Source organism: Nuphar pumila, chromosome 3, assembly GCF_984573655.1.
Source record: "Nuphar pumila chromosome 3, dmNupPumi1.hap1.1, whole genome shotgun sequence".
In the NCBI taxonomy this organism is placed as follows: domain Eukaryota; kingdom Viridiplantae; phylum Streptophyta; class Magnoliopsida; order Nymphaeales; family Nymphaeaceae; genus Nuphar; species Nuphar pumila.
Genome location: NC_143251.1, coordinates 25,264,386 through 25,336,474, shown reverse-complemented (window position 1 = coordinate 25,336,474; position 72,089 = coordinate 25,264,386). Strand labels below are relative to the sequence as shown.

Below are 72,089 nucleotides of genomic sequence, written 5' to 3'. Positions count from 1 at the left end.
AATTATAGGTGTTACAGGTTGGGCTGACACCAACCTGTTGCACCCATATGGGTGCAGCAACTACTGTGCACCACTGAATCATTGCGCACACTAATGAGCTACAGGTTGTGGTCAAGTAAACCCCATCCTGCCATTCACAGCCAGGTGCAACGAGCACTGCAGTGAGAATCATACATATATTAAGCATGTGCACAACAATGAGATTCATACATGATTTAAGCTTGAGCACAACAATGAAAATCATGCATATATTAAGCATGTGCAATGCAGTGATTCATACATATATTAGGCATGTGCACAACAATGTGATTCATAAAAATTTAAGCATGACCACAACAGTGAAAATTATACATATATTAAGCATATGCATAACAATGAGATTCATATATGATTTAAGCATGAGCACAAGTGTGAAAATCATACATATATTAATCATGTGCACTGCAGTGGTTCATACATGATTTAAGCATGTGCACAACATGATTCATGCATGATTTAAGCATGTACACAACATGATAACACAATAGTGCTTGTGAATATCCACTCCTGAATAGGTGTGCATGTGCTTGTGCATGTGCATGGCACCCTTATCCACCTGTGCACAACATGATCACGCACAAGAAACAGACATATTCAAATGTACATATGGTTCAAAAGATCCATGTACACCCACATGCAAAGTTAGAAGAACCTACCGAATCATGCATGGTGTGTAATCAAAACAACATATGCACAAAATAGATCTGAAATCATGAATATATATATATATATATATAATTGCTATAATTTTCTTATTATTGCTATAATAATCGATGAATTGTATAATTTTCTTATCATTGCTATAATTTTCTTTCTATATCTATAATAATCGATGAATTGTATCTCACATGCCAAAATAAGAGAGAAGGGGGTTGATTTTCCCCTCTTTGGTAAGTGGGTCCCACTAGGGGGCGATCCACCCTATCCTCTATTCACTCAAAAATTATCTTTAAATTTTAATTTTAATTTAAATTTTAATTTAAATTTTAATTTTAATTTAAAACTCTCATTTTAAGTTTCCTAATTTATCTCAGATCAAAATTTGGATTCTATTCTATTTTGGATCAACCAAAAATTCAAATCCAATTCTAAAATGGATTTCAGATTTCTCCAAGATTCAATACCTAAACTCCAGATCCAATATAATTGGATCGGATTCAATATAATTGGATCGGATTCAATATAATTGGATCAGATCCAATATAATTGGATGGGATCCAAAACCAGCAATTACTAAAGCTATTTTTTCATTAGCCCCCAAAAATGAAGGACTACTATATTATTTTTTTCTTACCTAACCTACTTGCCTTAATTAGTTTTTCTTGTTTTAATTTACACCAAAAAAGACATGGAGGGGCATCCCATCAATATCCAAAAATCCTAAATTTAACTAAAATTAAAACCAAATGAAACTCCAAGTTCATTCCACTGAAATGCCAATTTAAATCAACTTTAAATAAAATTCAAATTTACTTTAAAACAAAAAACAAAAAACAAAAAAACAAAGATGAAAAAAATGGTTAGGATGTCTATAAATAGATGAATATGATACATCTGGTAGTGAATAACCATCTTCCACCTTTTCATTCTCTATAATTTTTTTTGCCCATGTTTCATAATATAGCTTTTACCTGATTTTAAGCAAGACCAGCCTGATTCATTGTGATCAAGCTCAGGTATAGCATGTAAGGGTTAGATCTAAGATTTAGGTCAATACACATATCCAGTTTCTGTATGTCGCATTCTGAGCACCCTAGTATTGGATAAAATTGATTTTAGAAAAGTTTCATGTATGCTAGTTCCATCTTAGTGCTGTGCTCCCATGCAAATGGTTGAATGGGCTACAGTTTACATTTATCTAACTTGAACCAATTAGTCACTTCTTCTAAATAAACCATGCAGCCAACTAACTGATTTTAGGGCCGACGCAATAAGGCAGCTTTCTGTAGATAGCTGACAAGTTAGGTGGCTTTTTGTAAATTCCTCATTCATCAAGTGGTTGAGGCAAATGATAGGTCACGTCAGGTAATTATTTGGAAAATGAGAAAAAAATATTTTTGTATAAAAAATACAGAAATTTGAATTACAGGCAAAAGGTAGGTCATACGGGCAGTCGTTTTATTTGTTCTTTTCATTTTTTTAAGCATATTGAGTAGTGCCAGAGTTGCATATCTGCTTTGGATGATGTAAATCACCATAAGGGAGTGTATAAGTTTTTTTTGTTCTTTTCATTTTTCATTAATGTGCAACGTGTGTAATATATATCTAGTCATCCCACAATTAAAAGAGGTAATGTGATGCAATATAGAGTTAATTACCAGAAACTTATACATATATGTGTGTGTGTTTCAAATATATATAAAGAAGGTAATCAGATATATACTCGCACCCTTATAAGAAAATCATGAATTAGTATAGGGATGGCAGTGGACCCGGGGAAAGCGGGACCCCGCCCCGCCTTGCCCCGTTTGAACCGAGGATGAAGGGTATGAAACGGGGTTCGAGGCAGGGACGAAGGTTAAAATCCATCCCTCGTTCGGGGATGGAGGCGGGGATGGACGTACACTTTTCTCCATCCCGCCCTGTCTCTGCCATGATCCCCGCCCCGCCCCGCCCCACCCCATCCCATCCCCATCACTTTTCCCCGCAATATCCCCGCCCCACCTCATCCCCGTTTGAACCGGGGATGGAGGACATGAAACGGGGATGAAGGCGGGGGTGGAGGTTAAAATCCATCCCGGCCGGGGATGGAGGCAGGGATGAAAGTTCTAATCTTGAGGCGGGGCGGGGGTGGAGACCTTGTCCCCCGCCCCGCCCCACTGCCATCCCTAAATTAGTAACTCATCTTCAGTCATCCTAATATAATGCGATATATCACAATCTGAGGGATCCAGTAATACCCTTGAACTTGATGGCGGCTTGACAGAGCCCAATGTATAATTAACATTGGTCATTGCCCAGGGCTTTTGGCAAAAGCCTTACTTCATTGATGATGGATATAAGCATATCTTACATTAATACCGAGTCCTTTGTGAATTTTCTCACGTATTAACTGATAATCAAGCTGGATGTATTTAATTCTGGATCTGCAAAAATCATTCATCAACAAAATAAACTGCATTTGTTTCTCGGGGCAGCATGCCTTATTCTATCTGCACTTCATCTCGCAGTCCTAGCGCGCGACTCCTTAACTGAGGTGAATCTTCATCAACATGGTGATATGAACGTTCATACTTTCATTCTTTTAAAGATTCAACGTCGGCAATGTAACATTCGGTTTTCTACATATCTAATGAATAATGACAATACTTGAACATAAAAATTGCTTCTTTATTGTGGAAACAAGATTATGGGACCATTGCATAATTATATATATATATATATATATATATATATATATATATATATATATATATATATATATATATATATATATTTATGACAAATTAAGGAAAACCCTCACCCCGGCTCCCTGTGAAGTAAAACTCGGAGTTGAGGACACGAATACTTATACAAGTTTATTATTTCTGTGGCAGTAAACATCGCACTTGTATAGTGCGACACATTAGTTCAAAACTTTATGAACTTAACTGCCAAAGCAGGGCCACCTAGGACCAACCAACTATCATAAAGGTCACGGTAAACCCCAAGATCTCCACAAGGAACCCCGCACGTCTTGCAAACACTAGGACAGAACACCAGCTTGTAGTATTCTCCATACTTCTCTATCTTGAACCAATTGTTCACCGTGGCTGGGCCTGGCTTCCCGAGCACCCCACCAAACCTCACGAACCTCTTGCCAGTGGGTTTGTCGACGGGAGCCAAGGTCCAGATCGGCTTCTCCGGGCAGAGGTTCGACACATAGAACTCGACGTTCAGGTCTGTTGACAGCCGAATCGACTTAGTGACCGGCACGAAATTAGCTAGGGCGCCTTGAATGGGAGCATCACGATGTGCTTGGTTGATATAGTAAGGACACCTTTTGCCATTGCGACTCGGGTTTAAGGCACCAAAGCTGTCGTTCCGGACCGGCATTATATAGTAGCGGCCTCCGGCTTTGAGTTGGATACCATTCACATCGCGTACCAGATCGGGTCTTGCTGCGGCAGGGCTGGCCGAGATCAGGAAGAGGACTGCTAGTGAGAAGATGGCCAACATGTTTGTTGGTTTGGCTTCTTGAAACAATGGTGGTTGTTTTGGATGATGATGAGGAAAGAATGAGGGGGGCATGGGCCTTTTATAGTCCAGCATTGGGGTGCCGTCTATTACCACAGTAGTCAAGATCTATCAATGGTCAAAATCAGCAGATGTTGACCGTTGGTTTTCAAAAGCCAATGGTTTGGATGATGGTGGTGGAGAACAGGTCAGCATTTGTGAATTACTACCTGGCAACATGTGTGAAATATATTGAGGCGTAGTGGTTGTCAGAAACCATGGCTTGGGCTAACGGAATAGGAAACATGCTATGTGAAAACCAACAAATCTTTTTCTTAAAAACTGGTTTTATCTTAAAAGCATTATTATTATTATTATTATAATGAAGGATGTCAATGGATCAGATTTTATTCACATTTGGAAGCAGATATGGTTTTTGACTTTTTACTCTAAATGTTTCACTTAAAATAAAGGGATTTTTTCTTGCCAATTTTCAAAAAAGAGAGTGTGTCACGAGCTTACTTTTCAATAGACCAGTTCAGCACCATGGTTTTTTTGTATTGTCGTAAGCCTTTCTATCCCTTTGTCACATGCATAGAATCTTTTGCAAACATGCAATGACGTCAGACTGCCCGATCTCGCCAGCCTAACAGCTAAATGTCGTGCACCAACACTTTTTAATGTGTTAAACCATTTCATTGGCCTTAGGCACTACTGTAGCTGTCTAATGGAAGCTGATCAAGCATACTTTCAAATATGAATTACATCTAGTCCATACCACTTAATGTATAGCTGTCCCATACCAGCTATCACTTCCGAAAGTAACACAAATTTACCTTAGCCTTGCGTGTCATACAACATATTGCGACTCCATGCACATGCTAAAACAAAACCTCATCACCGAAGGAACAAGACCTTGCATCCCCCAATCCAAAGATTGTTTTTGATGATTGAACACCATGGTGAAGAGAACTACCTACACTCAATTGTCGGCGCTTAGGCATTCACTCGCCTAGCTCCAAGTCACCATACTCGGTTGAAATCACTTAAGATGATTCTTGAGAAAATTAGTCCTAACTCATATGCACCCCTGTGCGTCCAACCGCTACGCATGAGACACTCCTGCAAGCCAAGAGGTCCCTAATCAAATCTTCAAAGGCAACATCCTCTAGTCCGCAGGCTGCTTAACCAAACAATGCACCACGTCTATGCTGCCATACAACAATGCACTAACGGTGATACTGTTACTTATCACATGCCGTGCTATCATCGCACATCACCGATCAAGCCAACACATACCGTGTGTTTCTACACTCAATACATTTTTCACTCAGTAGAGCTTCGCAATGCAACTGCCCCATTCTGAAGGCTCGGTTCAGGACACAATGTTTCATTTGTTTTAATTGGTTTTCAAAGTATTATTGAAAAACATTATTTAAAGGGGGTTAATTATGCTAACTATGGTTATTGGTTAGGATTTTGTGGTCAAATGAGATAGGAGGATGGTTAGGTCATGCTATCATAATCAAGGGGAATCAAGGGGTCTTGGGTTCGAATCCATGGGGTTATTTACCCCCAGCATGCCTATCTCCAAAAACAGGAAAAACAAAAAAGAAGAATAAGAAAATGGTTAGGACTTGGGATGTCTATAAATAGATGACTATGATGGGTCTGGTATTGAATAATCCCCAAGTCTACCTTCCAATTGCTTCTATTTTTAACTCTTCTTTGGTAGTTTAGCTTTCACCTGATTTTAAGCAAAGACCAGGCTAATAGTTGTGCTCAAGACTAGAATCATGTGTAGTCGGTCCCCATTCAAGTATAGCATTGAGGGTGGCATACAATTTTTAAAGGTGAAACAAGGGCGGGTTCGGTTACATCTAAGATTTAGATCCAAACCAATATGCTTAGGTTAGTATGCATACCAGTTTATGTTTGAGGAGAAGAAAGCGAATCTGAATCAATTATTGACGAGAAGTTTGTTAAGAGAATGAAAATGCGACAAATTACATTTGAACGGTGGACGAAGCCACTAGATCCTGGGATCCCCCACATTGCTGCAGCCATGTAAAAGACTGTCCCTTAGAATGAGCTTGCGTAGTAGTAGTTCCGAGCTCTTCATGATCCCATTGTGCAAACGAAACTTTCATTATCAGCCACGTCCAAGATGTTGATGACTGATGACCCTACACCTCCAGATTTGTAGCCAACGCTTCCTACCTCCAACGACAGCAGGACCAATCAACAAATCCCGACTAGCTACAAGATTCATTGCGCACTGAAAGGTTCACCGTTTCCCAACCCAAAATTAAAGGGGGGCCACAACGTCTCTCTCTCTCCGACCCACAGTTGCCCCCCTTCTCTCTCTTGTGTGGCCCATCTGCCTTTCGTCACCAATGCCGGGCTAGGTTGATGTCTGTCAGCCTCTTCTTCCTCTTTACACACACCCGTTCGTCTTCATCTTTTATCTCTTTTCATTTTTTAAAAATCATAAATGAGTGCTTGTTTTGATTTTAGGAGTTATATTTGTTTGTTTTTTTTTTTAAATTAGCATAATGCATGATATTTTTTAAATAAGATTTAGTTTATTTTTTAAACAACTTGAATGCTTAATTATATAGGTTTTTAAGGTTTATTGTATTTTTTTATTAACATTAGGCATATAATGAATGCTTGATTTTTATTAAAATATTAATAGATCTTTAATTAGCATAAATGTAGGATTTTTTAGGTTTTAGGATTTAGGATTTAGGGTTTTGATTTGGATTCTTGAAAATAATATGAGTGTTTAATTAGCATTTTAGGGTTTTTTGTGCATTTTTTAAAATTATCATTGAGCATGATTCTATTAGTGAATGTTTGATTTTAATTATCACTTCTCAAACCCCTAAATCTTTGATTTTTGTTAGGTTTTAAGTTTTTTATTTTGATTTTTTTGAATGACATGAATATTTAATTAGGTAATTCTCAATCAACATTAAATATGATTCCATGCTTGATTGTAGTTAGAATTTTAGGGTTTTATTTTTTTTTAATTAGTATATCTATGAGTAATGCTTGTGAGGATTCATGAATTTGAGTTTTTTTTATAATGACATAAATGTTGAGTTATAGTTATAGTTTTTTTTTTCTTGTGTTTTTTCTAATTATTATTAAACATGAATTCATGAAGAATGAATGCTTGCTTTTACTTAGAATATTAAAGGTTTTTGTCAATTAACATAAATGCTTATTATGTTTGTAGAAATTATGGCATTTATTTGGTTTTTTTATATTGACATGAATGCTTAGTTATGGTTTTAAAATCTTTATGTATTTTTCTTTTTTAATTAGCACTAAGCAAGAATTCATGAACAATGATTATTTGATTTTGGTTAGAATATTAATTTTTTTTGTTTAATTAATTATCATAAATGATCTCTCTCTATCTGTTCTGCATTAACTTACTTAACCAAGTGGACGGTGAATCGTTTACAATGTGTCTGTGCCCACCCTAATTTAGATTCTTGGCTCTGCCCCTGATCCAAGGTGCCCAAGTGGCCGACTTGGCACCTCTTCCCCTCCTTGGTGAGCAAGTAGTAATAAAACCATACAGGTCATATTTTTCCTTGAGGAACCTAGTGAGGCTTGAGTCGGTCTGGGAAAGAAAGCATCCATAACAACTTCATGCTTCCTAATAAAATTGATGTTGAGGCCTCCCCGTTTATAGTAGAGCATACCACATCCCAACTTACCAAGTGGCCTTCTTTGCATCCTCCAACCTGCACCACAGAAACTTGTGTAGGATGGTGTTGATGTCCTTAACAAAACGATGGAGGCACATGATTGATCGACATGAATGGCTTTGAGATTAGAAATTACCCATGTGTTTGGGATTAGATTATAAGGTAGGGATGATTTTGGAAAAAAATTGAGATGCACTTTAGCAATCCACATCTTAAAGTTTTTTTTTAAGATGAAGGCATTGATGAAAGAGAGACATTTTATTGAGAAACAGCAAATGAGAACATCACACACCAAGTACATGCGACTTTTTTTTATTGGAAAATATTATATGAGACCATATCACACTTGCTTATTCAATTATTTATGCATAGTAACATGTAGTATGAATTGTAAAGGCTATATGGCTATGGGAGGCTATCTCAACAATCACATGCAAAACAATAGTAGGAAAACATACTGTAATAAGAACAAAGGCATTTTTAGTGTAGAAGAGTTGAGAGTAATAACATTTACTTCACCTTGTAGAAATTCTATGTTTGCACATTCAAGTGTTTACTCTGGTATCAGAGTGAGGTTCGTCAGAACCCCTAATCGGTGATTGGAAATCACGTGCAATACTACAAATAAATAAAAAAATCAAAATAAATAGCAAAAAGGTCAGTTTTATTTTTATGTTTTTGGCAAATCAGTAAATCAAGGGTTCCCAATTGTAAAAAAAAGGGGAGGCATTGTCTCTCATCAAAAATTGGCGAGTAGTCATCGATGTGCAGATATCCTGAACACCAACATGAAAAAAAGGAAAGGAAGAGGGCTCAGTTGCCCTCTTCGGTTTCATTTTTCGAGTAGAGAAGGAAGAGATCACGGACACCAGTGGTGATTGAACACCGATGGTGATCGGACACTGATGGTCTCTCTCTCTCTCTCTCTCTCTGTGCGTCGGACGGCAGGGGTTTTCTTAGCCCGAACACCCGATTTCAGGGCAGGGGTCGCATTGCTAGAGAAAAGAAAAAGAAAAAAAATGGTGGTTCCCTTCATCGTTATCGTCGGGGGTGTTGCCTGACGTTGAAAGCAATACACCGAGTGGGTCCTCCATTTTCGACGGGTCGTTGCCGAAAATCGGCTATATCAGCATCGAACAGAAAAGGGAAAATGAAAAAAAAAAATAACAGAGGGCCCAAAATCGTGCTCATCTTTTTTGGTCGGTTGGGTGGTCGGATTTGCCGACAGAGGTCCCAGTAGTGGCGCCATTTCTGGCGATTGATTGGCCAGATTCTTCCAGCCCTCAAAACCTCGCCGGTGGTGGCCTTATTCTTTGAGGTCGTGCGGTGACCACCGGTCACCACGTCTGGTGCGACGTGCTGGCACCAGACCGATCATCGAGTTCCGTCTAGTGCGATGTGTTACCGCCGAACCGATCACCTGGTGGCTGGTGCGTGGCCTCGTCGTCAGAGAAGGAAACCTGTAAGGGTTTTTTGAGAACTCGTTACTTAAAATAATAATTTTTTATTTTAAATCCATATATTTTATTTAATTCCATTTAAGGACCTCCTTGAAATTTCTGTTCAACGAGACTATTTTTTAGAAATTCCAGAAAGAGGCTTACTTTCTGATTTTTTTCAAAAGAAAACCGTGCTTATCATTTTTTTGCAGAAACAGACTTTCAGTTTTCGTAAATTATAGAAAAAGAGTTGAATCTTTCTGTTTAACTCAGAAAATTCTCATTTTCAGTTTTTTGTTTTGTTTTTTATTAGAGAGGCTTATGCTTTTCTAAAAATTACAGAAAGATGTTTTTTCTTTTCTAATAAACTCAAAATTTTTAAAAAGTGTTCAACTTTATTAAATTTTTGTAGAACAAAGCATCTAATCTTTTTTGATGTTACTGAAAGAGGGTAAAAAACTTCATGTTTAACTCAGAAAGTTGTAGAAAGAGGTTTAACAGGTGTTTCTAAAAAGTTATATTTGACAAATGTATTTCAAAGAATATTTCTAAAGGTTTTCGGTCTTTTTAAAGAAAATCCATTTTTACGGAACATTAACTAATGAAATAACATCCTCAACCTCTTTCAACCAAAACTAAAGGTTAAAGGTTTGGAGCTTGAAAATACCACTCTGCGGAAACAACTCTCCCTTAAAGAGGTTGAAGGTGGTGGTGGGTCAATAGCGGTTTGCACATAATCGACGACAGTGGTGGTTTAGTGGCAGTTTGCACAGAGTTAAAGGCAGAACATCCATCTCTCTCACAGTTGGCCGAAAAAGGGGTCAACATCCTTTTCCAGCAGCTCTCTCTCTTTCTCTAGTGCTGGCCACAGAAAGCTCTCTCTCTCTCTCTAAGGGTGAAGCATGCCCAGAAAAGGGGTCACCTCTCTCTCTCTAGTTCTGCATCGTCATACCTGACCACCAGTCCAAAATGGGTCTAATCGGGTATCGGGCCTATCAGAGGGTACTGGACAGGCCGAGCCGACCCAACTCTAAGCGGGTCGGGCTCTCAACGGCCTTCAGTACCTTTCAGGCTTGTCAGGCCTTTACGAGCTTCGAATCAGGTCGGGTTGGCCAGACCCAATGTCCACCCATACTTGGGTGAGCTCCTTCACTCGAGTGCTGCGATCATGGTGGAGAATCGAGTGCGTCCACCTTCCTTCCTTTCTTTTGCATCGAGGAGCAACCCTACCTGGCAAATTTTCTACCTTTCTTCCTAGGCTAGATATCTCTTTAGGTAACTTTCCTTAGGTGCTAAGCTAGCTTTCTCACTTGGTTAGCCACCAAGATGAAAAATAGGAAAGAGTACTTGGCACTCTTCCTACGTATGAATAGTTTACTTTTGCCACTTCTCGCTTAGTATTTTCACAAATAGAAGTGGGAAACTGCTAAGCTTACTGTGATAGCTTAGCAATTCATTTTTCTAATATAGTAGAGTGGTTTGTCCTATTGGGAGGCAAAGCTCTGTCTGATTTTTGGCTTGCGTTTGAGAGTGGAGGTTCTGCCCTTATCTAACAAAGCCATGGTTGGAGCTTCTTGAAACCTGAGTAAGTATCTCTTTCCTTCTCCGCTTGTTATTTTCCCATGAATTGCTTTTCTCACATATTATTCACTAACTTGCACACACACTCTCTATTTTGTTTGAACCTTGGGTTGGTCAACCAGTCTAGTATTACTGCATGGGTACATAAAGGAAGCTTCTAAAGATCAATTTTCTCAGAGAATCTCAATCTTTGTTGGATTATCCATTGACATTGGGGAGGAATGGTCTAGCCTTCTACCAACCAAGATCCCACAATTGTTTGAAAGAAATTTATTTATTAAGAAAAACTTTTCAAATAAAAATTTCAGAAATTATGGACTCATATAGGTTAATGGGTTCAGGTATGTATCAAGTACCCATTTTTAATCAGGTCCTAAACCCAACCCATTTTTATTCTTCGAATTAGAACCCTCCCGGTCGAAAAATTCTTGATGGCTTTGCATACATCGAATTTGACTATTGGCCAAAAGGATTGGAAAAACGCACCCGGAAATGCGTTTGGGGCCAGTGCACTCTCTCCATCTAATTCAAAGACCGCTCTGTGAATTTTATCTTCATCGACCTCTTTGCATAGCTTCCTATGTTCCTCCTCCAAAACACACGGGCATGACTCTCCTTTGAATTCAGACAGATGACATGTTCCCTGAGTAAACAATTGTTTGAAATAGGAGGTTGCAGTCTCCTAATTTGTCTCCTCAACAATAGTAGCCTTCGATCCATCTTCCTGAGAGAGACTCACAATCTTCTTTCGCATAATATTCTTATTGACTTCAGAGTGGAAGAATGCTGAGTTAGAATCACCCTCTCGTAGCCATTTGCATCAGGATTTTTCCTTCCATAGCACCTCTTCCATGTCCTGCAATGTGTGGAGCTTGTCATGAAGATGAATTTCATGCAAAATGCTATCAGTGTGGCCTTCATTAGCTTCTTTTTTAGCAAAGATCTATCTCTTCAGAGACTGCCTTCATTCGGGAGGGAATGTGACCGATTTTCAGTCATTTGATAGCCTAAGAATTCACGTTGAAGCTTAGGAAGCAACTCCTCCCAAACCTTTATTTCCAACAATAAAGCAATATCAGGTGTACACAATCATCCTCCTGGCCCATCACCTCCCCATGCCCCTAACATTCCATGCAAGGATTATCATTTGTGGAAAGTTGGCGGCATGAAGGGGGTATCCTTCGATGGGCATCAAGCCCTCCACCTGAATCACTTGATTTCTCTCTACCTCCTCTATCATGGAGACAGGGGGGACCTAGCCTCCCCATCTTCCTTTTGTTTTTTTCCCACGCTTGTGAAGAGCTCCCTCTGTTTGTGTATGTTCGCCCCCGATGATTCACTGAATCCCACGTCCGTGTTCGGGGGATCGAATGAGCGCCACGTATTCATGCACATATGGGGCTCGTATTCCCATGTATGTTGACATAACTTTGCATCGGACTCTGGTGCTGTTGCAAAGACTTAATCACCCTTACTTGCTTTTCTTGCCCTGAAATGACGGTTCGAGGAAATGACAAAAATATCCTTCATTCAAAAGTTGTGAAACGACGGGTGGGGAAAAGGACAAAAAAGTCCTCCATCCAGAAAGTTTGATGTTAACCATTTAAAGTGGAGACGTTCGCCTGCGCCATCTGCTGTAACAGTTGCTCCCATTATCAACACAAACTTTGCCTTCGTCTCCAGTCGAGCTTTCCGCCTTGTTTTTTATCCTGTTGTACAAAACATTCCAGTGTCTTCTCTTCATTTCTGCTGTCGTTAGGCATCATGGAAGAAAGCAATGATTCACAAACATTCCAACCAGTGCCATTAAGGCACCGTGAGTAGCTTTTCATCTCATCATGCTATCGATGAAGAAGGCATGTCGTCTTGTGTGCCATTAAGGCATTGTTTGGTTATTGCAGGTAGATCTTGTTATTACGAAGGTTGGAAACTTATCGATATTTGTAAGACGCTGGGACCTGTTGACAAGAACGCTTGTTTGCAGATGCTAGGAAGGGCCTCTACCCCATCAGGTATCCTACAGTCACTCATCATATGCATTGTATCTCAAACCGCTGTATTAGTAACAGACTCTCGTTTTTGTGAGATACATTTTTGTTAGTTAATATCGATTTGTTTGCTATTATGTTCAAGTTCTTCCTTATCGATTTGTAATTTATTGTGCGATATATTTATCGACCTTTTAGATAGTATGTTTTTGTATCGTCGAGTTATAAGTTATAAATACTGAACTGCCGTATCGATTTTCAATATCTGACAAATCGCTATACATATCGTTTTGTAAGATATTATATGTTTTGTAATATGTATTTGTAAGATATTTGTACACAGACTTTAAAAACGTTTGGGTGCATAAACACATCTTGACACGCATTGCGGGGCGATTTTCGCATGCATATCGTTGCTCTCTCAGCGACTTCTATTGAACTCGCTTTAGAGCCTCATGGATATTATGAGAGCGTTATCGTCAACACACATGTACGACATGTTTATTTTATTGGCATGGTAAGCGACACGTCGATGCTCAGCATAAGCAAACATCAAACCACACTTGCTTTGATACTTTCATTCATTAAATCGTTGCTTTGACTTGCGTAACCCTAGTGTTATCCGTTCTTATATGCATCCTGATTAAATCGTAGTAAACCTATGCCGCTTGCTAACGGAAATTGATATATTGCTTACAAAACATTCCACTGTCTTCTTTTATTTGTCGTTGTTGTTAGGCATTAAGGAAGAAAGCAATGATGCACAAACATTCCAACCAGTTCCATCAAGGCGGCGTGAGTAGCTTCCCAGCATCATGCTATCGATGAAGAAGGCATGTCGTCTTGTGTGTCATTAAGGCTTTGTTTGGTTATTGCAGGTAGATCTTGTTCTTACGAAGGTTGGAAACTTATCGATATTTGTAAGACGCTGAGACCTGTTGACAGGAATGCTTGTTTGCAGATGCTAGGAAGGGCCTCTACCCCATCAGGTATCCTACAGTCACTCATCATATGCATTGTATCTCAAACCGCTGTATTAGTAACAGACTCTCGTTTTTGTGAGATAATATCGACTTGTTTGCCATGTTGCTGCAAACACAAATTGATATATTGCTTAAAACATTATTGAGCTTATCATCAGGTTGTAATAAAGACGATGTAGCTCAATCAATAGAAAGATCTGGAGAATTGAATATCTATACTTATGACCCAACTGAAGAATTGAACATCTGCACTAACGATGCACATGAAAAGAAGGGTGCAGGCATTAGACCCACTATTGACTTGAATGTTCCAGTGAAAGAAATGCAATTCAATGATGAGGTAGACTACCATGACAGCGCACATAATAAAAGTGTATGCACCGAGAATGTACACGGAAGTACACCTGACTTCAATGTTCCAGGAGAAGAAATGCAATTCAATAATGATCCTAATTTTGATGTCAGTACACTTAATAAAACCGTAGGAACTGGGAATGTACATGGAATTGCACTTGACTATGTTCCTGTAGAAGGAATGCATTTTAATAACGAAGAAGATGCATATAAATTTTACAATGATTATGCCTTAAAAGTTGGCTTCAGTGTGAGAAGGTTTTCTTGGTCAAAAAATGCACAGGGTGTCTTGGTTAGAAAGACATATGTCTGTTCCAAGCAAGGTTGGAAGAAATCAATGGGAAATCCAACTAGGAGCACGCCAGAATCAAGATGTGGATGTCAGGCGAGATTGGTTTTGAGAAGACATCCGAATGAGAAATTTGTCATGCGTACTTTAATCAGTGATCATAATCATGATTTATCTGCATCATTTATGACTCCTATGCTAAGGTCACATCGTAAAGTAACTGTAGCTCATGCTGCAATGGCTGAAATAGCCGATAGCGCCGGCATTGCACCAAGGAAGACATACAATTTGTTTACCCGCATTGATGGTGGTCGCGAAAATGTGCCATTCACACCTTTGGATCTTAGAAACCACTTGAGCAGGAAAAGGACAGATAACATGAAGAACGGAGAAATATGTTGTTTGGTTCGTTACTTACAGAATAAATCAAGCAATGAACATGGTTTCTTTAGTGCAATGCAAGTGAACGCAGATGGATATGCCGTGAATATGTTTTGGTCAGATTCAAGGTCTAGATTAGATTATGAATGCTTCAATGATGTGCTTGTGTTTGATACTACAGTAAAGATTAACACTGAACAGTGGCCATTTGCGCAGTTTGTGGGAGTGAACCATCACGCACAAAGTTGTATATTAGGCGGTGCTTTTGTGTATGACCAGACCAAGGAAACCTTTGAGTGGTTGTTCAGAGTATTTACACAGACAATGAACGGGAAGCATCCTGAAACTGTACTTACAGATGGTGATCACGCAATTGTGGTTGCAGTGCTTCATGTGTGGCCAGATGCACATCATCGCCTGTGTTTGTGGCATATCTTTCAAAATGCAGCAAAGAACATAGGACACATATTTAATCAGAATACAGGGTTTGACAAACATTTTACAAGGTGTGTACTTCATAGCGTAGACGAGGTCACCTTTAAGTCAGATTAAGACAAAATGATTAAGACATACGAGCTTGCTGACTGTCTGTGGTTACAAAATTTATATGCAGAAAAAGAGAAGTGGGCATTGGCATATGGAAGACAATACTTTTGTGCAGGTATGATAAGCACACAAAGAGCCGAATCTATGCATGCCACGCTGAAGAAAACCCTGTATTCATGTTTAACAATGTTTCGTTTCATGAAACAATATGAATTATTTGTAGACGGTCTAAGACAGAATGAGCTTGAACAATATGTGAAATGCTTCAATGCACGACCTCTAACTTTTGGCATGAAAATATTGATGCGACCTGCAGCTCTGTATACACTAACTGTATTTGAATGGATCAAGAAAGAGGTGTTGCATGTCATGAATTGCAAAATAGAAGAACTGGTGCAAACCGAGAATATGCACAAATACCATATTTTTTGTCAGGGCGAAAAGCATCAGGAAAGGCAAGAAGCGCATGTCACGTACAATGTCGACAACGGAAGGGTAGAATGTTTGTGCAAAATGTATGAATTCAAAGGTATCCTATGCTGTCATGCATTAAAGGCACTCAATCAAGAGAAGATACAAGAAATACCTGAGTCTTACGTAATGCGAAGATGGACAAGACGCACGAAGATTGAAATGCTCGTTATGGACAATGCGAGTAAATCTGGTGTTGACGAGAATTGCCACATAGCCTCTCGTTACCAACAACTGTGTAGGTCATTCATGCATGTTGCTGATTTGGCATCGAGAAGCGAAGAAGGCTATGCATGTGTGAGAAAAGCTGCAACGGAGTTACTTGAAAACGTGGAGTTAATTCACATTAAGTCTGTTGCAGCGAATGAATACCAGCCGAAGATAATGGGATCGAACAACGTAGGTCAAAATCATGTTTCGCTTGACACTCCCGAGAAGTTGCCCCGAAGCGTAAACATTATCTTCAACAAGTCAGTAGTGAACGTTGTTGATTATGATGGACATATTCATGAAGCGCAGGGTATCAAAAGAAAACCTGCCTCTGATCGCAGTCGTCGGAGGGCAAAGGGTGCACTAGAATTGGTTGGCAAGAAAAGGACTAAGAAACAACCAACCTGTAATAAAAAACAACAAAGCCCTTCGAATGAACAGGTATGTAAAACATTATATTGCTTCCCATTGCGTGAAGCTTGTCAAATAGCTAACTCGTGTAATGTCCATCATGCAGCAATACCCTGCAGAAGTACCGGCAAACGTTCAAACCTACATTCCTCCCGACCAGATTTCCGGCAACGATCGCTACAGTTTTACAAGGCTTTTGGTATGTAATCGATGTTGCGAGGAGGTATGCATTTCTTGTGAAACTTAATTCAGTGTCTAATATTTTCTCTTTCATGACAGGCTATGATGCAGTCGACAGATAGGTTTGGGACACAGGAATCTCGTGTGGGCTATTAACTTAGTTGTCATGCCTCTTTGCATGACCCGATCTCCACAATGCCAGATTTTTTGAGAGTTTATAGTCGTTTGTCATTGACGACTTGCGGTTCGTGGTTGAATTTGTTCAAATCGATAGATAGCGGGTTTTTGCTTCTGCAGGAAGGCGAATGATGACATCACTGTATGGCGATTTGTGGTTATCGTTGAATAGCGATATGTGGCATCGCAGCGTAGAACGTTGTTGATTATTGTTGGACTGTCAATCTTAGCGTGATGCGAAGGATTGTTCAAGTGTGCTGCGATGTGTGGCATCACAGCGTAGGACTGTCAATCACTGTGCTGCGATGCCACAGATCGCTATTCAACGATAACCACAAATCGCCATACACCTCCAGTCAACTTCTTCTCCAGCAAATCTTTCGCGTTCCCGACACCTCCACTTGCCTTTTGAAATCATTATTGTTATCTTGTGAAAAGTTGTATCCATATATTATAAATAAAAGGCTACTCAATGTGTATTTTCCAACGGATACCCATAAATGTTTGAGTTGTCGTACAATATTCATTGATCATGTTGGTTGAGCAGTACATCTTTTAGGTCATAAATAATCGCACAAGCACTGGAAGGTGTGTTTGTCTTCTACTTCGTGAACCAGCAACAACCAAACCGACGGTTCCTTCATAAACCTGGAGATCCGCCCTCGAACATAGAAAATTGTAGTCGGTGAGGCAGACGAAGACAGCTACACGACCAACAATGGCGAATCATGGGTATATTGTCTACACATAGTCTACATGTTCAGCAAAATCCGTCTCTTTCATGCGTTTTTTGCGATTTGTTTTTGTGTACTATATAATGTAATTTAAATATCGGTCGTTGCAATGTCCGCATTCATTTCAGTCGAACATCCACCGACGAAGTTGGGCGAAAACTTAGTCAATCACTCCTAGAGGATATCAACCGAATGCGCAGTGAATTCGCATAATGCAACATGATCAGTAATTTTGTTAGTATGAAACTAGTAGTAGTTGTCTATAAACGTAAACCATGTGTACGTATGATCAATACAACACCATATTTGCTGCAAACAGACTATATCCGATTTCGTAAATTATATTAAAAGCAACGCACCAAGCCAGATTGTGAGCGTCGTCAGCCCATATTTCATGGTATATCGGTTGTATTTTATGTTGCTTTTCATTATTGATTTAGTCCAATTGATTCGTATGTTAACGTTGGTGTTAACAATGTTTCTTTCGATTTGCAGACTATATTACGCCGTTTGCCATACTCCAGTGGATTTCAAGACGGCAAACCTTATTGGGTTAACGGTAATCACTGCAGAGACCTTATGACAAGTGAAAAGGTAAGCAAATAAACCTACAGTGCAATATTACAGCGTGACAGTGGTAACAACATTTTTTCGATCTATTTGCAGATATTGATTCCTACACTCTGGCAGTCTGAAAAGCATTGGGTCTTATACGTGATGGATTTACGCGAAAAACAACTATGGTGTTACAATTCGTTGGAAGTTGACAGTGGTTTACGGCTAGACATTTCCCATCTCGTAAGATTTCATCTATATGAGTATCGTGTAGTGTACTGGGGTCATGAATTTACTTTCGGTCGCATTATTCTCAGATCGGTTTCCTCATAGCCATTTTGGGAGTCGATGTCAGCGAGTGGATCTATCGCACGACATACCATGCTCCTTTACAAGATAATGGCGTTGATTGCGGCGTATTTGTAATGAAGTACATTGAAGCGATATACAATGGTGTAGAACCCTGTTTCGACGCTGTATGCCATTCCTTGGCCTCTGTTATTGGGAATTAAGGGCATGTCTATTGCTTTTAGTTTACAATATGTTTTTGCAGGTTGATATACCTGGATTCCGCGAAGAACTATGCAAAAAGTTGACATCCTTTCTAATTTCGGAGGAGAAACTGACGGAGGCGAGCATCTAAAAGGCTTGTAATTGATAAAAGATGTGCGCTCAACCCGCGTGATTGACAGTCGCAGGGTGAGACTGCGATGTGTGCAATGAACAAAGACTTCTAATGTTCGAAATGATAATATTCAACATCGCTATGAAATGTTGTATGCTTAAACATCGCTTTAATGTCGCGTTCGTATTTTACGAATAGTACAAAGCGATACGCTTGGTGGTCTAACGTCAAACTACACTGCTACGACCATGAAAACCTGTGCCAGCATTTGAAAATTGCTTGAATTTTAAACGACAGTTTCTTCAATTATGATCTTACAGACCTATGAAAAAGGTATAGACAGATACGACAACTGCGTCGAAGCCGCCTATGCACTCGATTCAAGAATAACTTGTTTATGCAGGAATTGTCGATTATGTCGGTTCCTTATTCGCGAAGCAAAGTGGAACTGTGTGTTGTGTCATTCAAATATTAATGAAACGTCCTATCACCCTCCGTCAGTTTTTGAGTATATACGTCAGTTTCATTAAACCAAAAGCAAATCTTAAATAAAAAAGCACTCCGCATTAATGAAAACAATGTCATGCCAGAGGGCTATTCTGAATCGTAGTCAATGCGATTGGACCAAATCTTTGGGTCTCAAATAAATCCACAAGTACTTCTCAAGAAATCGCCTTAGGTGTACGTTACCGTCGGTTCATCAATACAGCGATTTCTAAGAACAAACCTTTCTTATTGATAAGTTCACGTAATGCGATATTTAGAAATATCTTTCGCCGTACAGTATTCTTCATTGCTTAAGAACAACTTTACCAGCATTGGTTATGCGTATACAACACAAAACTATTTCTGAATACAATTTACTTTTCATAGAACACCCGTCAACGGAACGAGATGAACACCCATCACCGGAACGACAAATCTGCTTAGACCTCGCTAGGGAGAGGAAGAGGACTTGGCGGAGCTCCTGCTGGCCACCCTCAGCGCGACTGCATCGACTGGGTTGCTGTCGAGGAGGACGGCGAGAACGGTGATGGAGGGGCTCGTTAGGTTGTACAGACAAAGCAATCGATAGGTTTCACTTTATACTATTCTGTCTGCCGTTCATTTTAAACTCAATCAATTTTCCGCATATTTCGTCGCGTATTACCGGCATATGTTCCTGCAACAAAACAGGTAATGTGAAACCAATATATAACAGGAATACCCAATAACATCGGATACGAAGCTCATACAGCGTGGAAACAAGGTTCTTCTCCATTGTATATTGCTTCAATATGCTTCATTACGAATATGCCACAATCGACCCCATTACTTTGTAACGGAGCATCGTCAACACAGAGCAACATCCACTCACCAATGTCGACACCCATTTGCCCGTTAAGGAATCCCGCCTGTGAAAAATGGATAATATATTACAGTCCGGTCCACCTCGAATAGCTACTTCACCTTTGGGTACGAGCTTACCAAATGCATAGCATCGCGTTCTACGCCACTGTGGCAGTCCAATGAGTTGTATAGTTGTTTTAGCTGAAAATTCATCTCGTATAGGACCCAATGGTCTGGATGTTGCCAGAGTGTAGGAAGTAAAATCTGCGAATCGATAAAATCATTTTTCGTTTCAGAGACTTATCGTGATGGAGATGTTACGAATAAACCTTGGATAAGAGGTTTGTTCACTTACCTTCCAAATTTCGAAATGTCTACGCACTCATCATCGTTGTTCCAACAAGGTAGTGCATCTTTAAATCCTATGCCGTATGGCTTTCGCCGGACGTACATCTGTTGCACGAAATAGCAAGGTTTAACCACCAAGAAACGTGAGTACGTCATGAAAGCAAACAGAACAACAGCGGCCCAGACATACCATGAAGTACGGGCTGATGATGCGTACTGTATTGCTCGTTGGGTTGCTCTGAATGTAATTGACAAAATCATACATTGTCTGGTTGCACAAAGTTACGAACTTCAGAACATGTAAACCGATGACCTAGAAATTGATAGTGGACAAATACTTACAAAATTACTGATAATGTTCTCATCTGCAAATTCATCTTGCATCTGCTCGATGTCATCTACGAACTCGTCAAGGCGTTGCCGCCCACCCGAGACTGTGGATGTTGCACTGAGTGCACCATGAGCGTGGTATTCAGGATTGGACATTGAAATTATTGTCTACAGTAAACAACACTAGTCCAAATACGACATGAAAAGGCAAATGTTCATTAAACCGCTTAGGCGTTTCAAAAAATATACCTCTTAAGCGCTAGTCCTGGTACTGTGGATGTGGTTGTCTTCTTGTTCAGGGCCGTGCGTGGCCGTTTTGCTCCCATTGTCCACTCCATTGGCGCCGTGTCTGGTCGTTTAGCTCCCATCCTCCTATCCGTTTGCTCCGTGCCTGGTCGTTTTTCTCCCCTCGTCCACTCCTCTGGCGTCGTGCCTGGTCGTTTTGCTACCATCGTCCTCTCCGTTGCCGCCGTGCCCGGTCGTAGTGCTCCCATCGTCTTTGGCGTCGTGCCGGGTCGTATTGCTCCACTCGTCCTCTTCTTGTCCGCCATGGCTGGTCGTACTGCTCCGATTGTCCCCTTCTTCGGCGCCATGCCTGGACGGAGATATCGATGGCACCTTTGCAACGGAGATCTGAAACGCCGTCCTCACCTACAAAGGTAAAGTCCTTTAACGTGCAGCCATTTTTTGAAAACAGCCCGCTAATTAATTGATTGCGTTTAAAAAAAATATAAATACGGCTTTTCGCATGCCGCCTTTTTTTGATAACCGCCGCCAAATTAAATGCTTGCGTTCGAAGTATTCAAAAATATGTCTTTCCATGCCGCTCATTAAGTTTTAAATATTCAAAAATATGTTTTCCACGTGTGATTTGACATTCGAACAATACCCACAAATCACTATGCTGCGATGCCACAGATCGCTCTCCGACTTAAAGCACGAAGTATCCAGCGATGGCAACAAATCCTTTCCTTATCTATTGATTATTTAACACAAATACCTTTTCACGATTATCGTATATAGATACAAACCTTTGTGCCGTCAGAACTCGTTAAATTATTGTTTATGGCTTAGATCGCCAATACTTTCTGCGCTATTCTTTCGAGGCGAAGACAAATACAGCGATTGCTAAACAGAAATGCTATATCTTAGTGATGCCAAAGAGGTTAGGCAATGCCACGATTTTTGAAGAAACATCTATTTTCGTTTAAAGTTTATTTATTACCGAGACCCAAAGTCGGAAAGATGTAATAATAAAGAATTAAACAGTAAAAGAATTTCACGTTACCGCAACTCATTATACAATTACAACAAATGTATAGCGTGATAAAAATGAAAATCTAGGATTTATTCCGAGTCACTGGACGAATCTGATGAAATTTTATAGACTTGTCTCTCACTTTTTATTGGTGGACTGTCTATCCTGGGTGGCCTCTTCGTTGCGAAACCTTGCCTAAGAAGACTGGTCATCATGTCCACCACTACATTCAATTGAATGCCCATAGTGCTTACTTCTGTCCTTAATTTCTTATTCTCCCTCTCAATAAGTTCGAACCTTGCGGCAGAGACAGACTTCTCTTTTGGAGCAAGTGTTTGGTCATCCTCGTGATTTGTTACTGATGGACTAGTCGTATTAACCAGAGCGAGACGACGTTTTGGTTGTAGAGGCTGGGCTACAACATGAGAAGGGACAGTTGGGAGGCATGTGTTGACAATTTTCTCAATCTTCTGATTTCACCGCATTGGTTCCCAATAGCTTTCGAAATAGAAGGGATCAAATTTTCGTCCTTCATGATTATACGGTACGGCAGGGAAACCACCTGAGTTCCAATTTAATAATTCATCCCTGTAGCGATCGCTCCAATTCACGTGCCTGCCCCCACCAATATTCATCTTTCTTCTCACCTCCAAAGGCTTATTTGGGATAGACTGCCCCAAGCCAGATTGTAGGAGAACTCGACTACCTTGCTATAACTCGGCTTCAAAATTGCAGAATAGCCACAAATCGCGGTCAGACAACCTGGCAGCCTCCGCAACAACGTCTTCATCATCGCCCCCATCTCCATAAGGTCTCCACAAAACCTGTACATTGGTAATTCTTTTTAATAACGAATGACAAATATATTAAAATTTATTTACGCATGATATGGCAACAACGATATGCACTACGGAAGACAATCCTGCAGCGATGTATACTTAAGAATACTGAACATTACAACGATTTATAATACTCAATGGTAAATGCTGACGCGATTGTAAACAATTTTAGAACGTTTACCTCGTTTAATTGCAGCCCATCTAAAATGGACTTAGCATTATAAACTGCGATGTTTATTCTGGCCTAGTGACCGATCTTTGGAAAACCACAAATCGGAGGGCCACACCGTGGATGCAATGGGATAATATGTTCCAACGCCCAGGCCTAACAAAAAAAATATTATTAGCAACGCCACAGACTGCAATGAGATTTGTCTACAAATACTAAGTATGTAATCAACAAATACCTGAACAAATGACCAAAATCCGCCAACTATTTTCGTACCATTACTCGCACGGTGGAGTTGACTGTACAGGTGTGCGAGCATAGCGGCACCCCAGGCATAGTTGTCGACTTCGTCTAAGTCTGCCAGGTACTGCAGCCACATGGAACTTATTCTCGAACCAGAACAATCGGAAAATAATGTAAGAGCAAAAAAATATAGAAGGAAGCCGCACAACTCTTGGTCAGCTGTTTCAGATGCACAAGTAGCGGAGTGGCCTTCCCATTTATTACGAAAAATTAAGACCTTCATTGATGTGGAATTGCTTCCACCAGAAATACATTGACTCCATTCGTCCATCAACATTCCTAGAAGGGCAGTGCAGTTTTCCCTTGCGTTATAGTTTGAATGCCGTAATAGGACAGCACTGCCATCGCACTTAAGGCCAGTGATCCTCGCCACATCTTCTAGAGTCATGGTGATCTCAAAAGAATCAAACTGGAATGTGTTAGTCTTATCATTCCACTTATTTACCAGGTGAGTCATGGTATTCCAGCAAGTTTCAAAATATTGCTGGTCCAAAAGGCCACCGAAGTGCATATTTCGTAGTCGGTCCTTCTGATATGCACTCAGTTGACCATACCAAGACAGAACTACAGGCCATTGACAGCGACCTTCGAGCTTTTCACCTGGTGCTCTACTTCTCTTGTGACCTCCCTGTAACACAAAATAACATATTATTCCTACAAATTATAAATTACTTTCATTTGTACTTATAAATACTATTCTACTAACCGCTATAAATAATATCGGTTGCAGGCATACTATCGCAGTAATCGCTATAAATATCAATACCTAACACAATAATCGCTATACCAAAATCGCTTAACATATTATTAAATCTTCGCAGACAAGACAGATATATTTACCTTGGTCGCTATTTTCTGCTGTTCTCCCTCCAACCTGGGACTTTCTGGTGGGTCCACTGCCTCCAACTGCCTTTCAATCTTCATCTCTACCGGCTCCACCGTTGCATGCCTTTCTCTCGCCTTCCTTTCTCTTGCCTTCCTTTTCTCATCCTCCTTCTGCTTCCTTTCTCTGTCCCTATTCTCCTCCTCCTCCTTCTGCTTCCTTTCTCTCTCCTTTTCCGCCTGCTTCTTCTGATTCCTTTCTCTCTCGCGTTTCTCCTCCTCCTTCCTTTCTCTCTCCCTTTTCTCCTCCTCCTCCTTCTCCTTCCTTTCTCTCTCCCTTTTCTCCTCCTCCTCCTCCTTCTGCTTCCTTTCTCTCTGCCTTTTCTCCTCCTCCTTCTCCTTTCTTTCTCTCTCCTTTTTCTCCTCCTGCATCCTTTCTCTCTCCTTTTTCGCCTCCTCCTCCTTCTCCTTCCTTTCTCTCTCCTTTATCTCCTCCTCCTTCTGCTTCCTTTGTCTCTCCCTTTTCGCCTCTTCCTCCTGCTTCTTCCTTTCCCTTTCCTTTTCTTCCTCCTCCTTCTCCTTCAGCCGCCTTTCTTTCTCTTCGATTTCTTGTTTCCTTCTTTGCCGCAGTTCTTCCACCTGCTTCTTCTTTTCCCTTTTCTTTTCTTCCTCCTTCTCCTTCCGCCGCCTTTCTTTCTCTTGCAGTTGTTGTTTCCTTCTTTCCTGCAATTCTTCCTCCTACTTCTTCCTTTCTCTTTCCTTCTCTACCTCCTCCTCCTTCTCCTTCCGTTGCCTTTCCTTCTTTTCCTCATTCTCCTTCTGCTGCCTTTGCATTTCCTTAGCTTCCTCGAACTCCAACTTCCTCCTTCGCCTTTCCTTTTCTTCCTCAAACTGAGGAATATTTTGTTCATTCTCTTCCTCCTCCTTATTCATTTGCATTCGCCTCTCCTCCGCCTCCTTCAGTAGCCTTGCTTTATGTCGCATTGCTCTACTCTCTAAGTTTCTCCTATGAGCCTCCGCCAGCATATTGCTAACATCCCTTTCCCACTCCTTCGCCTTCTTCTTCCTCTTTTCCATCTGCTGTGCGTTAAGCCTCCGCCTTCTATTTATATTCTCATCAATATTTCTGACCTTTGCCTTCTCTTCGTCATCCTTGTTCTGCATCTTTCGTTCTTCAGAGTTCTTCCTTTGGTCCGCAGCCTCGATATCTGATGGATAATCCTCCGCATAATACGATTCCAAGGCTTTTTCCCTGTCTTCATTGTTCTCAATCTTAAGTATATTTTGGTATCTTTCAAAAACTTTAGATAGATGGGACTGGCGGATCACTTCTCTAATAGACAATCCATAGAACGACGGGGTATCTCTAATCTGATGAGGCGCAGACATTGCTAACCTGCACAACACAATACACGATCATCATCATTAGAAATCGTCGAAATATTTGGGTTCATAATACAAATCCTTGTATAAGAACCAATCTTCAGATTGAAGAAAGAAAACTTACACGAAACTCACCGAAACGATGAGAATTTGGATATTCCAACTGTAGAGTAAGCAACAGTAACAACTAATACGCAACAGAAGGTGGCAACGATGCTGCGACTGCGCGTAAGACGGAAACAGATGCTCTGGTAAAAAGGAAAGGATGCTCCGACAACTCGAGATGAAAGCAAAGAATCTCCGGTAGAGTGCTTAGAGCGAGAAAGGATTTTTTGAACTATTTGTATCATACAACATAACGCTTGTTTCATACGCAAACTCTGCGGAACGTTTTCCCGCGATATCGATGGAGGGCAGTTTTGTCATTTTCACGAACCGACGATTCAGTTTTCTAGAAGAAGGGCATTCATGTCCGTCCGAGGAAGAGGAACCAACGATTCAGTTTTTTAGAAGGAGGGCATTTATTTCTGTAAATTTTCAGTGATTTCTATTGTCATTTCATTCTCCATTTTAACTTCAACGATACATTACAACCACAATCATCAAAAGAAAGATTGCCCAAGCTAAGAGTCTTGAGAGAGTAGAGGAGGACCTCACCACCCATCGAATAATAAAAAATACGACTCAACTTCAAGTGCAGTAAGGACCCAGAGTCGAATAAATTTAGAGGCAGCTCATCAGTAAGGACCCACAACAGTCAATGTGCAGGTCAGTCGGTGCTTGATGGAGCAATATAGGATCTTGTGATGGATGTGCATAGAAGCATAAATAGAAGGGAGAGAGAGCGAGAGAGGGTTGATGAGCCCCCAGACCCCCCTCCTGTAAGGGCAAAAGGCCATGAACACGCTGGGAGGAGCCCTCAGACCCTCCTTCTGTAAGGGTAAAAGCTCTGAATCAGACTCCATAACTCTTCAAGTTGAATGATGCTACCCACACTGAGAGGAGCCCCCAGACCCTCCTCCTGTAAGGGTAAAAACTCTGAATCAGGCTCCACAACAGTAAATGTGCAGGTCAGTCGGTGCTTGATGGAGCAATGTATGATCTTCTAATGGATGTGCACAGAAGCAGAAATAGAAGGGAGAGAGAGAGAGAGTAAGAGGGTTGATGTTCATGGCCTCCTCCAGGAGAGATTTCTTTCTCGGATAATCCTGCAGTGCAGAGACTGGGTCTTAAATAATCATCTTCGGGGCACTTAAGTCTTTACAACCACTCCTTTTCAAGAACCGTCATTTTTTTTGCACCAATGGAAGAGAGGGTACTTAAGTCTTTGCAATCGCATCAAACTCCAACGCTAATTAATGCTGACAAACATGGGGATACGAGACGCACATGCTTACATACGTGGTGCTCTTTGGGACCCCCAATCATGAGATGTAGCTAACTGCCCTGTTCGGGGGGGGAACATATAACCTGCTTCGGGTCCCTAAGGATATCTTGACATGGACGACCATTTCTATGTTTGGTAAAACTATGATTTGATCAAAGGTTCAGGCTTGGGGATGTCAAATCCCCGCGGGTAGGATTTCAAGTTTGTCCATGGGTCAAAGTCGTTATGGGCTTGATTGGGTATGGGTTGGGGCTGTTCGGGGAAAAACCAGGAGGAAGGTCTTGGTTGATGGCAACCAGGTATGAGTTGTTTAGGTCGCCAAGGTTCAGAGATTTAAAAGGACAAGGGGTTTGAAAGGCCAAAGGTGGGTCAGGATTAGTTGGTTTTTAGGGTATTGGTTGTTTGGCTCAATAGGTTTAAGTTAAAAGTTAGTTGGTAATGAACCAGAGGATTTCCAGACTGACCTAGAGTCTAGAAAGCTCTCCTTATGATGGGACTCGCCTCTTGATTTGTCTGTGTCATGAACAAATTTTTTTAGCCTGCCACATACTATCTCTTTCCTTGGCGGGAAACTGCTCGGTGACATGGGTTTTTCATCCTTTGCATGTAGGGCTGGTAAACTAGCCGAACAGGGCATGTTCGGTCTAGGCTCGTTTACTAGTTGACTGAGCTCATGTTTGTGTTTAGCCGAGCCAAGCTCGGCTTGTCCCTGAATAATACGAGCTGAACATGAGCTGGCTCGTCCCTAAATGAGACGAGCCAAACACAAGCTGGCTCGTGTAAAAACATTTCATGTTATTTATACATAATATATATAATTTTTATATATTATACTTGAAAATATATTTAACTTTTTATAAATTAAACTTAGTCCATATTTTATGTATATATTTTTCATTCATCCTTTTTTAATATATATTTCATGCATTCTTCTTTTTATATATTATACAAAATAAGTATTTTATCTATACAAGCATTAGCACTATCGAGCCGAGCTGAACACCTTGTATGAATTCAAAAGATAAATAGACCAAAAGAGGTGCACGTGTTTGTGTGTGCACACACATCTGCCTGAAGTAGAAATTGATATTTTCATTTTTTTTGGATAATCCAAGGAAAAAACATTTCACATTCACAAGTCCGTAACAGATGAGTGGAGCCCTTGTGGGCAAAATTGATATTTCATTCAAAACCGATAACATAGAAAAAGATAATAGAACTGCTAAAAAGCAAGGAATGAAATGGGAGTTAAGGTGAGAAGAAATCAGCGCATGACTGCCATTTACGCCACCCAGTTCATTTTTTACGGCTTATTCCCACATAATATGAATGCAAAAATAGCTCAACAGCGGTCCATTGTATTATTGGTCTCCAAAGGAATTATGACAAATAGCACCAAGAACTACACTGCCACCCCTATTCTATTCTATCTTTCCTTTACACATTTGGGTGGGAGAGTTGCAATCATCTATGAGCCAAAGTCTGAGGCATTGGGTATGCCATTGGGGTGAGGTTCATGGGGGCACCTGGAACTATGGCACCAGGGACTGGCACGCGCACTCCATATGCCATATGTCCAGGAGAAGGTAGACTTACCGGTGTTCCTATGGCAGAGACAAGCGGTCCACCAATGGGCTGGCCTATAGGAGTCCCATATACACCAACACCTGAAGCACTTGGTGGGTGAGTGGCAGGCTTGGCAGGTTTTCCAGTTGTTCCGGCAGCTCCATTCGCTTGACCTGCAATAGGATCCTGAGCGGACGGCATGTCTCCGTTACCAACACTGGTGATATCATGAATGCTTGACCGTCTTCTTTCTTTGTTAATTGAGTTGAGGCGAATGAAGTATTTCTGAGCATGACTAGCCACCTGCGTAGGTGTCCTCGAGATCACAAAGTTCCTTGAGATGCTGCGCCAGTCGCCTTTTCCATACTTCTCCAAACCAAGCAAAAACAACCTGTTCCGACCAATCCAACATGTGCACAGAGAATGAGATCCGCACCCTAGGAAGGGAAAAAATAAATTTCTTTGGAGAAACAGATCAAGAATAATTATTGAGCAGTGGCAGGTTTATAACCACAATTAAAACCTAGATCCGGCAGAATGGTGAGCTAACATACTTTAATAGTGAGTTTCTTGGACATTTTCTCATTTAGCGACTTGAGAATCATAGTTATTTACTAGTTTGTGTCTTCATTTGTCAAGATTTCAAATTCCTCCTTGCATAAGGAGATGTTCATGACTTGATAAAGACAACCTTACAAGACTCAGGTCCAAAACCTAGATTTCGGAATTGTTATTTTTTAAGGTCCAAAATTGAAGCTAAGACTTCAGAATTGCTATGACTTATTAATATATCTTCATCACTTGCTGAAAATGTATATGGTTGAAGGTCTTTCAAGGCAAATAGATCACATTTATCACGTCTACACAAGCATCAAACATCACAAGCACATTTCCCCTTGACATTGATAGGCTAACAAACTAAAGAACATTGAAGATGGGTTGTCCAAATGATGAATATGAACCAAGACAGAAGAAAACAAAGAGGGACATTGTCCAAATGTCGAATACGAGCAAAAACAGATGAAAACAAATGGGAAAAAACATTGTTGCCAAAATGCAGGCTCACGTATGAATAAATTTTGGAACTAAAAGTATGCCGCAATGAGATATTAGTAAATTCTGGGGGCAAAACAGAGAAATACCGACAAATAGTACAATTAAGAAAAAAAATCAAGACAGGATTTAGCTGACATTGAGAACAGACCTTAAACACTGGACCTAGGTTAATTTGTTGAAAGAAGAGCCCTTACATTTCTGTGATGGGGTGTTAAAGAAATCCCAGGAAAAAAGAAGCATCCCAGTAGATAGAAGATTTGGGAAAACAAACATTTGGGGAAAAGAAAGTCTCAACTCTCTCGTTTATGAGTTTCAGTTAGCTAATAACTGGATCTTTTGACAACATTTTCATTAAAAAAAGGACATTCAATGGGTAACACACACACACACACACGCGCGCGCGCACGCGCGCGTCTAAAGAGCAATAGTTTCAACATAGTCCAAGTACACTTCTCAAAGTATTCAGAGTATCGGACAGTATAAGTTTCACGCAATTCACAAGACATCACTTTTTTCCAGCATGAAAGGAATCATAATTTAATCAAAACAGTATAAGTGAAAAATATGATGAAAGATAAATACGAACTGCCAAAGTATTCAGAGTATCATGAAGTGCCAAACAACCTAATGTGAACCGGAACCCTTAAGTATGGTTCATCAAGTACCAAACAACTTGATGTGAACTCGGCACGATAACTTTTTTTTATCAAAAACATGAAAATAGTCTAACAACACTGTCCCGAGTTCATCTCAAAACAAACAGGCCTGAAAAGGTACTCCAATCCAGCATGTAAAGCCTAGTCAGAATCAAACCTGAACCCTATCTATGCCCGAACAGGCAATAGCTTCGCTATTAGCCAAGTAAAGCTCAGCAGTCATTTACAACCTTTAAATAATAAAACAAGAATGTGTGGATGTGCTCAAAATCAGTTAAAAAAAAGACAGTGCAACAACAAAGCACATTCACAACACTAACAGCATTCTGAAGGAATTCCAAGATAAGGCGCAAAACAATTCCTAATGTAGGACATAAAATAGCAAATTTTAAAAATATTTTTCCATGAGCTCTGGAATTTAGTTAACAAAGAGCAAGAGAACCTCTGTAATGCTCCATAGAGGAAGATGTGAATTTATGTGCTTAAATGAATTTGTATTCTTGGTTATCTTGACAAAATGTTGTTGAAAACTAAAAAAGAGAAGAATATTTAATATAGGTATCGTAAAGGCAAATATGTGCTCAACAAGCCAGCATATACATAGATACGGAAAACTAGCTCAGAAAAAACAAGCATGTGGAGGATCTGAGCATAGGCCTACTACCTACTCTGAGATAAGATCAGGCTTGTGATTTGGAAAGGAAAAGGGATTTAGCTTCAGCAAGACTTTGGATATGGATACTGATTCATAGCTTAGCTGGACCGAAAATGCAAATGGGATTGATGACAAAATTCTGCAGGAGAGATTCGAATCAGAAAGATTCACCATCAGACATCTCCTCAAGGTTTCCCCAACAAGTTGATTTCCCCCATCCCCAAAAGGACATAATGATGACTCAGTTGATTACTAGACTAATTTTCTTTGCCTGGAGATGCAGAATGTTGGAAAAGGATGCAAAATCGTCAGACAATGTAACTCATAGGGTTTCCAAAACACATAAGGCATAGCATAGATGGTAGTACTTTTTCCAGATGCAGTGCAGTACAGCCAGCAAAAGAACAAAGAGGCAAACCAAAAAAAAAACTTCAAACTGAAAGCTCCATTAGCTATCATGGCACATATGACCATAAAAGTGCGCTCAAAGCATTAACTGGCTATAAAATATGCTCAAAGCCAAATATGTTACCAACAATGTGTAATGAAACAAGGTACAATGGAACAATAGTGAAAGAAACACAATGCCAACAAAGGGCTTTAATAAACTCACTTGGTCACTAATGGACCAAATACAATCTCAAGAGAGATAAAAATACCAAAACACCACAAGAGACATACAAGCCTATAAGATGGGGAAAAAAACTCTAGAGAAAACCCTCAAATGCTTCTTAAAGCATTGAAGAATAACAAGGGAGTAAGACTCTATTACATGGGAGGCAGTCCAGCTCTTTGGACTCCCTCCCAACAATCATTATTATGAGTGGTGGGTGGCAGTCCAATGTCTAGTTGGACTGCTGCCCAACAGTCATAGATATGACTGTTGTGCTTGAACTGTATGGCAGTTTATTTATTACAATGCTAAATTACATTTCAGTCCTTAGTGGACTGTACTATATGATAAAAGACAAAAATACCCTTATCGAGTATTTGAATACAATTTTATTTTTAACACTCCTCCTCAAACTTATGGGGAAATCATTGAAAGTTTGCTAAGAAGATACAAAAATTGAGGTAGTGGAAGAGTTTTGGTGAAGAAGTCTGCAATCTGAAATTCGGACTGGACATATGGCAACGTAATGGTCCCCTTCAAATATTTTTCGCGAACATAGTGACAATCCATCTCAATGTGTTTTGTTCGTTCGTGAAATGTGTGATTGTTGGCTATATATATGACACTTTTATTATCACAACATAGCTTTGAAGGTTTTGAGACATCAACACCCATATCAGAAAGTAGTGCTCTCATCCACACAACTTCAGTGGTTGTGGTAGCCATTGCCCTGTACTCGGCTTCCGTAGAGGATAAAGACACTTTCTGTTGTTTTTTGCATCGCCAAGAAATGAGAGAATCACCTAAAAACACACAAAAGCCAGTAGTTGAGTGAGTTATTGGGATTTCCTCCCCAGTCAGAATCAGTGTAAAAAATAAGACTTAAAGATAAGCAAGAGGATAAGAATAGTCCTTAAGATATAGTTTTCTTGATATATCGAACTATTCTTAATACTGCACTCATGTGGACGGTTGTGAGCGCATGTTGAAATTGACTTGCAAAATGTACAACATGCGCAATATCTGGCCTTGTAATGGACAAGTACATCAATGATCCAATAAGTTGTCGATAAGGGGTTGGATCAGCTAATAATACTCCATCTTCAGCTCGTATTTTTGCATTTATTACTTCAAGAGTATTAGCATATTTTGTGTCTGTGATTCCTGAACGCTCAACAATATCAGCTGCAAACTTGATTTGAGATAAAATATATCCTCTTGGTGAGTAGGCTACTTTAATTCCTAAAAAGTATCTCAAAAAACCAAGATCAGTCATATCAAAAGACTTTTTAAGTAAAATTTTAATATCTTTAATTTCCTTTTGATCATTCCCTATGATGATCATATCATCAACATATAAAAGAAGAATGGTCAATAAGGTACTTGTAGATCTCACAAAAAAAGCAGTGTCAGTGTAATAAGATTTAAATCCAAGTTTTAATATCGTACCACTGAACCGATCATACCATGCTTTATGGGCTTGTTTAAGCCCGTATAGGGCTTTTTGAAGACGAAAAACCATGTCTTTTTCAATAGACAGACCAGGGGGATGATCCATATATACTTCTTCATTTAAGTTTTCGTTCAAGAATGCATTTTTAACATCTAACTGGTATATCGGTCATTTTCGAATGGATGCTATAGCAACTAGAGTTCTAATTGTAGTCATACGAGCTATTGGGGCAAATGTTTCTTCATAATCTATACCATATTCTTAAGAATATCCTTTTGCAACAAATCTTGCTTTATATCTCTCAAGAGACCCGTCACTTTTTGTTTTAATTTTAAACACTCATCTACACCCTATTGTCTTTTTTCCGATAAGAAGAGGTTGAATTGTCTAAGTGTGAGTCTTGTGTAATGCATCTAATTCAATTTTCATGGTTTCAACCCATTCGTTTATATTTTTGGCCTCGTTATAGTTGGATGGTTCATGATAGGAATGAATAGCTAGAAGACATGCCCTGTAGTTTGGTAAGAAGGATTCATATGAGACAAACCTACTTGGAGTCCTATGTGTTCGTTCTGACCTTCTAACCCTAGTTTCTTCAGTATTTGTTAATTGATTATATCTGTCAAGGGCACATGGATGCTCCCTAGTATTTCGTCTAGAGTATTGAAGAAGATCTTGAGATGGTTCACTACTTGAGTCATTAATAGACTCGAAGGTTTTAATATCATTATTAATACCTTTATTGGGTAACAAATCAAATAAGAAAGCATACTCGGATTCTTCCTTAGAAACTTCAAAATCAAATCCACTGTCATTTTCTAGAAAGGTAACATTTCTAGAAACATAGAGTTTATCATTTGTTTTATCATAACATCGATATCCTTTTTGATTATCTACAGGAAAAAAGGCTTGGCAGGAAAAATTATTTGTCATCATTGTAAGGAACCCGGACATATAAAACCGGAATGTCCCAAATTTAAAAAGGTGGCCGCCTTAAGTGAAGAACCTCAAGAATCAAGAAAAAGGGGCAACTTCAATGAATTAAATCTTGCTCAAATAGCAGAAGCTGTCTCACAACTTCTCAAGGCTACACCTTCTACATCCGGGTCCGACATCTCTTCATCGTCTCCTCCAGGTAATACCTCTTGGATTCTAGACTCGGGTGCTTCTTTCCACATGACTCATAATGAGTCTCTATTATCTAGATTGCACTAAATCATATTTCTCATGTGTGTCAACTGCCGATGGTACCTCTTTAAAAGTCAAAAGCTTAGGAAACCTTGATGATATTTCAAACAAATTCTTTGTTCCAAAAGTGATAGTCATTCTCAAACTGGATTTAAATCTTTTTTCGGTCTCTCAAATTGTTGACTATGGTTGTAAAATATTCTTCTCATCTAAGGCGTGTTAGGTGCAGGATCTCCAGTCAGGGAAGCTGATTGGACAAGGCCATAGATGAGGAGACCTTTACTACATGGATTTCCTGTGTTTACCAAAATACTAGTTTTGTAATCATGTCAAAGACATTAATATAGATCTTTGTCATAAAAGATTAGGACACCCAAGTATAACTAAATTATCTCTTTTTTCATTTTTGGAAATTTTTTGTAAAAACTGCATTTTGTATGTGAAGATTGTATACTTGGAAAAATGCAAATGATACCTTTTGGGTCTAGAACCTCTGTGACACATAAAATTTTTGAATTAGTGTATTCGGATGTGTGGGGTCCCGCTCCTATTATGTCAAAAGGTGGTTATTCGTACTATGTTACATTTATAGATGATTTTAGTAGACATACTTAGATTTACTTTCTAAAACTCAAATTCGAAGTTTTTTCATGTTTTAAAAACTTTCATAATCTAGTTAAAAATCAATTTAAAACAAACATTAAAGTCTTCTGCTCCGACTCTTGGGGAGAGTTTCTTTCAAATGAATTTCAATTATATCTAAAAAATCAAGGAATTGTGCATCAAAAATAATGCCCTAGGACACCTCAACAAAATGAGATTTTTGAAAGAAAACATCGTCACATCATTGAAACTACTAAAACTCTACTTATTTCAAAAGAAATTCTAAAGCAATTTTGGGCTGAAGTTGCCCTAACCGCAGTCTATCTAATAAATAGAATGCCTTCTCAAACTTTGGAAAACAAGTCTTCTGTTAAAAAACTCTTTAAAATTTCTCCTGATTTAAAAAGGCTAAGGGTATTTGGCTATAAATGCTTCGTGCTTCTTGAAAAATATAACAAACTCTATCCTAAAGCCATAAAATGTGTATTTCTTTGTTATGCTGATAATAAAAAAAGATATTAATGTTATGATATAACAAATGATAAACTCTATGTTTCTAGAAATGTTACCTTTCTGGAAAATGACAATGGATTTGATTTTGAAGTTCCTAAGGAAGAATCTGAGTATGCTTTCTTATTTGATTTGTTATCCAATAAAGGTATTAGTAATGATATTGAAACCTTTGAGTCTATTAATGACTAAAGTAGCGAACCATCTCAAGATCTTCTTCAATACTCTAGACAAAATATTGGGGAGCATCCATGTGCCCTTGACAGATATAATCAACTAACAAATACTGAATAAACTAGTGTTAGAAGGTCAGAACGAACACATAGGCCTCCAAGTAGGTTTGTCTCATACGAATCCTTCTTACCAAACTACAGGGCATGTCTTCTAACCATTCATTCCTATCATGAACCATCAAACTATAACGAGACAAAAAATATAAACGAATGGGTTGAAGCCATGAAAATTGAATTAGATGTTTTACACAAGGCTCACACTTAATTCAACCTCTTCCTATCGGAAATAAGACAATAGGGTGTAGATGGGTGTTTAAAATTAAAACAAAAAGTGACGGGTCTCTTGAGAGATACAAAGCATGACTTGTTGCAAAAAGATATTCTCAAGAATATGGTATAGATTATGAAGAGACCTTTGCCCCAGTAGCTCGTATGACTACAGTTAGAACTCTAGTTGCTATAACATCCATTCAAAAATTGCTGATATATCGGTTAGATGTTAAAAATGCATTCTTGAATGAAAACTTAAATGAAGAAGTATACATGGATCCTCCCCCTGGTCTCTCTATTGAAAAAGGCATGGTCCTTCATCTTCAAAAAGCCTTATACTGGCTTAAACAAGCCCCTAAAGCATGGTATGATCGGTTCAGTGGTACGATATTAAAACTTGGATTTAAATCTTGTTACACTGACACTGCTCTTTTTGTGAGATCTACAGGTACCTTATTGATCATTCTTCTTTTGTATGTTGATGATATGATCATCACAGAGAATGATCAAAATGAAATTGAAGATATTAAAATTTTGCTTAAAAAATCCTTTGATATGACTGATCTTGATTTTTTAAGATACTTTTTAGGAATTGAAGTAGCCTACTCACCAAGATGATATATTTTATCTCAAATCAAGTTTGCAGCTGATATTGTTGAGCGTTCAAGAATCACTGACACAAAACATTTTGATACTCCTGAAGTAATAAATGCGAAAATGTGAGCTGAAGATGGAGTATTATTAGATGATCCAACCCCTTATCCACAACTTATTGGATCATTGATGTACCTGTCCATTACAAGGGCAAATATTGCGCATGTCGTATATTCTGCAAGTCAATTTCAACATGCGCCCACAACCGTCTACATGAGTGCAGTATTAAGAATAGTTTGATACATCAAAAAAACTATATCTAAAGGACTATTCTTATCCTCTTCCTCATCCTTAAGTCTTATTTCTTACACTGATTTTGACTGGGGAGGAGATCCCAATAACCGTCACTCAACTACTGGCTTTTGTGTGTTTTTAAGTGATTCTCTCATTTCTTGCCAATGCAAAAAATAACAGAAAGTGTCTTTATCCTCTACGGAAGCTGAGTACAGGGCAATGGCTACCACAACCACTGAAGTTGTGTGGACTAGAGTACTACTTTCCGATATAGGTGCTGATGTGTCAGAACCTTCAAAGCTATGATGTGATAATAAAAGTGCTATCTATATAGCCAGCAATCACACATTTCATGAGCGAACAAAACACATTGAGATGAATTGTCACTATGTTCGCGAAGAATATTTGAAGAGGACTATTACATTGCCCTATGTCCAGTCCGAATTTCAGATTGTAGACTTCTTCACCAAAGCTCTTCCACTGCCTCAATTTTTTGTATCTTCTTAGCAAACTTTCGGTGATTTCCCCATAAGTTTGAGCGTTAAAAATAAAATTGTATTCAAATACCCGATAAGGGTATTTTTGTCTTTTATTATATAGTATAGTTCACTAGGGACTAAAATATAATTTAGCATTGTAATAAATATACTGCCCAACAGCCATATTATGACGGTTAGGCACAATAGTCATATTTATGACCGTTGGGCACAACAGTCAAAATATGACCGTTGGGAGTCAGTCCAACGAGACTGCCACCCAACAGTCATAATAATGACTTTGGAAGGCAGTCCAAAGAGCCGGACTGCCTCCCATGTGCTGGAGTGAGGCTCTATAAATAGAGCCTCACTCCCTTGTTATTCTACAATGGTCTTAGAAGCATTTAAGAATTTTCTCTAAAGTTTTTCCCATCTTATAAGCTTGTATGCTATGTCACACGGACTCGGCTCCAAGGTCGCCGCACCCGCGTCGACACGCACCGACACGGGTGCGGACACGGGTGCGGCTCGGACTCGGTCAACCCGACCCTGGGTGCGGTCAACGCACCCAGGGTCATTTTGGTCAATTTTTTGGAAATTTTTTTTTTGAATTTTTTTTTTTAAATTTTCTGGGCTACAACTGTAAGGAAAAAAACCCATCACAACTAAAAAACCTGTACACTTTCAAGTTTTAAGTACAGAATGGGCACAACTCAAGTTTTTGTGGTTTTTTCCTGTATGAAGAAAGTGAATTATTACCGTGTATGAAGAAAGTGCCCAAAAGTGAATTATTCCTGTATGAAGAAAGTGTACAGAATGCCTTCACAACTCATCACCTGTCCCCTAATGGGTACAACTTTGACCGAGTCTTATATATATATATTTTATTTTTTTTTTAATATATATATAGCCGAGTCCCCGTGTCCAAAATTTTTGAAATTGCGCCGCACCCGTGTCGCACCCGCACCCGCACCCGCACCCGCACCCGCACCCGCACCCATGTGACATAGCTTGTATGCCTCTTGTGTTGTTTGATATTTTTATCTCTTTTGAGATTGTATTTGGTCCATTAGTGACCAACCTTAAGTGAGCTGATTAAAGTCCTTTGTTGGCATTGTGTTTGTTTCACTATTGTTTCATTGTACCTTGTTTAATTACATCTCCCACTATATCTCGCTCTCCCCCTCTCTCTCCTCTCTCCCTCTCCCTCTTCTGCCAAGAAGAAGAAGATGAAGGTTGTTTTCGCCCTCTCCCTCTCTCTCTGCCGATAGGTAGTCTCTATTTTTGTTCTTTTTTTTTGTATTTTTTTTAATATTAGCCACTGGTTTTTTTATTTCTGCCAAGTGCCAACATAAAGAGTAAGAAGAAGAGACTGTTCTCTCCCTCTCTCTCTCTGCCAGTAGGTATGTTTCTTTTTTTTTTTTTTTTGGATTATGTTTCTATGTTAGTCACTATTTGTTTTTAACGTTAGCCTTTTTTTTATTTCTACCACCAATAATGATTCTGAACTCTCTTTTGTTTAGAAAAGAAATGCATTTTTTTAGATCAATCATGAATAATAGCAACATGCAGCACTTTCATATGTTTTTTCCAGTATGAGAAACCCATCTTCTAAATGGAATTATGAACTAATGTAAGTTAATCCCCTTTCAACAGATGCACGTGAATTCCTGTCTTTAATCCTTTATCATAAAACTGCAGATTTTACTTTTACTGGAGGTTGAGATTTTCAACTGCCTAAGAGAAAATAATAATAATAATAATACAACCATCGGAATAACAATATAAAATAGTAGAATATACAACCATCAGAAATAAAAACTGAAAACAAATACTTAAAATATACAAAAAAGATGTTCATATTCTCTTCAATCTTTCTCTGGCATGGTTTAGGTTATGGGTTATGTTTAGTATTGAGCGTGAATTTTATCATGTTTCTTTTATATCAGCTAAAATTTTAAATGCAATGTCATGTTACATGCTTATGGTATTTTCAAGTTCAAAGTATTATACAAATCTGATATGATCACTTGTTTGTGTAATATATGGTGATTCTCATTGATTATGAATTTCGCTTCATTGGATTATAATCATTATATAAAGCATTGGCTCAATTTTTTTTAATTTTAATTTATTTTTGTTATCTACTTCTATATTTGTGTTTTTTATGCAATTGTAACTTATTTCTTGTTTTCATAACTCTTTATTTATGCTTTATATGTAAATTATAATTGATTCTTTGTTTGTACAACTGTGAGTTTTTATAGTCATGTATGAATTTTTGCGGTTGAACAATGGGAAAATACGTAGGATGGGATCATGGAAGTAAAGTTTCAAATCTCACTAAAGATCCCAAACTTGTAGGACATGTAATTTGCAATACCTGATACTGCAGGTGGCATTTCAAGGTTGAAACATTATTTAGCTGGAACAAGATATAGTGTAAGTGCATGTCAAGATGTTCCATATGAAGTGAAAAGGTTTTTTCAGAATCATCTAAGATATTATAAGAAAAAAAAAACAAGAGGAACAAATCAAGTTAGAAGTGGGGAGGAGTGTTTATTTTGGTTCAGCATCATTAGTGATTGATAATGTGCATGTCAGTGGATCAAGCAATATGGCAAAAACAAGCACAACTGATCCCATGAACCAATTTATAAACAAAGAAGCACGACATACTACAATTAATAATGCATTCAAAAGGGATGAGAAAAAATTTGTATGTCGTGTAATTGAGAGATTTTTTTATGCCAATTTAATCTTTGCAACAACTCATATTTTGGTCCAATGCTAGAAGTTGTTACAAATTATGGGTTCAAGCCATCATTTTACCACGAAATCAGGACGTAGATTTTGAAGGACGAGGAAATATTAAAATAGTTCAAGAAAGAATGACCCAAAGTTGGTTAAAGCATTATGGCACACGGTTGGACAAATGAAAAGAGAAGAAATTTAATTAATTTTCTTGTGAAGAGCTCGTCAGGGACAATATTTTAAAGTTTGTTGACATAATTGAGATGAATAAACTGTTGAAATTTATGTAAGTTGTTTAAAGAAGTTATTAATGAAGTTCGTGAAGAGAATGTGGTGCAATTTATTATAGATAATGCACCAAATTATGTGGCAGGTGAGAATAAGTTAACAACAGGTAAAATATTTTTTTAGACACCATGTGTGGTGCATTGATTGGATTTGATGTTATAAGATATTGAAAAAATATTAATTTTTAAAAATACAATAAAAAAGGCAAAGAAAATTACAAGATATATCTATAGTCATGCATGGATATTAACTTTGATGAAAAAGTTCATACAAAAGAGAGAACTACGTCCAACAATAACTCATTTTGTCACATCATATCTCACACTTTATAGTATCAGATGTTACAAGACAAAGTTGAAGTCAATATTCTTATCTTAAGATTTTAGATCATCTAATTACTACAAAAAACTCGAAGCTAAGAACATTGCTCATATTGTTCTTAATGATCATAAGTTTTGGATTGTCATATCATATGCAATTAAAGTTACACTGCCTCTCGTGAAAGTGTTACATTTAGTGGATGCAGATGAGTCTCCCATAAGATTTTTATACAAGGCAATGAATAGAGCAAAAGAGAAAATTGTGTCGAATCTTGATAAAGTTAAAAGAAAATATAAACTTATTTGGGATATTATTGATAGTAGATGGGACTTGCAACTCCACAAGTCTTTGCATGCAGCTGCTTATTATTTAAATTCTCAATTTTATTATGCTGACAACTTCAACCTAGATAGAAAAGTTATTAATGGTTTTTATGATTGTGCTTAAAAATTTGGTTTCCGATGCAAATGTTCAGTTGAAAATTACAACACAAATCAATGCATTTAAAAATGCAAATGAGTAGTTTGGTAGAGAGGCAATTGTTACAACAAGAAAACTAAAAAGTCTTTGTAAGTTTGCAATTATGCTACTTTTTATTAATTGTGATATTATTAATATTTTAATCATTTTTTTATTGTTTTATTTTAATGCAGCCGATTGGTGGAGTTCATTTGGGCACAAAATTTTTGAATTAATGAATTTTGCAATTTGAATTCTGAGTTTGACATGTAGTGCATCAGGGTATGAGAGAAATTGTAGTACCTTCTCATTGGTATGTTACTTTGTATTTTAATTTTTAATATATTTCTATAGGTTCAATTATTTTATAATTAATTATCAATGATTTAGAATTATAGGTGCATTCAAAATGGAGAAATAGACTTGAACAAGAGAAGATGAATGCACTAGTTTTTGTCATGTACAATATGAAGTTAAGGGAGAGAAATATGAGGAGGAAGGCTACCAAAGACCCTATATATCTAGATCATATAGATTCAGATAATTAGTGGATCGTGGAGAAGAAAGATCCAGTATTGCATAGCAATCCTAATTGGTTAGAAGATTTATGGTTGGCCCCGAACTTCAACATAAATGCCATTGAGCATGTGCCTATTGAAGAAGCCACTTCACATCATGGTTCACAAACCGGTTCTAGGCAAGACATGTCATCAAGAGCTCTAGGTAAAACTATATTCTTTTTACCTTGCTACGAATATAAATATATATTTTTAATTATATACAATAAGTATCTAATATATGAGTTTTTTTAGGAAAAAAGAAAAGAAAAAGAAGTGATTGAGAATGTGGAGGAAAAAAATGCAGATGATGAAGAGACAAAGAATGAGGATGAAGCAAAACCTGATATGGATTCCTCAAATAATGACATTGAAGGCTTAGATATTGATGATGACGAGACACAAGAAGAGCCTAGGCCCTAATTCATATCATAAGACTATGAGCATTTCTATAATTTTTTGGTCCTTTATTTGTACTTGTGAATGTTGAAACACCCTCAATTTAGAGAGTTTTGGAGAAATATATTAACATTTGGTTGTTAAATTGTTACTCCTTATATGCATTTTATGATGTTGACATGATGTTAAGAAATTTTATTGTTAGAGATTTTATTACTTATCTCATATTTTATTTCTTAGATACTGACATAGATCAAGTTATTGCATTAATATTACTTTTACATGTTAATCTCACATCTTTTGATATTTATTTGAGATTTTTTATTTCTTATTGGTTGTTGCTTCATCAATAAAGCATTTCTTCTATTTATTTGTATTTTTAGATATTTTTTGAAGTTTTTTAAGTTAAAAAAAAATAAAATTTTTGAGGCTTACGCTTTACTCCTAACGCCTTGAGGCTTATGCCTCGCTTTGGTTTTTGGTGGAGTGCCTTGCTACGCCTCAACGCTTTTCACAACATTGTGTCTCCCTTACCAATTATGGTGAGCTATCATCATCATATTCGAAGTGAATCTCAAGTGGCATCTCTTTATGGAGATGTTCTGCTAGTAGATGAACTTCAATAACAGAAGCTCATTGTTCTCCTGTTGCCTCCAATCTTAGCATAACTATTTTTTGTTCAACTATCATAACTGGAACTGGAGGCAACCAAGACAGCCAGCTAGGGAGAAGCAACTCTCTCTATATCCTACTCCATTCCTGTAAAAATGGTTTATGCTGGCAAAAAAACAGACCCTCCTCCAGAGAGAAGATCAGATTTGCATGTGCTAGATTCAGAATCATCAAAAGAAGCCAGAAATGATAGGAGTATGAAGGAAGTCTTAAAGCAAATATTGTTCATGACTATGATACAGAAATTACAAAACAACCAATATCCAATGTTCTTAACTAAAAAAATGCAAGAGTTCAGACTCGAGTAGAACAATATTTTACAGTTACAATTAATCATCTGACACTTGGAATCACCGGAACACCAACTCACCAACAAACATGAACTCGGTCAACGGCAACCAGAACGTACATAGAACTACTATTCTATTGAACCAATAGGAAAAGAAGAAAAATAATCCTTTGGAATTTCAGTAGTGATAACTTAGCCATAAATTAGACTAGTTGCAGGCATCCACTAACAAATAGATTAATAGAAAAACACCAATCAGAACCAAGGAGTCAAGAGATTTATCAGAGGAATATCAACATGGATATCGAGTATGCAATGAAAGAATTGAAATCGGTAGAAGAATACCTGTGCTCCTCCTCTGTCCAGGCTATCCCCTTGCGTCGTTCCTGATCCGACCGAGGCCCCTCCTTCCCAATGACGCCGGACTCCGAATTCTGTAAATTCCCGAAATGGGCGCTTTTCCTTCCTCCTCCATTCTCCGGGGAGGCATCGCCAAATGGGTCCGAAGAAGAGGACGACGCATAGCTAGGAAGCGGCACCCGCCCGGATTCAATCCCATCGATGTCCTCAACAAGTATGTCATAATGTTTCTTCACCTCCGCCATGGTCTTTCCGGCCACCGATGCTGCAATTCGCTCCCACCGGTCGCTCGAATCTTCCGGGTGGATCGCAAGCGCATTCTCGAAGGCCTTATTCTGCTCGCTGCTCCACACGGAGCCATCCACCGCTTCGGAAACCGAACTTGCTCCACAATCTGTTGTCATCTAGGCCCTTTTCATGAAATTCGACACAGAAATTCTGATTGAAACCGAAGATTTCGAACCTCCCCGCTTGTTCGTTCTGTTAGACGAGCGAAATACAGGAGAAAAGCGACCTACTCACGAAGAAATCCAAGGGATAAACGAGCGAAGTTCAATTCCGAGACCAATTATTGGAATCTGATAGAGACAATCGAAAAACACAAATGAGTACCAGAAATTCTTGCAGATCCAACGGTACAGAATCCGTCGACGCTAATAATTGCACATCGGCAGAGCGACAGACTTGTCAGCCAGAAAACGTGGGGAAGAGGGAGGCGCGGGAAAAAGACACAAGGGAGAGTGGTGGTTGACTCAAAAGTTCAAAACCCCTAGAAATCCCATCAATCGAGCAGAAACAAACACGAATTATGAACAGGGAAACTGGGTTTTTTTCCAGTCGGAACTTGGGAGAAATGAGATACAGATCCAATTTGGGAAGAAAAAGGGGGGAGGCGGGGAAAAAACGGAGAGACAAAGAGAGAAGGACAGAAAAATAGGGGAAAAATTAGGAAAATGGTTCCATGAGAAAACAAAGCAAAGACAGCCAAGACGCACTGTACCTACTGGCCATTTAAACCCTAGACGAGGTAAAAAAAAAAGACGATAAAATGTTAAAATGGGAAGATTTTAAAATAGTACCTAAGAAATATTCAATAACAAAAAAATTCACCTGATCTTTTTTTTGTTTTTCTTTTGACAATACTCATTTTTGGCACCCTTCCATGTTTTATTCCAGAAAAAAAAAACGACAAATATCTATTGAAAATATAACAAATCTAACTAATTGATTTTTTTATGATTTTACCCTTTTTATCGCATAAAAACATATATGCCTTTGTCAAACCATTTGTTTAAGTTGTTGATTAAAAGAATCAAGCGGCATGTAAGTTACCACGTAAAAAAATCAGGGACCATATAAATTGACACTTTAAAAAATTAGGCACTATGATTTTGAAAAAAATAAAAGAACAAAACTATCAAAAAATAATAAAATTCAAGTTCATGATCAATTAAGGTATTGTGATAAAAAATTAGTGTCATCTCCGTCATTGTCTTTTTTTTTCCTGTTAATAAAAAACAAGCTTCTAAACTCAGTTAAAACAAATCATGAGTTTTTATTAATTCGACTTCAATTAATGTGCTTAAATTTACATTTTTATTCTTATTCTATTTACACTTTTATTTATTACATTGACAGGTAAGTATGACAGGCTGAGTGGTGAAAAGATCAGGTGCAATATCCTTGAACAAATATCTGTGCATTAAGCACCTGATCACCCTCCATGGTGTCAAGCCAATGCACAAATTTTATGCTATGTGATTGCACCCGATCCCCACTCCGCTGAGTGGGGTAAAAAAAATATTATTACTAGGGCTAGGGATGGCAGTGGACCAGGGGAAAGCGGGGCCCGCCGGCCCGCCTCCCCCGTTTGGATCGGGAATGAAGGGGATGGAGGCGGGGACGAAGGTTAAAATCCATCCCCGTTCAGGGATGGAGGCAGGGATGGACACACCCTTTTTTCCGCCCGGCCCCGATCCCCGCCCCGTCCCTGCCACTTTTCCCCACCTCATCCCCACCCCGCCTCATCCCCGTTTGAACCGGGGATGAAGGACATAAAACCGGGATGAAGGCAGGGATGGAGGTTCTAATCTTGAGGCGGGGCAGGGGTGGAGACCTTGTCCCCCGCCCCGCCCCACCCCACCCCACCCCACCCCACCCCACCCCACTGCCATCCCTAAGTAGAGCGGGAAGTGGGTGAAGTGAAAAGATCTTAGAAAGGCAAAAAACACTACATGCCAAAAATGATGAAGAAAGCGATGGGCCTTTCCGTTTCCTTTTTTTGTCGGTGCAAAGTAAAATCTTAAACTGACTGTTATTTTTTTACACCAGTGGTGAAAAACGGGGCTGAGAGAAAGAAAAACAAAATTCCTGGATTCCGTTTCCTCTTTGCCCTCACATTTGTGACAACTGGATCTGGGTCTAAAAATAACAACCAAACCCTATAAGGTTATTTGCTTGTAAAAAAAAAAGGGTTAAATTAGAAACCGGGTTGGACTCAAAGAGTCTGATTAGCATATGGAGCCAGGTATGGTTTGTCAAATTTCATATCAAACCCGAGTTTGATCGATCAAGACTTATAATTTTTCAAAAATATTAAAGATAAACAAATATTATTTTACTAGGTATGAGCCAGATTTGGTTCATATAATCTTTATAAGACACAGGTACACGATAGAACAGAACATGGGTATGAACACAGTACCAGCACCTCAAAGACAGATCCGGATTGGTACTCACCACTTAAATCTGAACTGGATCTGCCCGGTTGACACTCCAATGGAATGAGTATGTTATGTGCATTATTACCAAAAGGTGCAGCAGTGTTGATAGGATCATAGTTACCAGGAAACAAAATAGATATGAAATACAATGAATAAAGTGAAAGCGGAAAAGCCAGTGTTAAAAGGTAGCATGAAGCAGGAAGCTTAAAAATTAAAAGGAAACACATAAAAAATAATATAAATCATGAGCAGAAGCATATAAAAAAAATAACATGAACACAAATATAAATTGTTTTAAAACCAACACTCATGGTTGGATTTCTCTCCGAGTTGTCTCCCGAGTCAAATCGGATCGGAACCTATCCAGCTCAAAAAACGAGGGTGACTCGTTGAGAACCAAAACTCGTCCGGTTCATGACCTGAGTCACTAGTGACTCGGACGATTCCTGAATCACTAATGTTTCGGACGAGTCCCGAGTCACTAGTGACTCGGTTGAGTTACGTTTAGTGAATAAGAATCGCCATCGCCCCCGCCCCCGCCCCCCTTTCTTTTCCCAATTTCCCTCTCTCACGATAGACGCTCCATCTCTACCTCTCTGCATCTCATGGCCCCTCTACCACCATTTTTGGTGGTCCATCCCCTTCCGGCCTCCGCATTGGCGATTGGGTTTTTGGTGGTAGACTCTAAGCGTGAAGGAGGTAACTCGATGCTACCGGCCCTCTTTCCCTTTCTCGGATCTTGACTCCAAAATTAATCATGACTTTCGAATCTCAGATTGGTACTTCCATGACAGCATCGAAGAACCCAATTAACGTTTTGATAGGATGGGTGAGGAGGCAAACCCCCAAGGTGAAGGCTTTCCTCGCTTTGGTCACAGGGATGTCCACCCTCGTTTTTCTCATATTCATCATCTACGATCACGGCAATCTTTTCATCGCCGCGGGGGCCTCCCACACCCTCGGTATCTCCGTCTTGATCTACAAATTGATGAAGAAGAAGACTTGTGTAGGTCGCATCTCTCCCACCCATCTTCATCTTTTGCTTTATTTCTCTACTCGCGCCTAGGGTTTTTGCAGCTCTCGATCGATTGATCCTTTTTTTTTATTTGTTGTTTTTTCTTGTGAAATCAAATTTGATTTTTTCTTTACTTGTGGCGAACGAGTGGTCTCATGATGTTGGTCAATGAGTTTTGTGGTTGTTGCAATTGGATCCCTTATCTTCTATTGAGAATTTCTGTTTTTCTTTATTTTTTTAAAGTTATTATTGATTCTTCGTGGTCATTGTCGTTTGAAATTGACTGTAGGTCTGTCGCTCAAATCGCAGGAACTAGCAACGATATTTCTAGTGGTGATGTTGTATTGTAGCTATGTCATGGAATATGATATACAACTATGAATTTGGTATAAAATCATAATTTATGGTTTTCTTCTATTTTTTAATAAATAAATAAAAACTTGACTCGCCCGAGTCACCAAGTTGCAAACAGGAGATCCAATACTGAGTTCCGCTAAAGCCAACCATGCCAACACTACAAGAAAAAGGGTCTATAGTAGCATTCTTAACATACAAGCTTGTTATAAATTTTTATTTTATTTTTTAATATGAAAAACATAAGAAGTGAGGGAGATTTAATTTGGAATCGAGTTTCTCATATTTTAGAAGTGAATTTTCCAAAGTTTATCTTCCTTTTTATAAAGTGAAGTTTTTTCTACTTACGAAGCAAGCTTTCCCACGTAGCAAAAGCTTCAAGTAAATATGGGTGGAATACTTGTTACGGTGAAACATATAATGTGGGACCTATATTGTGTTAAGAATATAGTGTGGATCTGGATCTGAATCATATTTGATATAGGATATATTTTTGTATCATAATGATTTGTAACTTACAATTAGTTAAAGGGTATTCTTATAATCTCTGATATTTTATATAAGGCTAGACGTGACCCTAAAAGAGGTGAGACGTCACTTTGAGTTTTCAGATTTTCTTCCTCCTGTCTGTTGTTTGCGGAGGATCCAAATGATGTTTGATCTGATATTGACACTTTCTCTACCTTTGAATTTCTTTTTCATTCTTGATTGTTGTTTAATCAGATCTGCTTGTTTTGGATCTACTTGTTTTAGCTCATTATCCCTCTATAAAAAAAAACAAAAGGAAAACTCTTATCGTACTTGGAGATCATTTCAAAAAAGAAGAAGAAAAAAGAGATATTCATGGTAACATATATTCTGCCCTATTTGATTTAATTTTCGTGTCAAAAAAAGAAGAAGGTTGATTCATGTTTATGTTTGTTACCTGGTTTTAATTTTCATTACTCCTTATTCTTTGTTCTTTATTTGATATCTCTTTCTTTCTAATAGTCGTTAATGCTTCATTTCTTAGCCACCTTGTTACTGAAAAACTTCATTCTTTCAATTTCATTACATAGAAGAAACAAAGCATTCCTTTCTTGTACAACTATGATTTAATGGAATACCTTGACAAGTCGATCCATATACCTTTGGAGTTTGTTTCTCAATCATCTTCAGTGCAAGGAGAAAGTACAAAGAAAACCTTGAAAACTTAGGTCAAAAATTCAGATTTTATTGCTTAGCAAAAAAATGATCAAATAGTTGTTGCCTTCATTTCGGCTACCATTTCCCATGAAGTTTTATTACATATTTCATCTAAAGTTCTCGCAATCGAGTTGTGTGATGTTTTACACTATTGGTAAGAAGAAATCTTCACCCCAAAGGTATATCAGTTGAAAGTCGAGTTTGTTGAGTTAAAAAGAGGTGATTCTTCGGTTGTTAATTATCTCGATAGGATAAAAGTAATTATAGATCAGTTGGTTGCCATTAGTTCTCCTTTGTCAGATGAAGACATATACATGAAGACTTGAAGACTGTTCGAGGATTTGGAGTAGAATACAATATGTTCATTGCCATATATACCAGCACGACACTATGTTCACCTTTTGATCACATATGTACTATATTGTTAGAACATGAGGCCACGTTTGGTTTATCATCTAAACCCTAGAAAGATGAAGTGAGCCATGAGGTTATGGTGGTTGCCTAAGGATATACCAACTACTCCAACTCTAAAGGAAAAGGCCAAGGACATGAATGTAATTTTGGTGATCGAGGCATAGGCATTTTACCTACTCTTCCTTTTCAAAATAACTAAACATTATATGTCAAATATATGGGAAGAAGGATCCTACTGCTTTCAGCTGTTACTGACGTTATGTTTTCACTTACAAACTACCCACAGTGTCGATTCCACCTCATTTTTGGGCATTGATAGCAGCTGTTGCACCTATGTCTGGTCCGCAATCGTGGATCTCAGCTAACTTTAGCTAGAGTCTTACTCATGCAACATTTCCTTCAGTTATGTCTCATCATGATTTGAAAGCTCTTAATGCTTCATTTGGGTAGATAAACCTTTAATGGACCCATAATCTTACATGAAATCCTTGGGCAGTGCCTCACCCATCAAGGATTCATCTAGGTAGTTTGTCGACTCCAGAACAACTAATCACATAACTGGAGATTCAGGTAAACTCTCACAACCTTATCATGAAAATAGACGTGTGATCACTGGAGATGGAAAACACTATCATATCACTTGTGTGAGCACTGCTACTATTCCTACTAGTAAACGTCTTCTTTTTTTATTTAATATTTTTTTGTCCCTATTCTTCAGAAAAATCTCATTTCTATTTTTCAACTTTGCCGTGATACTAATTCCTATGTCTACTTGTCATCTTTTGTTCCTGTGAAGGACATTCACACAAATCACACTTGTTGAGGGAGAATCTGTACTTACTCAATGAAGCTCCAGAGTCATTCACTCCTTTAACTAGTTCTACTTCGATTACTTCATCAAGTCTAGTCATTAGCCAAGATGTCGATATTTGACACCGTAGATTAAAACATTGCAATTTTAGTTTTCTTGATAGTCTATGTAATAAAAGTTTTATTGATGTCAAATTTTTTTTTTCTTCTTATGTCAGTTGTTGAGTTTCTAAGAGTAATGAACTTCCTTTTTCAAGATCTAATAAAAGGGCTTTATTTTCTATTGAAATCATTTGTTCTAATCAGTGTTATCAAAAAAGCGCCTTGAGGTGCAAAAGGCGCGCCTCGCCTTGAGGCGCGATCCTCTGCGCCTCAAGGTGCAAGCCTGAGGCGATTTTTTTTTTTTTTTTACAACAAGATTTCTGAGACATAATCAAAAAGATTTTTGTAGGTTAATCTCATATATTTTCCAGTTATTTCAGTTATGTAATCAGTTTCTTAGTATATTTTAAATTTTGTTGGTTAATCTCATATATTTTCCAGTTATATAATCAGTTTTTTAGTTACTTTTATATGTTAATCTCATATTTTTTAGAATAATCTCATATATTTTAACTTTTGTAGGTTAATCTCATGTATTTTCCAGTTATGTAAACGGTTTCTTAGTATATTTTTTCTTTTATTGGTTAATCTCTTATATTTTTCAGTTATGTAATCATTGTTTTAGTTACTTTTATATGTCAATCTCATATTTTTTAGAATAATCTCATATATTTTAACTTTTGTAGGTTAATCTCTTATATTTTCCAGTTATTTCAGTTATGTAATAAGTTTCTTAGTATATTTTAACTTTTTTTGGTTAATCTCATATATTTTTCAATTATATAATCAGTTTTTAGTTACTTTTATATGTTAATCTCATATTTTTTAGTACTGATTTGAGATTTTTTATTTCTTATTGGTTGTTATTTCATCAATAAAGCATTTCTTTATTTATTTGTATTTTTAGATATTTTTTTTTATAATTTTTTATAAGTTTTCAAAAAAAAAATTGAGGCTTACGCTTGACGCCTCGAGGCTTATGCCTCGCCTCGGTTTTTGGTGGAGCGCCTCGCTACGCCTCAACGCTTTTCACAACACTGGTTCTTATGCATGGGGTTCTTCTTTTGTTATGTCTTTATCAAAATCTAAATATTATTTATTTTTTGTGAATGATTATAATCGCTTTACTTTAATATTCTTTATGAAATTCAAGGACAAGTTTCTTATATTTTTTGTAGATTTAAATCATATGTTGAAACACAATTCTCAAAAAAAAAATGCCTTGTGAAGTGATGGTGGTGGTGAATACATGTTATTTACATGATAATGGCATTTAGCGTGAGTTGAGTAATCTTAGAATTTCTCAACAAAACAAAGTCTAACATAAGCATTAACATATAGTTCAGACAACCTTGACAATGATGTATGATGCAAATTTAAAGCTTGGGTTATGGTCAAAAGCTTTTCATACAATAGTCTATTTGATAAATAGAATATCCTTGTCCTCCCTTGGAGGAGATTGCTTATTTTCTATTGTATGGTACACCTCCAGATTATTCTCGATTGCAAGCATATGATTGTCAATGTTTTGTCCATATTGACAGTTCCTTGAGAAATAAATTATCTTTCAAGGCTACTTTTTGCCAATTTATTAGATATCATGATGAATTGATGAGCTATTTGTTTTGATCATGCTTCAAACAGTCATCATCATCTCATAGCATATCATTTTTTATGAACATATATATGGCAGCTTAAAACAACTAACTGATAACAACCTTATGCAGTCTTTTGGGCTTCATCTCCTAGTGCACCTAGTGCATGCAATAGCACAATTGTTGTACTTCCTTCTCATAACATAAAGGCAGCCCACTCTGCACAGTTTACTTCATTTGAACATGTTTATACCAGGAGACAACCTGCAACAGTCGCCTGTTACTCATGGAATAACAGTAGATAAGCAGCTGCCATTACAACCTACAAATGCTATTACCATGCAACAAGGTCAATCCCTTATTGTTCCTGATTTGCATCAGCCACAACTGTCCATCGTTTTTATTATTGATCATAATGCAAATAATTCTCTAAATGTTGTTCAGGATTCAATCCAGTCGCAAATTCATAATATTTCTTATAATCAACCTTCATCAGTAGGTCCTTCTATTTATATGTCCACTCGTATGAGGAACCCCCTAACAAGATAGGTAAGATACAAGTCCTTTTTCTGGATTTTTATGCATATGCTGCCACCCTTAGCATGTTCAAGAACCTAAGTCCTTTATTAATGCCAACCAAAATTTTTGCTGGATAAAAGCAATGAATGATAAAATTATAGTGTCATACATGAGAAATTATTTTCAAGCCTACAAACAAAAATGTGGTTGAATGTCGATGGGTATATAAAATTAAGCGTAAATCAGATGACAACATCAGACACTTTAAAGCAAGGCTAGAAGCTAAGGGCTATATTCAGGAAAATTGGCTGAACTTTGATGAAACATTTAGCCCCATAGTCTGGATGAGAACAATCAGAATCGTCTTATCTTTGGTTGTCTCACATAGATGAGATTTTTTTCAGTTAGACATTAAAAATGCCTTTTTACATAGAGATTTGTGTGAGAAAGTATATATGGAGCATCCACCTGGTTATTCGAAGCAAACAAAACTCCACTATGCTGAAGTTGAAAAAGGTTATTTATGGCCTTAAGCAAGCCTCCTAGGCATGGTTTGACACATTCAGTATTGTCATGAGATCACTTGGTTTTGAGCAAAACCATTGTAACTATTCCTTATTTGTGCAGAGAGTGAGGTCTGACATCACAATTATTTTAGTGTCGACAATATTATTATTATGGGAAATAGTGCTCACAGGATTAATTAGTTGAAGTTGTTATTACATGGCAAATTTTACATGAAGGACTTAGTACCTCTTTGATTTTTTCTTGTAGTGCAGGTGGACCAATAGATGGATCGTTTAGTTCTCTCTCGACAAAAATATGCCACTAATATTTTGCAGCATAATGAGATGCTTTAGTGTAAACCCGTGGATACTCCTATGGCTTTTCACACACAATTGAGTGTCGATTCAGGATATTATCATTTTTTGGCAGATCTAGAAAAGTATAGAAGTATAGTTGGATCTCTCTAGTAACTTACTTTCACTCGCCTTGATTTGATCTTTTTTGTAAACCAAATGTCTTAGTATATGCATAAGTCTCAGACAAGACACATGGAAGCAATGAAATGTATTCTTTGATATATCAAATGTACTCTTTCAGATGGACTCGTCTATATTAAACCGGTTAATATGAATGCTCAATATTTCATTAAGGTGATTGCATATACGGATGCTGATTGGGCTCAAGATCGTTCTACAAGGCGATCTACTACCGGTTATGGTATTTACTTAGGTTCTCATCTCGTCTCTTGGGTAAGTAGGAAACAGAAAACAGTTGCACAATCAAGTACATAGATCGAATATTAGGCTATGGACGCTGTTATAGTTGAAGTTGCATGGATTAAGCATATTTTATGCAGTTTACATCATCATATTTTCAGCTCCTTATTGTATTGTGATAATTGTACATTTGCCATTTCCACTAATCTGATTCAGCATGAAAAAATGAAATGCATTGAGATTATCAACATTTTGTTAGAAAAAAAGTTAAGTCAAAAGAAATACATCCTATATTTATTCAGGAAGAAGATCAAGTGGCAGATATGTTCACAAAGGCACTTCTTGAGCATCACCATTGGCAATTAAAATACAAACTATTCATGGTTCTTCACCATGTTCAGTTTGAGGGGGCTTATTAAGAATATAGTTTGGATATGAATCCTATCCTATCTAGGATATATTTCTGTATCATAATGATTTGTAACTTATTTAAATACCCAATTAGTTAAAAGGTATTCTTGTAATCTCTGATATTTTATATAAGACTGAGCATGGCCTTAAGAGAGGTGATACATGGTTTTGAGTTTTTATATTCTCTTCCTATCTTTTCTTCCTAGTTATTTGTGCAGGAATCATCATCTAAAGGATGTCTTCAAACAATGACAATTATTTTTTTTTTATATATATTTACATGGAGACCACCCCAAGATCAAAGACCTAGTTGCACTAGCTTTCCCTAGTGTACTTGGTCATTGTCCTGACAGTTTTAAACTGTGGGCTTACCTCTTGCCCTCATAGAGTCACCAAGCTTTGGCTTGCACACGAGGGGGCGAGGCCTATGGGATTTGAATCTATACCACCTGCCTAGCAGCCTAGGTCCTATCCCACAAAACCAAACCCCTTTGGGCCAACCGCTAGTTGCAAACCAGCAATAATTGGATCTAGTTAATTAGAAACTTAGAGGCCTCCCAAGTCCCAAGTTGGTTAAAGTGAAAACCAGAATATGAAACACATTAAATATCTGGTCCCCAAGGAATCTACACTTTATTTTAAATACTAAATGCCTTTTCACATAATTGCATGATTTTTTTTAATATTTAAATAAAAGTTGACTATGCATAGATAGCATGGTTGCCTACAATTCGAGGGTGGGAGATAATAAAAGGATTACGTAAGATGCCCCACTCCACCTTCCCTCTTGGGGTTTATTACTGAGTTTTTTTTCTTTATTAAAGGCAAACTGGGGTTAGGCAGACCCCTACTGGTTACACAACTATACCACTGAGTTTTGAACCTGCAACATGTGACGTGCACTAGTAAATCCTACCAGACAAGCGGAGCCCCCGTTGGTGTGTTTACTACGAGAGTAAATAGTAATATAATATTTAGCAGTGTTGTGATTCTTGTTTCATATTTTGATAGTAAGGATGTCAATGCCAACGGGTCAGATGTAACCCGACATCTGACCTTGAATTACATTAGTCAGTTTTTGGTAGTCAAATTTGAATTTGATTAATAATCTGATTCGGGTTTGGTATTGAGTTTTGCATTGAAACCTGAACCCAAATCTGATTAACACTCAATTCTGATTAAGTATAATCAGTTTTATCTTATTTTCTTTGACTCCAAATTTGAATTCGGATCCGATTAGGTCAGACCCAAATAAAGCATACTGTAGATCCAACCCAAGTCTGACCCGTTTACATCCCCATTTCATAGAACCAATCTTATTTTTAGACAATGCAAGGGCCTGAATACAAAATTCACTTGCTTTAAACAACTACTACACTAACAATGAGAGAAGTGCTAATTTTTCATGAGTTTCTCATTTGGACATTTTTTGTTGAATTCTATCACACATCTTTTATAGTGGGTTAGTGCTACGTATTAAGCTTGATTCTCGCAGTCACCGACATTTGTCACTATAGCATTAGCACCACTTTACAGAGGTTTGCCTTTGGCAATCAATATGGCAAACGTCAACTCCGATCTACAACAACATATCTTTTTTTTTGAAAGGCAAGCTGGGGTTAGGCAGACCCCTACCAGGTATCATTACTATAACAAAATCATTAATACAATTACTCATAAATCTCCCTTAGCAGGAAACCTATCAGGAGGGTGATCTCTCAAATTCTTTTGGAGCCCCCCAAGTGCTAATATGGCTAGTAATTTTGGTATATTGCAAGAACTGTATTGAGGTTTCTGTACAACTAATTTATACAAAAAAAAACCTGACCTCCTGAGGGATGACTTCACCCTGGTCTGCCCCCTTCAATTTTTTTTTATTATGCTTGGCAACTCATCCCTATCGGATTCCAGTATTGTGTTTGAGCCTGGGTCCACCTGTTTGGAATTTCATGACAGCCATTCCATTCTCTCTCTTCCAAGTTACCTCTGTGTTTTGCTGCGTTAAAATTCCAAACTAGATTGAACCCTGCAAACTCCTTGATGATATGCTGAAGTTTATCTTCTGTGACCTCGTTCTCTAGAAGAAAAGCTAAATCAATTCTATGACTCCTTAACACACCCTGAATTTGTTGGCGGGCCCACTGATGACCAAGGTCCTCTCCCTTTGGCTCTGGTCGCAGGGGCGTGTTTCCCCCTAATGCTTTCTTTCTCATGCTCCATGTCTGTCCTCTGGCTTTAGCAGATTGAAGAATGAAATCCTAATCTATTGTGCCTTAACATCGGCAATGGTTTTCTCCACCCTCATTTCCTGATGGTTTTTTAAAACAAATCTGTGTTGTTCTTTCCCCATATTCTCTAGGCTAGCTTCCTCAACATCATCTTTTTTCCTTCTCTCCCTTGGAGAGAACCAAACGGATTGCCATGTTGTGGAGGGAGCTCTCCTTTCGTCTTTCTTCTGTGTCTGCGGGAGATCCGCACTTGTGACCAGTAGTGTCGTTGTTCTTCCGCCGGTTTGGAACCTACTGAAGGAGCTTGGCTGCATCTTGCAGAGATATGACCGATTGAACCACAGAAAGCACACAGCTTTATGCTCTGTTCATAGATAACCTCTTGGGTATATGTCCCCCCCCCTTCAATCATGATTTCTATCGTCGGTTGCAGGGAGAAATCTTACGGAACCTCCATTTTGATTCGGGCAAAATGACAATGTTCTCTGTTCTGAGTGTATACATCGACACCCACATACTCACCCCCGATTGCAGCCACTATGCTTTCATAAACATCCTCCGACCATAGCTCCGGGGAGAGGTCGGGGAGTTGTATCCACATAGGCAGAGTGGTGCTCCTTTCCAACTGAATCGACGCCCCTGGATGCCTTCGGTTAGTCACCAACATTCTGCCTGCAACTCGCTAGGCTCCCTGACGGGTAACGGTGCAGAAGTGCTTCTCAGATTTCACTAAGATGAGGAAAAGCCCATGTCTAAGCACAAATAGCATCAATCCGGGCATCATCGGCCACTAAGCTTGTAACTTCTCAAACATATACTTGTATGAGAGGTTCCTCTCCCCTAATCCCCCTGGAAGTCCTACAATGGCTGACCACCTGTAAGGTTCAAGCAGCTGTTCATAGCAGGTCTTCGGTATAGCTGCTATACAGGGTTTTTCATTGCTTGAGTGGCTGCGGATCACCTGGACAGGGTTTGAAGACTCCTTCCGATCTCCTCCGAGTACGTTTGCCTAGGTCTAACTGCCTTGGGGCAGAGGTGTAGGTGAAGAAGGGGCATTTACCTCCTCCCCATTAGATTCTACTTCCATCTGCAGTTCAACATTGATTGCTGGAGGACCTCCTAGTGGAGGCCATTCCTGAGTGCTATTCCTTGCTTCCCCTTCGCCTTCTGTTGCTTCCTCCTCCATCTCTCAACAAAGCCGACAATGATTCGAGAATGCAATATCCGTGCACCCTAACTTTGCCTGGATGATAACAAACCAACAGATTGGGCAAAAACAAGATTTTTACCATCGGGATATTCTACATAAAAAAGGAAGAAAACCAAGTCGTGCTGCAGATTTCTACCATGGGTTGCGGAAAACCTCCAAGATTTTTCAAAAACCCTACATAAAAAGTTTGTCTTTCATATCTTTCACAAATTTCTTCAAAAATGTTTTAAAAAATCTTGGAGGTTTTCCATTACTCCAAGAAAGTTGGGATATTATCTGAACACCTCATTCCAATTATTCATGATTCCAAAGCAAAAATAAAAAGGAAGAAAACCTCAAAAATTTCGAAAAAAAAATCATGAAAATCTTGAAAAAATCTAAAAAATTCAAATCTTTAAAAAAATCAAAAGTGCATAACTCATTTAAAGTCCTTGAAAATTTTGACAATACTCTTGAAAACTCCAGGAAAATAACCTCTTTGAATCATCAAAATTGGAAAAGCCCATAACGAGTTATAAAAAAATCTTGAAAATCACTAAAAACATGAAAAGTCAAGGAAAATGACCCAACATCAAAAAATCTCAAAGTTGATAAAAAATCATTACGAAATCCTGGAAGATGTCCATAAAAATTTCATTACATGTTGCATCCCATCATGGTTATAATAAGTATATGAATCAATCATACTGGATAAAAAAATCTAAATTGCCAAATTTTTAAATATCTAGTCAATTTTTCAAAATCATTTCCGAGGGACTTGGTCGTCACATATTTTCCCAAAAGGTAAGCCTCCAAAACCTCTACCTCCAACTAATTCCTAGTTTTTGTCCCATCACAAACATTTTTTGGGAAAGCTAGCAACAAAATTAGGAAACTTATTCAAGAAAAAGCACATAAAAACCCCATTTCATTTTCATAAATCATGACGAAAATAAAAAAATTTCAAGAACAATCTCGGCAAAATCTCCAAAAATCTTGAAAATCCTTAAAGTCATGATTAAATCTTTGAAAAGATTCCAAGAAATGCAAGAAAAAATCAAGGAACATATCTTTAAATCCTTGGAAGGTCTGCCTTCTGCGAAGGTACTTGCCTACCTTCACGAACATGTTAGAAAGAAATCTGGGTCTTTTACCCTTGTTTTTAGAATAAGAAGTCTCATTTCTTTTCAGAAGCAGTCTCATTTCATACATGTTCATTATCCAGGTTGTCCTTGCGACAAGAACCCTCTTTGCCTAAAAGGTATCTACTAAAAGTTGTCAATTCTCAACAAAATAAAAAAAATCCAAGAACAAAGATGCCTACCAAAATTTATCAAAAAATTAAAGTCTTTTCTTTTGCTTGTTTCGTCTTGAGATTGATGGCAGGTCGTCAACAAGACCTGTTTCTAGGATACCCTCATGTGAAACAAGTCACTTACCTTGTCCTAGCAAAGACAACATAAAAGATCATTGAGCATCGACACAAGATCAATAGGACCTTTGCTCAGGTTAGTTCTAACCCTCGAGTAAGGAAGCTTTCAGACATAAAGTCTGCTAAATCAACCCCCCATCAACTTTAAAATATCTTTGCCATTGGATTCTTCCCTTGTAGAGAGAATTATCTTTTACTGGATCAAATTTTGGGCATGTCAACTTCTTTGTTATCAATCGAACTTCGCATGCTCGATAACAAAGAGAAACATCTATTGACACCCAAATTTTTTTGGGTGACCACCATTAATGTTAGCCCTAGCACCATAGAGTCACCTTGATGACTTGTCGAAAATGGAATGGTTTGTTCACACTCCAGATATTTCGGATGTGAACTTGAAGTATCTTCACATGCAAGGAGAGATATATTTTCACAAAGGAACATTTATGTAAGGTTGGTCATCATTCCAAGCACATTTCGAGTTATGAGAGGGAAAACCCTTTTTCATAAAACCCCACAAACATACAACCACATTTTGAAATATTGTTGTAGCCAAAAAAACAATTTTCACTGTATTTTACTATCAAAACTACATCCTTTAAATATTTTCATGAAAAAACTAGAGGTCTTAGGCATTTCGATCAAACAAAAATCACTTTGATCCAACATCAAAGCGAAAAGTTATGAGCAAAACAAATTTAAGTTTTAGAAATTGGTTATGAAAAGTCATGCCCATTTGCAACAAAATTTTGACCAACCATTTGGCTAAATCTCATATTTGGCCCAACATGGATTTTGTAGAGGATGTTAGCTTTCCAACTCTTCAAGCCACTTGTTATTTTGACACCCAAGCTCGAAGTTACTGTCAAAACACTGAAAGTGGGTCTCATATGAGAACTATCAACACAACATTATGTCGACAAGGCCCAAGCGTGTCAACAAAAGATTGTGTTGACATGCCTATGACCTGTCGACACAAGATACATTGATAATTCCCTTTCAAGGCCATTTCGGTCATTTCTTGAGTAGGAAAGTATGCGTGGGGGGGGGGGGGGTTGGCTCCAACCTATAAATAAGAGTCCCCACTCCCCTTCCAAACCATCTCAAGCAATCTCAAGTCAATGGGAAACATCCAAAGTTCCTTTGCTTCTAAGTTCATTCGTAAGTCTCTTGTCTCTTGGGTTTTAAAGAGAAGCTTTCCAAAAGCTCTCTTGTGGGTTTTTCTTGAGGATTTTGGGGAGAATTCTCTCTCAAAATCTCTCTTTCTTTTTCATTCTTTTTCCCATTTTCCTTTTTTCTACCTTGAAGTGCCATCGGATTTTCTCGAATCAAACCAACCTATATAACCTTCAACATTCGGGAAGGCCCCCCCAAGGCAAATCCTACACTTTCTTTCAATTCTTTTACTTAAATTCAATACATGTTTCTTGCATTTTTTGAATCTTTTGCCCAAGATCCTATTTTCTTGAAATCTTTATTCCAAGAATCCTCCACTCTTGTGGTAAAGCTCCTTTCCCATAGGATTCCATTTGGTACGAGTCTAAAAACTCTGACAAAATTTTTCTTGATTGACGACAAGATGTGGAAGCGCTGCTGGAATAAAGAAGGGGCTGGGGTTTCACTAAAAACTCGACTAAGTTCTCTCCACCCTCTCTCTTGTTCATTTGTTTTATTTCTTGATTATTTTCATCAAATCTTAAAAATCTTTCTTTTTTTTAATCAAACACATGTATTTTTTATTAGGTCTTGCTTGGGTTCCCGTATGCATCATCTACCCTCTCTGGGTAAGTTTGCATATTTGTACATTATTGTACGCAACCCATTTACTATGCTATAATCTTTTAAATTGATCGAGCATCTTGCTTGTGAAGGTGATCCCAAATTTTGGTGTACATGTATTTTTTCATAGTGTGGTGTATTATTGCACTTCGAGGTTTGGCATCAACTCCAACTCATCCATCAATATAAGAGCATATCTCGTATGTCTTATAGTACAACAATGATAATAATTAGTTTTCAAAAAGATCAAACTTTCATATTTGAAAACCAATAAGGGTATTTTAGGGAATTATTACTATAAAATCTGACATATAACGTAAGCCATTACTCTAACCTCAAGTCATGGTAAAACCAGATATTTTTCGGATGCATACCAGAGAACTTGATGTACATGTGACTGAAGTCTATATAATCAAAGTCCCATATTTGAACAATCAAAACTGACCGGTTGTGCATTTTTGAATCGTATCAAAAACTCATTTTTGAAAAACTTAAAGTTTGAAACATGCATGGTTAATGTTTCGTAAAGTCTAACATTCAAAAAATGTCTAATACATGCGAATGTAAAATATCCAATGCATGTGAACGTAAACATCATATTTTTATTTGTAAAATATGTAATGCATGCAAATGTAAAGTATCAAACACATGTGAATGTAAATATCATATTTTATTCACAAAATATTAAATGTATGAGAACATAAAATTTCTAATGCATGCGAGTATAAATATCATAATTTATTCATAAAATATGCAATGCATGCTAACGTAAAACACTGAACACATGCAAACATAAATATCATATTTTGTTCGCAAAATATTGATTGCAAGCGAATGTAAAATCTCCAATGCATGCGAGTATAAATATTACATTTTTATTTATAAAATATGCAATGCATGCAAACATAAAGTATCGAACACATGTGAACATAAGTCAACATACAAAATATGTATTTGTAGGTCGAGATACGAACATGCATTTGTAAATGAATTAAAGCATGTGTACGCAAAAAATATGTGGACATAAATAAATCATGCGTAATTTAAATAAAGTAGGCATACACAAATTAAAGTATGTGTACATGATAATTTAAATAAAGCAGGCATACACAAATTAAAATATACATACATAAATAAATCATGCATAATTTACATAAAGCAGATATACATAAATTAAAGTATGCATACATAAATAAATTATGCATAATTAAAATAAAGCAAGTGTATGCAAATTAAAGTATGCATACATAAATAAATCATGCATAATTTAAATAAAATAAGTGTACGCAAATTAAATTATGTGTATATAAATAAATCATACATAATTTAAATAAAACAGACATACACAATTTAAAGTATGTGTACGTAAATAAATCATGTGTAATTTAAATAAAGCATGAGCACATAAATCAATATACAAAACATGCGTTCATAAATCAAGATATGAACAAACATATTTTTAAAACATTTAGTATAAGTATATATACATATATTAAGACCATACAAGTACGAACATATGTATTACCTTACCTTGAAATATGTGTGATTCTTTGACAAATCCAAACATAAATGAAGGCTTGGTTGTGCCCTGAATTTCGTCACTCGAATGGAGACGCATATAATTTTGCACCATTATCTGTGTTTGGTAGTTGTGGTAGCGATTCACACTGCGATGAAGGAGAGAGTGGCACAATTTCCAAAATGGCCACGATGGTAGGGTTCACCCAACTCGATATTGATGACGACGGTTTGCGGGCCCGCTCCCTTTCTTTCTTTTTTTTTGCTTATTTCTTCTTTTTCTTTTCTTTCTTCCCTCTTCATGGTTGACAACTGAGAGGGAGAGGGCTGGGTGGTTTCGACCACCCTGTCTGATCGACAACAGGAAAAAGAGGAAGGGGCAGGGGAGGTGGCGCAACTCGGTGCCAGGGTGGTGTTGGGGCGTCGATAAAAGTAGAGAAAAAAGAAGAAGATGAAGGAGGCTAAGACAGGCAGGCCTCTAACCTATCTTTTCGACAGAAAATGCAGAGAGGGGAGAGATGAAAGGTGTGGCGATGAGGGAGGTCGAGGTGGAGTTAAAGGGGCTTGGTGGGTCGGGCCTATGCACAATAGAGAGAATCGAGGGAGTGAAGGGCTCAGTGGGTTTGGCCTGCACACAACAGCGAAAATCGAGTGGGTGAAAGCTGGAGTCAGGTGGTGGCTTCGACTACCACCGACAAGGTTGTTGCACACCGAAAAGTGAGAAGGAGGTGGAGGTGGTTGTGTTGTGGGTAGCACACAACACATGGAGAAGACAAGAGAGAGAGAACCCTCTTCGTAAACACTAAAGAGGCAAGGAGAGCAAAGCAGGTTATATGTCATCCCCCCCCCACTAGCAAACATTCCGTGTTCTGGGGTCCGAATAAGCACCATGTATATAAGCATGTGGGGCTCGTATCCCTGTGTGTGTCAGCATCAGTTAGCATCAGAGTCTGGTGTGGTTGCAAAGACTTAAGTATCCTTTCTCGCCATTCTCGCCATGAAACAATGATTCTAGAAAAGGATAAAAATGTCCTCCATCTAGAAAAGGGAGGATGATCTTAACTCTTTAAAGTCCAAACGTCCTATTTTTGCCCTAAACACTAAACTCCTCTTCCGTAACAGGAGCTCCTTAAAATATTTCATCATAAACATTCTAGATCACCCTTTGACAATGCACCATCTGCTGTAACAGAAGCTCTCTTTGACGATGCACCCTTTGTTGTCGTCTGCGGCCACAAAAACACCATTTGTTGTCCTCTGTTATTGTCGGAGCACCCTTTACCATCATCTATTGCCGTCGGAGCACTCTTTGTCGTTGTCTACTTGTGAGAAATAGTTGAACTACCAGATGAATCAACATTCAGTCTATTATTCATCATGATACCAAGGTGCAAGCGGCGAACTGAGTAGACAGAGAATAACGATTTACAACAGAGATAATTGTGGCAACGTTGAACTGAGTAGACAAAGAATAATGATTTACAATAAAGACCAGATAAAAGAGTAACGATTTACAGTAGAAATCAAATTAGAGAGTAGCGATTTATAGTAGAAATCAGATCCGAGAGTAGCGATTTATAGTAGAGATCATATCAGAGAGTAGAGATTTATAGTAGAAATCAGATCAGAGAGTAGCAATTTATAGTAGAGATCATATCAAAGAGTAGCGATTTATAGTAGAGATCAAATCAGATAAGAGAGTAGTGATTTATAGTAGAAATCATATCAGAGAATAGCGATTTACAATAGAAATCAGATAAAAAAGTAACGATTTATAGTAGAGATTAGATAAGAGAGCAGCGATTTACAACAGAGATTAAATCAGAGAGTAACAATTTACAGTAGAAATCAGATCAGAGAGTAGCGATTTACAGCAAAAATCATATCTGATTTCTATTATAAATCACTACTCTTTGATCTAATTTCTACTGTAAATCGCTACTCTCTTATCTGATCTTTACTGTAAATCGTTACTCTCTTATTTGATTTCTACTATAAATCGCTACTCTTTAATCTGATTTGTACTGTAAATCGTTAGTTTTTTATCTGATTTTTACTACAAATTGCTACTCTCTAATATGATTTCTACTATAAATCACTACTCTCTGATATGATCTCTTTTGTAAATCGCTGCTCTCTGTCTACTCAGCTTGATGCTGACACCATTATCTCTATTGTAAACTACTATTCTCTGTCTACTCAGTTCGACGCTTGCACCCTGGTATCATGATGAACAATAGATAGAATGTCGATTCTTCTGGTAGTTCAACTATTTCTCACGAGTAGATGATGACAAAGGGTGCTCTGACGATAATAGACGATGATAAAGGATGCTCCAACGGTAGCAAACGACGACAAAGGGTGCTTTGGCAACAGCAGACGACGATAAAGGGTGCGTCGTCAAAGGGAGCTCCTGTTACAGTAGATGATGCATTGTCAAAGGTTGATCCGCTGGCAGCATATAAGTTTACTGCTTAGGGCGAAAGTGAAACATTTGGACTTTTTGAAGAGTTAAGTTCATCCTCCCGTTTCTGGATGAAGGACATTTTTATCCTTTTCTTGAATCATCGTTTCATGACGAGAATGGCAGGAAATGATACTTAAGTCTTTGCAACCGCAACGAACTCCGACGCTAAGTGATGCCGACACACACGGAGATACGAGCCCCACATGCTTATATACATGGCGCTCATTCAGACCCCCAAACACGCACTGTAGCAAACCCTGCGTCTACGGAGGAGAATACGCAACACCCTCCCGAAGGAGAGAGGTTATAAGAAAAATAACATAAGGAGGGGGTGTCGTATGTAGGGTCTGATGAGAGAGGCCTTAATGAGGGGAAAGGTGATATTTTCGCATTGGATCCTCTTGGATACAACCCAAATAGGTTTAAGGGGGGGGGGGGTGATAATGGTTGGATCTATTTGAATCTAACTCGGGTAGTGTGTAGTGGATTTGGGTTGGATCCAATCTTAACCCATGTAGAAAGTACCCAATGAGACATTTTTTTGTTTCATTTGGATCTTAGATCCAAACCACATATACTGTCATATAAATATATATTTATAACCATTTTATATTTTTGTTAGTGTGGATTGGGTCCATCTAATGAATCCAATTCAATTTAAAAGATCCTAAGTAAGGATCCACATCCATATATATACATCATATACATATATTATTTATTTATGTATTTGTTTTGAATTGAGTTCATTAACTGGATCCAATTTCAAACCCGATGGGTTTAACCCTTTGGATCTCATTTGGATCCTACTTGTTTTGAAATGGATCCACCTAATGGATCCAAATCTCACTCCTATGGTGTGAGTAACATGGATCCTTTCCTAGATCCAAATTCAAAGTTATTCTTAACTTGGATTGGGTTCAATCAAATTGATCTGAATCCTTATTATATTGGTTTATGAATTCAAATCTTTCCATGGATTCAAACTCAATTAAGTTTTAAGATCCAGTGGATTCTCTGAACTAGATTTCATGGGGTCAATCCTCTAGGGTTCCCCATCGAGATCCAAATCCAAATATGTTTTAAAAACCTTATAAATCTTAATTGATGTTAAATAAGTTAATAAAACTTAAAATATTATTGATAATCAACTACCAATTAATTGTCCCAAAAAAATACTGGAATAACCTCTTTTCATTTATGGACTTTACAGTTAAACTAAATCGAGTGGTTCAATGAGAAGAACAAGTCATTGGAGTAATTGAATAAACACTAATAAATATAAAGATAGTGAGAATCTTTATCACATTCTTGATGACTAGTGCTCAAAACATGTGTATAAGGCTGAGTTTATTTGAACTCTTAATGAGATCTATAAATCGTTTTTAAACAGGCTTGTTACCTTTAATGAACTTATGAGTACGAAGGCGGGTGTCACCTTTTATGAGACTTATAATGATTGTCTCTAGAGCATTCATGAATTCGAGGTACTACACAAGACCTTTTTAGTGTGGCTTTTATAAATTAGCAGACACACTTTAGTTACCTTCGAAAGTGTATATTACTATGTCTAGTAAGTCATTTAATACTCTAAATTAAAAGCTAACACTATTGATGTTCGAGACTGACTATAACTACGTAACACTATTAACACTATTGTGAATGTTCAAACCCAAAAGGTAGCCTCTTATTTTCGGTTTCATAATTTTGATCCATCTGAAGATTGTTGTTTTTTGGCTCAAAATTATGCAAGTTTATAAGTCTATTTTTCTATGATTGTGTTTTGGAAGAAAATAAGTAATTTGAAAAAACAAATTAATTATTTTTTTGGATGGCCTCTTTCCCTCCTATTGGTCTTGGTTGCCTCTCCCTTCTTGTTAAGCTTGTTGGGTGGCTATTTCCCTTTCAATTAGTCTTGTTGAGAGGCCATTCCTGTTTGGCCTTCTTGGGTGGCCATCCCCCATTCTTATTGGCCTTCTTCTTGAGTGGCCACCATGCATCCGCTATGCCCCAATTAATTCTGATGAACTTGAGGCTATATATACTAATACCCAACAGCATTTTTCACCACTACTTTCAACTTCAATCTCTCCCTCTTTTGAACACTGAGACTTGGTTCCTCTTTGTGCTTTCTTGAGTCTTTACCTTTGAGGCCGTTCACGATGATTGTGCCGAGTATTAAGGCCTCACCTACTACAAGGTGGATCGTTATTTTGTATGAGAAGACATTGCCCGGTTGTATCTTAGAAGCAGAGTTGCATTGAAACCCATTGCAGCTAAAGAATTGATCCTATGGGTAACTCTTGCGTTAAAAAATAGTGCGTTGAACGCCTGTCTCCAAGCCTACCCAATTGCCATTTTATCCGACCCACTGTATATTTTTCTAACAATGTAAAATCTATGTGGTATTTATCTAGGTACTACTCATAACGTGTAATCCAAGCAAAATTTCATGTGGAATCTTGTGGATACTCTCGTTTGGCAATATATATATATATATATGTGTGTGTAAAATGTTGCCTCTATGTGTGTGCCGCGCGTGCACATGGTCACAATCGTCATTGAAGTTATGTATGCATAATGATCTTTTACGTGAAAAAAAAACTCAAACAATGGGGTCACTTTTGCTGATGAGTATCATACATTCAATCCTAGCCATCCAATCAAAACCCATCTTGTTTCAAATGATGGGATCCCGTTCCTTTCGGGGTTAGTAGAACCATAGCAGTTACAAGAACATAATATGATTTGTTAACCATTTGTCTCGAGTGGCAAACCAATCTGGTGGGTTGTCTTTCTACACCCTATTACCGTGACAAAATGCCAAACTTTTTTTGACAGAGAAAGTTGAGGTTAGGCAGACCCCTACCAGTTACACAACCATACCATTGGGTTTCGAACTTGCAACGTCCCAACACAGGGTGACATGCTCCTGCCAGACAAGCGGAGCTCCCGTTGGTAGATCTTGTAGTCACATAATCAAATTACTTCAGCAAAAAACAAGGACTATGCCAGAGTGGTCTCATATGGCATGGCCAAATCTAGCTATCCTAGACTGATGTAAACTACAGCACTAGCTCCATCCTTTTGACTTGCTATATATTATGTATAGGCATTCTGGCGAGAGGGTGGGATAGTAAGAGAAGGAATTTTTCCATCTTGTTAAGTAACTTGGTCAAATGATAGATTAAAATAAGCCTGAAATGTTGTTAAATTCCTTTTCACTGCAACCTGTTTGCCACATGATTGCCAATTGCATGCATGGTTATGACATTGGGTTTTCTCTGTGTGCTCTTTATTCCCTGACATACTCGAGGAATATGGTACGTCATTTATGTCTTAAAGTTAACCAACCGGGAATTCTTCTGCACCTGCAATGACCAAATTGTAGTTCAGTTTGAAATTTTCAACAAAGAATGAACAAGTAGTGTGACTGAGGTGACAGCAATTGAAGCTAAAAATCACGCCAGCACGTCCCATTATTAGGATGTTCATTAGTGTTTTGGCTTCCTGAGACGTGCGAAGTTTTTTTCTTTTTATGATAATCCAAGGAAACCACCCCCTCCTTCCTGATCGCTGACGCACATTGGCTGGCCTCCAGTTGGTAAAACCCTTGAGGTCCCCTCTGCTCACCGGAGAGCTTGCTTTAACGATGCAATGATACATGTGTGGTAGGCAAAAGAGCTGGAAAGTGGTAGCAAAGAAAACTAGGTGATGCAAGTGGGCAGGTGAGTGTAGTAAGCCCCTCAGTACAACCAGGGGCGGAACCATAAATTTTTTATAGGAGGGGCCGACTGTGCTAAATGAGTTTTTCAGGATTTTTTTGTTTTATTTTTAAATTCTGACCATAAAGATGTGATCTATGTAGTTGATTTTATAAGGATCAACTCCTGAAGTTTTCAATTCCAACACATGGGTGGGTTTTTTTTACGGTTCGAAAAATCAATGGTCCAAAATCTTTATAAAATTTTGAGGCTTTAAATATCATTTTTTTCATCGAAAACACATGATCCGAGTGTGGATTCTTCATAAACTGACTGCGTCCAACACATTTATGGGGTCAGAACTGTGAAAAGAACACTAGAAGGGCAAAAAACCCCATTTAGCAGGTATCATTAACACATATCAATTTCACACCTACCCATTTCTCTCTCTCTTATATATATATATATATATATATATATATATATATATATATATATAGTAACTAGATATGAGAACTAAAAATATAGGCATTTCTATCACCTTTTTTGCAAATCCAATCATGTGGATATACTTGGCATGGTGAATTTGCTAGGAATTAACCATTGGATCATGTATTTTCAATGAAAAATTTGATTTTTGAATGCTTGAATATTTATGAAGATTATGAGCCATTGATTTTAAAACCTTAAAAAAATCATGATTATGCATCAAAATTGGATTATTCAAGAGTGGGTTCTTCGATCACATCGGTACGATTAGATTCAAGAGAAAAGGACAAAATATCTATGAAATCAGTGGTTCACAAATAGTTTTTATATTTCAAGTTCTCATATATATATATATATATATATATATATATATATATATATATATATATATATATATATATATATATATATATATATAGGGTAACTGAAATATGTTAACCAAACAAATATAGTGAAAAATTTACCGTACCAATGTGATCTAGATGCTTGATTTTTATAGAAATAGTCTCTTGGATCATCCAATTACAATGTATAAGAAGGATCTTTTAAGGGTTAAAAATCAATGGCAGAGAATTTTTATAAATATTTAAGCATAAAAAATCATATTTTTTTATCTGATTAAAATGATCCAAGAGTCAATTCCTAGCAAATGGACCACATTGAATGCATCTGCATAGTTAGATTTGCAAAAAAACCTATGAAAATCTCAATTCATACCAGCAAGCATATTTGGTTGGTAAACATATTCTAGTTTCTCTCTCTCTCTCTCTATATATATATATATATGCCTTTTAAAAAAAGGCTACAACGATAGGGACCCCACTTTTGGTCCACACATCTAGTAAAATGAGCAGAAATTCAATAATACTTCAACAATAATTGGCATGACCAAGGGTGTTTGAGAAAGAAATGTCTAAAATGCTATAGTTTAACATTTTGTAGCCTTTTTTACGCCATAAAATCTGAACAATTGCTATATGTACTAGAGGAAATAAACTTTGTATGCATCCAAGCAGTATTTTCTGGTTGTGCTTGTAATTAGTTATAAAAAAATACATACTAGTGAATTTAAAAAAATAGAAAATAGTTTTGTAATTTGCATTTAATTTACTAAACTTTCATAGAGGTGATGCAAATAGAAAATCTTAAGATATCTCTAAAAACCATCTTACCAGCACAGATCATACACTTATTGAGTGCTGATAATACAATTTAGAGAGAGACCTGAACTTGCACTAGACAGCAAGTCTCACAAAGTCTGTAAGGCTTTTTTTTTTTTTGACAGGCAATCTGGGTTAGGCATACCCTTAAGCTCCATGTGGCAGAGGGATTGCCTTCAGCGGCACAGGACCCCTTGCTTACAACATGGGATATCTTCGTCTCAAAGACAGAGACTGCAAAACTGCAACTAAGTTCTTCACGATATGGAAATCATATGTTTAGTAGAAACATATGTTCTCTCATTGTGTGAGATCCCCAAATAAATAAAATAATACAATCTAAGATATGCATTATCCCTAATATGAAGTGATTGACAGCCCATGTCTATCCTATTGTTATAACAACTTTAAAGGGATAGGCTTGCCAAAATAACAACGTATCCTAAAATATTCGAAATACATAAAATTACAAAATTTGTTGCGTAAAACTATAGGCAACTGAATCAGAATCGAAGGGGTGAGACTGATTTGGGGAAACAATGAGGAATTAGAACCAACTTTCCCTTATCCTTATATGTTTCCTTGTCAAAACACAAGAAAAAAAATATTGCACTCAAGTATTTTACAAAGTACTCAGGCTACACAAAACACAAGAAAATCACTGAGTCGGATCACTACATCTGCACTGCTCAAATCACCTCAGGAAAAGAAATCAAGCATGAGACGCGTTTTCAATTGAATGCTTTTTGCCCAGAATAAGGCAGACTTGGTAGTCATTGCACACACATTTCAAAGCGTTCACGGTTCAGAAAAGGAAAACCTACAACAGCAAGAACAACAGATGCAAACAAGGATGAATCATTCATCACCCTTTAAATGTATCCTCCACCAATCCCGACAAACTTGGTTTTCTTTACAAAAAAGAACAACAAAGGGATGTCTCCTCTACTGAACGGCACTAAGTACACGCTTGTTTTTATTCCAATATTAAAGTGAGGTTCTTCCAGACTTCCAGCCAGCTATTAAATGCCAGAACTTTTATGAGTGACAAAATATTTGATATTTGATTATTCAAAAAGTAAGGATCAACCTCATAGTTACAAGAGTAACAAGTTGGATGGTTTTAGTGTGGTCCGGAAGTGCACCCTTGATTTACATAGATCTAATCCCTAAATAAAAAAAAACTAACCTTTGAATCCTGTTTAAAATGTTCTACTTACTACTTTCATGTGTAAAAAGTGGACTCCCACATTAAGTTTTTTTCTTTTCTTTTAAAGGCAAGCTGAGGTTAGTTAGACAGACCCCTACCAGCTATACAACTATACTATTGGGTTTTGAACCTGCAACGTCCCAACACAAGGTGACGTGCACTAGCTGTTCCTACCAGACAACTATACCATATGATGTTTTTAAATCATCTACATCATAAATTGTGAGCTGTCAATTTTTTACTATTTCAAATTGAATCTTGCGGTGTATTTGACATGAAAAAAACATCCTAATAAAGTAAATAAAGCACATTAAAACACATCTATGTAACGATGTGGATGGATCTAACATTTGGTGGCCAGATCCATGCAAATAAGTGTGTACCATTGTATGATGTCATGGTCCAATACCACCGGATACTTTTTCTACAAGTTTTTTTGTCTTGGGTATTTGCCTTGCGTTCTACATAAAATTGCCGCAGGACAACCAAAAAGTGTCCATCTCATAGGAAGTGTCTTTTCAATTGTTACGAAATGCAAGACAACTAATGCCAGCCTGACTGATCTCTTCCTTTTTAGCTAAGGGAAGTCTTCTCCCCCATGTTATTAAAAAGCAGCTGCAGGGCATAATTCATTGTTTCACTTGCCAACTTCCATGATTTCTGTATTTCTATATATGTTGACAAGGTTGATCCACATGTATCAATATTTTCTTCCATAAAGGACGGAAAACGACCCTGGGACCAGAGACTTTAGTCACGCTGGTTGCCCGATGGTGTAAACCCATGGCGCACTCTTGTTCTCAAAGAGTCTCCAGCTTCGGCTGAGTAAGGGATATGCAAGGGCTTACCCCTTGCCCTTATTATTGCAAGGGTTTTGGCACCTATAGGAATGGAACCTTTACCACCAGTCTAAGTAGCCAAGATCCCTTCAAATGTACCAAACCCCTTGGGGTTGATCCACATGTAGCAATGGAAGAGAACATGTGTGAAGGGGAGACTTGTAGTTAGGCACAGACCTTGGCATTCAAGGCAAACCTGATGTGAAAATATCTATATTTCCTGGATAAACTCAGTCTTCAGTTTTTTTTTTCTTGGATGATGAGAAATCTGCCTAGGAACAGAGGTCGCTTAATGAGCACCTCCTAAATAATAAACTCGGATGACTGCCCTAACCCCAAAGGACAACCACTAGGCAAGTCACCGGTAACATAAGATGGGCATGAGCTCAGTGTTGGATTCTGGATTTGGATCCAGTGTTGTGATAGGGTCTCACACAGAAACCCCAAGA

The 72,089-nt window shown here is 37.9% G+C and overlaps 2 protein-coding genes across 3 annotated transcripts; both read right to left on the bottom strand.

Moving 5' to 3' along the window:
* Window positions 1-3,442: 3,442 nt before the first annotated feature.
* Window positions 3,443-4,245, bottom strand: LOC149842338 (miraculin-like). The gene has a single exon (XM_090001393.1). It carries the CDS (start codon window positions 4,195-4,197, stop codon window positions 3,610-3,612), a length of 588 nt encoding a protein of 195 aa, XP_089857519.1. The 5' UTR covers window positions 4,198-4,245; the 3' UTR covers window positions 3,443-3,609.
* A 24,104-nt stretch (window positions 4,246-28,349) lies between these two features.
* LOC149842337 (transcription factor SRM1-like) lies at window positions 28,350-44,260 on the bottom strand. 2 transcript variants are annotated; one of them, XM_090001391.1, is made up of 3 exons: window positions 43,890-44,260; window positions 43,263-43,791; window positions 28,350-28,968 (listed from the first exon to the last, which is right to left on the bottom strand). In XM_090001391.1, exons 2-3 carry the CDS (start codon window positions 43,679-43,681, stop codon window positions 28,476-28,478), a joined length of 912 nt encoding a protein of 303 aa, XP_089857517.1. In that variant the 5' UTR covers window positions 43,682-43,791; window positions 43,890-44,260; the 3' UTR covers window positions 28,350-28,475. The 2 variants fall into 2 exon arrangements, with proteins under 2 accessions (XP_089857517.1, XP_089857518.1); XM_090001392.1 differs by having other exon boundaries at window positions 43,263-44,260.
* Window positions 44,261-72,089: the final 27,829 nt, after the last annotated feature.

Coding starts and splice junctions, on each gene's coding strand:
- LOC149842338 (XM_090001393.1), bottom strand. CDS start 4,197: ATGTTGGCCATCTTCTCACTAGCAGTCCTCTTCCTGATCTCGGCCAGC.
- LOC149842337 (XM_090001392.1), bottom strand. CDS start 43,681: ATGACAACAGATTGTGGAGCAAGTTCGGTTTCCGAAGCGGTGGATGGC. Junction 28,969..43,262: donor TGGACAGAGGAGGAGCACAG/GTATTCTTCTAC, acceptor TGGTCGGAACAG/GTTGTTTTTGCTTGGTTTGG.